The 72,089-nt window shown below is 30.1% G+C and overlaps 4 protein-coding genes and 1 pseudogene across 4 annotated transcripts; all 5 read left to right on the top strand.

The window, feature by feature from the left end:
- Positions 1–1,268: 1,268 nt before the first annotated feature.
- Positions 1,269–3,074, top strand: LOC112749368 (phenylcoumaran benzylic ether reductase Pyrc5). Its single transcript, XM_025797626.2, has 5 exons — positions 1,269–1,734; positions 1,854–1,988; positions 2,062–2,299; positions 2,394–2,597; positions 2,703–3,074. Exons 1-5 carry the CDS (start codon positions 1,552–1,554, stop codon positions 2,867–2,869), a joined length of 927 nt encoding a protein of 308 aa, XP_025653411.1. The 5' UTR covers positions 1,269–1,551; the 3' UTR covers positions 2,870–3,074.
- Positions 3,075–3,585: 511 nt separating this feature from the next.
- Positions 3,586–5,245, top strand: LOC112749370 (isoflavone reductase homolog A622-like). Its single transcript, XM_025797629.3, has 5 exons — positions 3,586–3,940; positions 4,023–4,157; positions 4,280–4,517; positions 4,598–4,801; positions 4,877–5,245. The coding sequence occupies exons 1-5, from the start codon at positions 3,758–3,760 to the stop codon at positions 5,041–5,043; spliced, it is 927 nt and encodes a 308-aa protein (XP_025653414.1). The 5' UTR covers positions 3,586–3,757; the 3' UTR covers positions 5,044–5,245.
- Positions 5,246–44,649: 39,404 nt separating this feature from the next.
- Positions 44,650–46,238, top strand: LOC112749381 (isoflavone reductase). The gene is made up of 5 exons (XM_025797638.2): positions 44,650–44,949; positions 45,026–45,160; positions 45,256–45,493; positions 45,580–45,783; positions 45,868–46,238. Exons 1-5 carry the CDS (start codon positions 44,734–44,736, stop codon positions 46,029–46,031), a joined length of 957 nt encoding a protein of 318 aa, XP_025653423.1. The 5' UTR covers positions 44,650–44,733; the 3' UTR covers positions 46,032–46,238.
- A 1,066-nt stretch (positions 46,239–47,304) lies between these two features.
- On the top strand, positions 47,305–51,738 carry LOC112749383 (phenylcoumaran benzylic ether reductase Pyrc5-like; annotated as a pseudogene).
- Positions 51,739–53,193: 1,455 nt separating this feature from the next.
- Positions 53,194–57,275, top strand: LOC112747893 (uncharacterized). Its single transcript, XM_029292892.2, has 12 exons — positions 53,194–53,860; positions 53,946–54,805; positions 54,893–55,003; positions 55,079–55,111; positions 55,242–55,419; positions 55,514–55,695; positions 55,991–56,127; positions 56,218–56,313; positions 56,422–56,491; positions 56,587–56,661; positions 56,763–56,808; positions 56,900–57,275. Exons 1-12 carry the CDS (start codon positions 53,491–53,493, stop codon positions 56,959–56,961), a joined length of 2,220 nt encoding a protein of 739 aa, XP_029148725.1. The 5' UTR covers positions 53,194–53,490; the 3' UTR covers positions 56,962–57,275.
- Positions 57,276–72,089: the final 14,814 nt, after the last annotated feature.

Consider the following 72,089-nt stretch of genomic DNA (forward strand, 5'->3'; position numbering starts at 1 on the left):
GTAAATAGAATCTGGCCCATTAACAAAATATTGATTCAGCCAAACAATTTAACCAAAGCTAAAAGTAAAATTTATATTTGGGCTTGCAACAATTTTTTTTTCTTTTTTAGCGCAATTAAAACCTGCACAGCAAAATTATTTAGTTAACATATATGATCAAAAATCAAATTAATAATTTTGCAATTATATTAATAATGTTTGATCATTACTAAATTAATTTGGAGTTTTCCAAACTCATCACCACTAAAATCAGTCACCAATATAAAATATATATTAAAATATAAATATATATTGAAAATAAATTAAATTATATATATATTTATGTACAAATATAATAGTGACTGATTTTAATGGCGAATTTTGGTGTACGAGTAACATTTTTGAATTAATTACGTTGGTTACTATCATGTAAACTAGTGCTAAAGTTTTCAGTCTCATCACAAGATAATTCTAGAGTATTCTTAAACCAACCTAATGCAAGGTTCAAGCACCTTGCGGTGGGTGACTATTTTCCAAATTTCCACACAATGCGTTTTTCTTATTCTAGAAACGCATACTTTTCTCCCACACAGAGATTGAAATTGGGAAATTCTCATTCAATGGCCGGCCCTTCTTTTCTTAATATATTGCATGCAAGATGCAAAGTGCTCTCTCTGGTCAATGGCAATGCTGATGCTTTAATTTGGGCCTTTGCATTTCGTTTGTGACGAGAACCTTGAAATTAGGATGGATGCTAGTGGCTATTATTTATAGTTTTAGTCAAATTTTATATCCGTGACCGTAACTCCAACCTGCCTGAAATTGTCAAACTATCAGAATATTTATTTAAATTAACTACGGTTTATTCTTTTTTCTTTTTTTTTGGTGACAAACTCCGGTTTATTCTGATTAGTAGAAAATATATCTGAACAGAAATATCCGCTATTTCATCACTTTTTCATCAATAAAATATAAAAATGACAAAATAAAATACACTACATCCGTATACTATAATACTATTTCATATAATATTAGAGAAATTAGAGGGTAACGACAGGAGCCATTTCAAATATAAATAGAAATTTTAAATTATTAAGTTACTCAGCTTCTCTAGTAATATAGTCCACTCTTATAGATCAGTTCCTACCTCGTCAAACATGCTTAATGGAAAACTTAGAGCAGATTAATTATTTTAATTTTAATATAATAAAAACTGGAAAACACTCCTATGTGATGTAATGTAATTATTTGATTTTTTTTATTAGTTGAAGAAAATACAAGACAAAAAATAATAAAGATCAACGGATCAATTAAATGTGATGGAATCACAATGAAACGGTTCGTAGATAAAAATAAGATTGTTGTTCGTATGTGATAATCAAAGCAAAGCGTAAGATTCGTTGACCATTGACTTTTGAGTTCTGTTTCATACATTCATACTTAGGCTTCTCTAGATGATAGTGCCGCACCAGTCACTACAAAAACCATATATTGCATCTCTTTGCTCTGCACAAAAGCATAATCAAACTAACTGAGCGCCTATTTTGGTTTGAGATTTGTAGTTTTTGTATCATGGCAACTAAGAGCAAAATCCTAGTGATTGGAGGCACAGGGTACATTGGAAAGCACATAGTTGTGGCAAGTGCAAAAGAAGGTCACCCCACTTTTGCTTTGGTGAGGGAGAGCAGTGTTTCTCACCCTGAAAAGTCAAAGCTCATTGAGAGCTTCAAGAGCCATGGAGTCACTCTTGTTTATGTTTGTATCATCCCTCAATCACCAGCCATCTCATTTTTTCTTTTATTTATTTGTGAAGCTACTACTACTTCAATTTCCAAACTCCAAACTAATTGGCACTTAATAATTGCATACTGTAGGGCGATTTAAGTGATCATGAAAGCCTTGTTAAGGCGATCAAGCAAGTTGATGTTGTGATCTCCACTGTAGGAGGACCACAAATAGCTGATCAATTCAACATCATCAAGGCGATAAAAGAAGCCGGGAACATCAAGGTATACAAACTATGTCAAAATATATTGATAAAAATAAAATCAAGAAACGATACTGATTTTTACATGTTACCAGAGGTTCCTGCCTTCAGAATTTGGGCTAGATGTGGATCGTCACCATGCCGTTGAGCCAGTGGTGAGCTTCTTTGGTGTAAAAGCGAAAATTCGGAGGGCGGTGGAAGCCGAAGGGATTCCTTACACTTATGTCAGTTCTAATGGTTTTGCTGGATACTTCTTGCCAACACTGTTCCAGCAAAATGTCACAGCTCCTCCCAGGGACAAAGTTGTCATTCTAGGAGATGGCAATGTCAAATGTATGATGTGTCACAATATCATTTCACATATTTTACAAACAATATTAATCGACATGCAACTGAAATAGTTTTGTTTTGGTTTGTTTTGTTTCAGCAATTACTGTGAAGGAGGAAGATGTTGCTACATACACAATCAAATCAGTGGATGATCCAAGAACTTTGAACAAAATTCTGTACCTGAGGCCCCCTGCCAATGCTTTAACTTTCAATGAACTCGTTTCCTTGTGGGAGAAGAAGATTAACAAGACCCTTGAGAGAATTTACCTTTCAGAGGATCAAATTCTAAAGAGCGTTCAGGGTGAGTACTGAGTAATAAAGCCTAACAATAATTTGTCACAGATATTTGATTTATTTCATAGTGTGAATATATATCCTTTAATATTATTATTGTTGTTGTGTGCAGAGACTCCTTTTCCCGGGAACTTGATGCTGTCATTAGGCCACTCAACTCTAGTAAAGGGAGATTCAGCAAACTTTGAGATTGAAGCTTCATTTGGGGTGGAGGCTTCTCAACTTTATCCAGAGGTGAAATACACCACGGTCGACGAATATCTGAATCAGTTTGTTTGAAATTTAAGTGTGTAAACTCTGGCCAGAGTCAATAAGTCAATAACACTTATCACACTCACACACCATAGTCTCTACTCTGTGTTATTGTATATTTGTATCTCCTAGTCTTTATTTCGTTGTGTTTCTGTTAATAACTTGTTTGCGTTGTTGTGTACTATTATTGTTCAGAAATCTTAATAATATAAACATCGTATTCATATCAAAACTATAGCGTGTATCACTTTGTTTCTATGGCTGTTCATATTATTTTTGTACATTTTCTATTCTTGACTGTTTTACCAATATGCCACTGCTACTAAAATTTGTTATTAAAATGTTATTCTCTTTTAAACTATCCAACAAGTGAAATGCTAATCAGAAAATGTATTTAATTTTGTAATGATCGATATTTCAGATCAGACAGTTATTTTTAAATACAAAGTAGATAATCTAAATAAATCAGGTTATGCAATTCAATTTAGTATTTTTATACTCTTACAGATCATCTCTTACTTCGTCAAACACCGCTTATTAAAAAGAGGGAAATTAAATATGCAATTCTTCAATTTATAACGAACTACAAGACAATGAATCAAATGTCATGAATGACAACAAAACGCTTCGTATGAACAATAATAATGTTTGTAGTTCGCATATCACAATCAAACCAACGTAAGATTCCAATTGCCAAACATGGGGTTTTCTAAATATTAGAGCAGCACAGAGTCACCACTGTTAATGTTGCAAGTGTGAGGAGTGTTGAAGTTAGTCTCACATTAAAGAAAGCAAAGAAGAGTGAGGAGTTTATAATAGGAGAGCTCTCCATGGTTCGCCCAACAACCACAACTAAGTGACTAACATGTATTAGCTCTCTTTCTTATTTACTTGTGCGTTGTAGTTTCTGTTACCATGGCAGGAAAGAGCAAAGTCCTAGTGATTGGAGGCACAGGGCACCTTGGAAAATACATAGTTGAGGCAAGTTCAAAAGCAGGACACCCCACGTTTGCTTTGGTTAGGGAGAGCACTGTTTCTCACCCTCAAAAGTCTAATCTCATTGAGAGCTTCAAGAGCTATGGAGTCACTCTTGTTTATGTTTGTATCCTCCAATCACATATCAGTACTCATTTGTATAACTACTTCAAATTACAGTCTGTTAATGTGATTTATTGTGTAGGGTGATCTAAGTGATCATGCAAGTCTTGTTAAGGCAATCAAGCAAGTTGATGTTGTCATCTGCACTGTAGGTCCATCACAAGTAGATGATCAACTGAACATCATAAAGGCAATAAAAGAAGCTGGCAACATTAAGGTGCATACACGCGATATGTCCAAATATATGTATTTTTGTTATGTAGCAAAAGGAAAATAGAAAGTGGTGTTATACTTTGAAACAGAGAAAACACAAACATAATGTGTTTTTTGTATTATCAGAAGTTTCTCCCATCAGAATTTGGGGTGGATGCGGACCGGAATGAAGCGGTTGAGCCGGCGGCGAGCTTCTTTGAGAAAAAAGTGAAAATTCGAAGGACGATCGAAGCCGAAGGAATTCCTTATACTTATGTAATTTCCAATGGCTTTGCTAGATACTACTTAGCAACAATGTCACAGGAAAATGCCACGGCTCCTCCAAAGGATAGTATAGTCATTCTAGGAGATGGAAATGTCAAAGGTAATGACTCTCATTGATTTATGTAAACTGTAGTTTTGTATGCTGAATTATATTAAGTAAAGTTGAAATTGTTGTTTCAGCAATTTATGTGGAGGAGAAGGACATTGCAGCATACGCAATCAAAACAATAGATGACCCAAGAACCTTGAACAAATCTCTCTACCTAAGGCCCCCTGCCAATGTTTTGACTTTCAACGAGCTTGTGTCCTTGTGGGAGAACAAGATTAACAAGACCCTTCACAAAATTTACGTTCCAGAAGATCAAATCCTTAAGAGCATCCAAGGTGGGTAATTAGCAGCAAACTAATTTGTTCACAAAATTAAATCAACTTATAATAAGAACTATTTATGGTGTGCAGAGAGTTCTTTCCCTAGGAACATGATGTTGGCGGTATGCCACTCACTAATAGTAAAAGGAGATTGTGTAAACTTTGACATAGAGCCTTCATTCGGGGTTGAGGCTTCTGAACTTTATCCAGAAGTGAAGTACACAACGGTCGACGAATATATGAATCAATTTCTCTGAAAATCTAAATCTCTAATTAATAACAATAACAATAAGCATATCAGATGGACTAGTTCCTGCTCCTGCATGCAATTATAAATCTTAAGACTGAGTTAATCAGATGCGCAGTTACTAGTTAACACTTTATTTTCTTGGATGATTGACTACCAATAATATAATGTATTTCATTTGAATTATGACATAAATTATTTTTTTTATGGAAGTTAAGGTGGTGTATTGGCCAAATATTGGGAATGTAGGTATATTGCTGAATGGTGGGATTCAGTTTCAACACAGTGGGGGCGTGTTGACAGGGGAATGGATGCTCTCAATTTTTTTTAACAATTGAGTGAGTAAAGTGTGATCTTCCACCATTAATTTTATAAGTGGGACTAAGAATAAATATGAGAGAGAAAACAATGAAGAATTAGAAATTACACTTTACACTTTCAATTTTTTTAACAATTAAGAAGATTCATTCCCTGTTGTTGATAGTGCTGAGAGGCATGTCAGGTAATGAAAACACTTATTATTTAAAATATTACTATATATTAGCTTTTTCCAATTGACCACATGGCACATTTACATATATAGAGTAGGATAGTAAGCAAACCAACTTTGACAAGAGAGCAGCGAAATGTTTTGTTTATTATTCTGCAGAAACTCGCACATATGCACCATGGGTTAGTCAATTTTGGTGCGAGCGGGGATCAATGCACGTATCAATTATTTGATGAGTAGATACGATGAGCTAGATAGATTAAGTTTGATGGAAGTAACGGGTGCATGATCTTAAATAAAATGTAATATTTTGAGATTAATTTTGAAGTAGTATCCACAAAAAAGGTTATGAATTATACTTACGTAGATACGTGTACACACCAAATTAATGACTATTTTAAACTATATATTTAAATATAAAATATATATTAAAAATAATTTAAACAACGCATATTTATACACAAATACATATTAATTAATGAAGTAATTAATTTTTTGTGTATACATAATATTTTTTGTTATATTTATTAGGTTTTTAAAAGTAACAAGCCATATTCAGCTAAATATTATATTTTTAATGTAAAATAATAATAATAATAATAATAATAATAATAATAATAATAATAATAATAATAATAATAATAATTAAAAAGAGATTGAAATCAATTTTTCTTACGTATTTTTTCCCTTTTCTTAATCTTTTTACGCATCTACTATTATATTAGTTGATTACTTGATTATTGGTTTAAAAAAAAGTTAATTTTCTAGAAAAACCAAATTAATTAAATGTGTACCAGCGAGTGAGAGAGTAAATGTTAAAAAAAAATGTACTTATTAGATGGCAAAGCAAAATAAACCATGCACAAATTTAAATAGACTATATTGTACTAATAATACTGACAAGAATTTTGTATTTCATACCAAAGATAGAATCTCTCTTGATATCAATTTCATATATAATGAGTTTAAGTTATATTATTTTTTTAAATATACATAAATAGATCAAATAATATAAAATTTAAATATTTATAACTAAAATTTTTTATAATTATTATGATATTTTTAATATAGATATTTATTATATTTAATTAATACTTAATGTTTCACCTAAATAATAATAGAGTGAAGTATATTTTTTCTCTCTAAAATTTGGCAAGAATTTTAAAAATATTTCTAAGTTTTATTTTATTTTAATTTTATCCCAAAAGTTTTCAATTTGCATTAAACATATTTTTGGCAGCTAATTTTTCAAAATATTTAAGACTAATTCAACAACAATTTCATAAAAATAACTCTCAACAAAAGCAAATTAAGCATAATTTTCATGCATTATTATTAGATTGGTCTTAGTTTTTTTGAAAATTTAGCTGTAAGAGGTATATTTGATGTAAATCGAAAAATTTTTAGACAAAATTAAAACAAAATAAAATTTAAGAATATTTTTAAAATTTTTAAAAAATTTTAAAAATAAAATATATTTTACCCATATAATGATAAATTATAAATTTAATTGATTAAAGAAATTAAAATTATAAATTTTATTTTACTTAAAGATGATTATCTTATCATTATTTATTATCATATTTTTAAAATTGCTGACATAATATTATTAAAAAGAAGAATAATGCTACAACTAAAATATTATAAATAATAAATAAAAATATATAATTAATAACATTTTTACTAATAATAGAGTGCAAATCAAGAGTTTTACTCTGTTTTGTTAGAATTTGTAGAGTAATCCTAATTTTGACCTAAGGTAGTCAACGCAATTGAGTGAGGACACTAGTTCCTAAGGGTATAGTGAACAGTGCTCTATCTGATCCTCGTAAAAACTTAACTAACTTATTCTACTTTCAATAATGCTTTACGTGTATATGTTTGGGCGCTATTATTTTAAAAAAAGATTTTTCTTTTATTTTTAATATGTTTAGTAAATTTTTAATAATAAAAATAAAAGTACTAGTAAAATAAAAAAAAAATTTTAAAAAATATTTTTTTTTTAAAAAAAATATTTTTTATGTAATAAATAAATAAAAAAATATTTTTATATTGTTATATCTAAACATAATTGATTGATAAAAAAAAAATTTTTACATGAGATATCTAAATATAAAATTACTTTTACTTCTCTATAAAATCTTTTAAAAAAAATAACTCAAAAAAAAATCTTTTTTTAAAAGCTCACCCAAACAAACCCTACGTCTATAATAAAAAATCTATCCAATTCATTGATCAAGTTTTTTTTTTGTTAACGGGTCTTCTCTTTTTTCGTAAATTACGTGAAATACACGTGTCTTTCTCTCCTATCAACACAACAAATTTACATAAATATTTTTTTAACGTAATTTTTTTTCTTTTTCTCTTTTTCAGCGTTAACAATTTGTATTATAATTTTTAGATGGGAAGTGTTAGGAGAAGAATGAAAATTTTGAACAACATAAATAATCACCAATCAAATAAAAATACACTACATCCTAATTTAATGTTACTAATTAAATTTATTCTTTTAGCCCTATTAATTCACATTGTTTACACATTGTTCAAAAATCTTATTTATTACCTATACTTTTCCTTTTTAGATTTACAATTTTTATTGTTCATTGTTCTTCTTTTTCTTTTCTTTTGTTCATTGTTCTTTTCTACTATTCGTCCTTCTTTTTCCTATTCTTGTTCGTTTTTTTCTTTGATTTTGTAGATTTATCTTTTTTGTTTTTGGATTTCAATATTCTATCAAAATAATGAATGATTTAACTTCAAATTAGTTGAATGAGAGCGTTTTAGATTATTCTTCTGAAATGAATCAAGTAGACGAGGTTTGATTTTTTTAATCCAATTGAATAAAATGTAATTGTTAAATTAAATTGAATTGAATAATGTATGTATGTGTTTTGAATTGAATTGAATTGAATTCATAATCTCTCAATTGTAAAAACAGGTGTTTTGAATTTATATAATGGATAATGTTCCGTTCATTTAGTACTATACAATTGTTTCACCTTAATAATGTGTTCGGTTCATTATGCAGAAAACTGTTTGAATTTGATTTTATATAATAGACAATGTTCCATCTACTTAATATACTAAAACTGGTTTTCCTCTAACTAATGAAAGTGAGGTGTCGATCCTTCGTGACTCTGTTTTCCTTCCAAAATGAATATACTTTTTTCTATTCTAAATTATTTTATACAAAATATCTTTATTATAATTATATTATAATTAATATTTAATGAACAATACATAATTATACTAATTAAGAACATATCTTTATTATAATTATATCAAATCAATATTTAATGTATTATTAAACTACTTATCAATTGTCAATTAAAAATATTTTTAATTATTTTAATAATAATAATAATAATAATAATAATAATAATAATAATAATAATAATATATGATAATGATATGATAATGGCACCGGTCGTGGTAATCATGATAAAAATATTTGATTCTAATCATAAAATGATCAAATCTTATGATATTAATAACGCACATTGATTTTAAATATTTTTGGTCATTTTAATTATATTACTTTTAAAAATATTGATATAATTCTAATTTTTATTCATTATTCAATAATAATAATAATAATAATAATAATAATAATAACTTGAAAAACCCATATATAATCTATTTCAATTACCCGTGTATTATTATTAAAATTCTATATGTTCCTAAATATAAGTCTTGAAAAATATGACATGGCACGGGCTATTAGTGTAGAGTTGTTTAGGTTTGTTTAGGAAGATATAATAGAATTTATATTTCTAAATCTACTTAATATACTAAAACTAAATTTTCTCTCGACTAATGGAAGTGAGGTGTCAATTTTTCATGAATCTATTTTCTCGCCAAAATGAATGCACTATTTTTGCTTCTAAATTTATTTTATAAAAATATCTTTATTATAATTATACTATAATTAGCATTTAAGTAATAGAACATATTATACTAATTTAAAAAAATATCTTTATTATATTTATATAAAAATATTTATTATAGTTATATAAAATCAATATTTAATGCATTATTAAACTGCTTATCAATTATCAATCGAAAATATTTTTAATCATTTTAATAATAATAATAATAATAATAATAATAATAATAATAATAATAATTATATGATAATGGCACCGGTTATTAATAACCAATTTATATTTCTCTAAATAAATTTATTTTAAAAAATATTTTTATTATAATTATATTATAATATTACAATTAATATTTAATGAATAATGCACAATTATACTAATTTAAGAAAATATATTTATTATCTATTTATTCTATTATATAAAAATAATATTTTTGCACTTAGTAACAGAACTGATGCGAGATGCTCTTAAGGTGTTTCTTGATTTATTTCATTGAATTCGTTAAAGCAAATCAATTATAATTAATTAATTATATCAATTAATTAATTTGATTAGACATTTAAATTTTACCATTTATTATAATTAATTATATTAATTAATTAATTTAGTTAATTATATTAATTATTTGATTTGATTGGAGTAAATATCGAATTATTTAATAAATAATAAATATGATAACGAAACATATGAATTAATTTAATTAGTTTATTTTTCTCAATACCCTCTATTTATACAAGATCAAATATTTTTTATGTATTCGCTTTCTTTTCCCTTTCTCTCCCTCCCCCCTCTCTCGTGTTTAGGTATAATTTTTGTAATTTATTGAATTTTTGTTTCTTTTATCTTTATTTATACATTTTATTTTTTTATATATTTTAAAGTTTTTGTTTATTTTAATTGCTTATTATTAGGCGCACACCTTTTTTTTATTTTAGCTTCTGATTAACAAAAAAATGTGTGATTTTTATGTTATTTTTAAATAATCTTACTATAATTTTGTTTTGTAATATTCTATTTTATCATGTGTACTTCAATTCATATATATATATTGTTCGTGTATGTGGTTTATATGTTAATATTTTTATTGATTCTCTTTATTTTATTTTATTTTTTGTGTGTCTCTTTGTTGCTCTTTATTTTAGTTATATATATTCATTGATTTTTCCGTATTGATGCTCTTTTATTTGAAATATCGTGACAATTTAAAGTGTATGTTGTGACCCATGTGATATTCGTTAAATTAGTGTATCTTTTTAGATGGTTTATGTTATAATGTGTTTAAGGAGTTGACTTAAAATTATAATATGATATATAAATTTATAATATGATTTATAGTATGCTAAAATATTAAGACATTATCATATAATTTTTTTTATTTGTCCGTTAGATTTAACTATATAGGATCTTGAAAATTATGCAATTATGTAATGAGTTATTTTTTTATATAATTATTGTATTGATCATTTATATTAGTGAGACTATTTTTAATATTAATATTTATAAATATGCTATTATTTGTATAATTGATTGAATCATCTTATTCGTTTAAATCTAATTCTATTGAATTAATTATTCAAGGTGCCATCGCTGTTTCTATTTTTAAAGATTTTTTTAATATTATTTAATATTATTTAATAATTTTAATAATAACAATTAAAAAAATAAGACGGTACAAAATTACAATGATGATAATATTGAAATACCCGTGATAAAATTATGTTGATAATATACACTTGGGTATTACTAACAACTATGTTAGTAATTACTTAAAATAAATAACAAAATAAATTATAGGATATTATTTTATTTAAATTATTAATAATTAAAAGAATAAAAAGTCAGTAATTATTTTTAAAATAGACATTAAATTTAATTTTATGGTACTAATTTATTTAAGTTGTTAATAAAATTTATATTTTTTTAGATTTATATCTACTCAATTTATATATTTTATTTTATTTTACTTTAACACAAAATTCAGAAGTGTATTTTTAATTATTTATTTAAAAAGTATAGCAAAATGAGTTATATCAATTATAATTAATTATCGATAATTGATATCAATAAATTGATTGTATTAATTTATAAGATGAATAACGTGTAATAAATATTGTGAAGTTAATTATAATAAATTAATAATTAATAATTAATAAATAAAAAACTAAAAAAAGACTTTTTTTATTGCTTTTTAATGGATATATATTTTTTTAATTTTACTTTCTCTTTATCTCTTCCTTTCATATTTATTTTTTTTAATCTATTGAACTAAATCAATTATATTAATTATTTGTATTAACTAATTAAGTACTTTTTAATGAGTTATTATAACTGTGCCTTTAAACCATAAGTTAAAAATATTATAAAAAATCTTTTATAAAAGTTGCAAAATAAATATTTTTAAAATGTGTCCTTAAGACGCAAATTAACTAAATTATTTTTTAATTTAATGTGTTTGATTCATTCAATTGTATTAATTATAACTAATCAATTATGTAATTTTATTTGATTAGGATAAATATTTCATCATTTAATATTTTATTTGATTCATTAAATTACATTAATCATAACTTCAAATATTTAATTTAATTAGAGTAAATATCAAATTATTCTAAATTTTGTTTGATTCATTAAACTAAATTAATTATAACTAATTTTTTATTTAATATGATCGAAATAAATATTAAATTATTTAATAAATAATATATAAAACAATGAAATAAATGAATTCAATTAATTCAAATTATTATCTTATTATTTTATATATCCCTTTTTTCCCTCTCTATTTTGTACTTCAGGTAAAATATTTGTAATTTTTTATTTTTGTTTTTTTTATCTTAATTTTACTAATATTTTTCTATGATTTTATTTTATATTAAATTTTTTTATTTATTTTGATTAATAATTCTTAAGGGCATTATTATTTTATTTAAAGATAATTTAAATTTTTTGTAATATTTTTATAAAAGTTGATTAATAGGTTTTTTTTTTAACTTTTTAATAAGATCGTATTTTAATTTTTCTCTTTCATCTTTTGTATTAATTAATTATATTAATCTTCTATTACAATATATTTTTTATCTACTCCACATATTATCTTTTTTATCTTCTTTAACTTTTTTTAATTGCTCTTTTTACTTTATTTTTAATTGTATATTTTACTTTTACTTCTCATATATAGATTTATTATAATTCATCACAGGTTCTTTTTGAATTTAAGTAATTTTTTAGGTTATATTTTACCATTGATGATTTTATTTTGTTTAGTGTATTTTTTTAGTCTATGTTTTATATAATAATCTGTAAATATCTATTCTATTATGTAAAAATTAAATTTCTGCACTTAATGATAAAATTGTCGTAACATGTTTCTGATGGTGTTTTTCGATTTATTTCTTTTAACTCATTAAATTCATTTTATTATAATAAATTAATTATATTAACTAATTAATTTGGTTAATTTTTTAAATATCATACAATTTATTATAATTTCTATCAATCAATTAATTGTAATTCAAATGGAATGATTATTTTGTTACGAAATTATTATTTTTTAATATATTTATGGGTAATACATATATTAATTATAATCGTAAATTAAGCTATTTTAAATTAAGATATTTTGTTGACTCAATTTATATATTACGACTATTTTTTTAATATATTATTTTTATATTTTTAATATAAAATTTCTTTTTTTTTCTGATTTTTAAGTTTATTTTCTTTCTCATTTTATATTTCAGATTAGTAATGTAATTATTAAGAAAAATGTATTTAAAAAAAAGAAAAAAATATTAAAATATCACTATTTAAAAAAAAGAAAAATACGTGAAAAAAAAAGAAAACAAAAAATTAAAACATCACTATTAGAAAAAAAATTGTTAATATGCGTATGAATAGAGTCAGAATTGAGGAATATATAAAGATATAAAAAATAAAAAATTATTGCACAATTGTAGAATAAAAAAAGTCATGTATATAAAACGAAATAATTATAACAAAAAAATAATTAATATATGTGATTTAGATGTTTTTAATAACCAGTAACATAGAGTTTAACAATTTATAATTCACATATATTTTTTATTTATGTATATGTATAGAATTATTTATATATAAGTATATATATTAATAAGAAAAACTACCGTTATATATATATATAACAAAATTAATGTATAAGGTTATGGAAAGTTCTATCCAAATTTGACGAGAACAAGATAACTTACATAGAAATGGTTCTCATGGATAGTAAGGTAAGTTGATTATTTTCCCTGATTCTTTCGAGTGATGTTAGGTCCATTTTATAAATATTTTTTATTCATATATTTTAATATTTTTAATAATAACCAGTAACATAGAGTTTAATAAAATATAATTCATATATTTTTTATTTATGTATATGTATAGAATTATTTATGTATATGTATATATATTAAGAAAAACTATCCTAATATATATATAAACAAGACAATTTACATAGAAATGGTTCTCATAGATGATAGGGTAAGTTGATTATTTTCCATTATTCTTTCAAGTAATGCTAGGTCCAATTTATAAATATTTTTGGTTCATATTTTAAGTTTATTTGATAAGTAAATCCTTGCACGCGAACAAAGACAGTGCGATTTTATAGATTTATAAGTGCTAATAGCCTTTATATTTAATTTGTTTTACAGTGTGATAATAACTAATATATTTATTGGTGGATTTAACTATTACTATATTATTTATGATCACATTATTCAGTATATATGTCTGATTTATTGAAAAAAGTAGATTATTAAAACCGATTAATAACTATTTTAGAGCTAATCCAATTAACACTAAATTTAAAAAAAAATACATAACATGTTACTTTTTTACCAATTAAATTATTATAATTCAAATTAATTTTAAAAAAAAATTAAAATTATAATTTCAACCTTATCACATGCATGACACGGGTAATTATACTTGTTCATTTAGTATTATACAATTGTTTTACCATAATGATGTGTTCGGTTCATTATGCAGAAAGCTATTTGAATTTGATTTTATTATGCAGAAAGCTATTTGAATTTGATTTTATATTATGGATAATGTTCCATTCATTTAGTATTATACAATTGTTTCACCATAATGACGTGTTCGGCTCATTATGCAGATAACTGTTTGAATTTAAATTTATATAATGGATAATTTTCCATTCATTTAGTACTATACAATTGTTTCACCATAATAACATGTTCGGTTCATTCTGCAGACCAAGTGTGTTGTGGATGAACAATTTATCCTAAAAATCGGGATGATTTTCAAGACACTAGAAGAAATCGGAAAGTTCTACAAAAATTATTCCAAACTTGCTGGTTTTTCTACCAAAATAAGGAACATGACTCCGAAGGGAGACGAGATTAAGAATCAACTAATCGAATGCAGCAAAGAGGGGAGGGGAAAATCCAAGATATCTCTAACTCTGAATAGTCATTTTTTTGTGTTAGTCTTTATTAAATAGTCAATTTTTTGTGTTTGATATTAGCTTTTTGAATTTCTTTATTGAATAGTCACTTTTTTGTTTATTGAATAGTCAATTTATTCTATTATGTCAAAGAGTTCAGGTGTTTCTGAAACTAAATACTGATAGAAACTTTTTTTTTAAATTTAGCTCTCTGCTATATTGATATATGAACTTTTTCGGTTTATTCAGTGTATTAATTTCGGTTTATTTATTTTTTTTGGGGCTCTTGATGTTTGATAAATACTCTAATTTCATTCACTGTGAACCTGGAACAAAATAGCAGCCAGACAGTTTCAACAGATATATATATTAACATCTCAAACTGACAAAACAAGGACTAATCCATGTTGAATCAGATATATACATTAACATTAGATTTCCAATAACATTTACGTTAATATTCTCATATATACATTGAAAGAAGCAGTGTTTGCTTTTTTAAACAAGTTAAACAAAATAGTCTTAATTATAACCAGTCAAACAAAGTATATCCTATTTACTATTTATATCCCCACATGTGAATTTACAATAAGGGATGAAGAGGACAGCAAATGGCTTTGGGAGTCTTATTGCTTCATATGCTCGAATCACGTAGTCTCTGATTTTGGTGATAAATATATTTAATGTGTACATATGCTTATGTTATAGCGCGGTTCTCCTTCTTTTGTCACCATTGTCTTCTTCATTTTTGCTATAAGGACGAAAAATTTGGTCAATACTTCACTTAATATACCAATAAGCACAAGCATGCATCTTTTAATCAAGTGAAACAAAATGGCCAACCCAACTGAACCGAACACCATTCATGTGCTGAATAAAACGTGATAAACATTCAATCATAGAGAAAAACTTTTCTGCATGCAAAAGAACTTAACTGAACACATAACAATCAGGTGAATCAAAATGACCAACACCACTGAACCAAATACCAATCATGCACTGAATAAAACGTGATAAACATTCAATCATCAAGTAAATCATTTCTGCATGCAAAAGGACTCAACTAAATACACTAACAATCAAATGAATGAAAATAATCAACTCCACTGAACTGAATTTCATTGATATTTTGAATAAAACTTGATAAACATTCAATCAACAAGAAAAATATTTCTGCATGCGAAAGAACTCAACTGAACACACTAACAATCAGGCGAATCAAATGACAAACACCAGTGAACCGAATACCAATCATGTGCTGAATAAAACGTGATAAACATTTAATAATCAAATAAATCATTTCTGCAAGCAAAAGGACTCAACTAAACACACTAACAATTAAATGAATGAAAATGAGCAACTCCACTAAACAGAAAGAAAGAACACATTTCTATTCCTATGCCCTAGTTACGCCAAAAAAATGGAACCAGATTAAGTCAATCTGCTAAACGAAGTAACTCAATTCGGTAAACCTAAAAGGCAACTAGGAGAAATGCGAGATTGTAAGATTTTAAATGAACAGTAGTTTTTATCATACCTTTCGCAGTCTCTGTTCTTATTTAATTTTCATTCGTTTTTTCTTCTTCCTTTCAAAATCTTCTCGCGATTCTTTTCCAGTAACAGTTTTTGCAGAAAACACGAATGAAGTTTGAGAGATTCAAAGTTCTCTAGTAGCAGTTTCAATGTTAAAAAAGGAACGTTGTTTCATATTCAAGGCGCGAGTGAATATGTTAACGTTTTCGGTGCTCTGGGCGCGTGTGATACATGCTCACTTAATGGTATTGAATTTTTTTAGTATTGGACCAACTTAAATGGATTTAGATAAAAAATTATATGGATGTGTAATACAACTATTCTGTTTTTCAGTAAGTAAATCTATATATTTTTTAGGCCAATTTTATGATACCTTCTGTTTGATGTCTAATTCATTTTGTATAATAACTTTAATATATTTAATTTTTTAATTTTTATATTTTTAAATTTAAAATTAATTATTTGACTTTTTTTAGTAATTAGACAATAATTTTTAAACATCATAACAAATATCTTTCTTTTAATACAACATAATAGATGTCACGAGACTTAAATACTACTATGACTTTTGGTGTCGTCTTTGGTGCCTAATATATTGCTGCCGAAAATGTAGCGACCCTCAGTTTTAAAAATATAAATATAAATAAGTTATAATTTATTTTATAAATTAGAGTTTTTTATACTTAGAAATTATTTTATTATCGAGTTCGATATCTGCCGATATAAGTAAATATTGGTACTTTTTACTGAGCTTAGCTTTGCTAATGTTTCACCAAATACTTTTCACCCTTAAGTTACTAATGTCATTTAGATTAGTAACTCATATATTATTAACTTTATATATAAATTATTATTATTATTATTATTATGCATGTGCTTTTATATATATATATATATATATATATATATATATATAAAAGGCGGCAGCCATTTACTTAAGGGAAAGTCATTGCATACGTATACATATATATAATATCTAGTTATGAGTTTCATTAGTCTTATTATGTCATTAGCTATATATATAATAGTATCAACCGAAGAAATTAAGTAACATCTATTTTATTATCATTATTATACTTGCGCCGCCATATATATATATATATATATATATACAGGAATGAAAGGTGAGAGAGAAGAGTAACCGAGAGAGAGGAGCGAGAGAACGTAAACTTCACTAAACTTCCGGCTTCGATTTCTTACAATATGTAACTCCAATCAAAAATCTAATCCGGTAAACTAAAAGTATTCGTATTCTCTTCCTCTACACGTTGGTACCACTTTTGATCGGTGGAAGTTGACGGTGACGTAACTCCTCTACTCTTTGAGTTTGGCCAACGGAAGTTTTAGGAGGCACAGACGATTCTGGACGTTTTCTTCTTCAATAGCTCGGTCAGAAAGTTTCTCCAGAGCTTTGAATATTTTGATTCCGTACGAAGGTATGGTTTTGGTTTCTCGTAGTTAATGTTTAATGTCACGTGAAAACTTAGGCTAGAAGACCTTAAGATAGGAATGAACTGAATGAATAATTGATGGATTGGGTATTCAGTATAAAATGTGTGGTTTAGTTGTTGTTAATAATTTGCTGTTGGAGTTGGTGGATTTTGGAAAAAGACTTAATATTGGTATTTGTTTGGTTTTGAAATAATTTGTTACTGGAAGTGATTTGAATGACTGAGAGGTGTTTGGTTTGAGATTGGGACCCTTGAAGGGTGGCAGAAATTCGAGTTTTAGAGGAGGTACTGCCAAAGTTTCTGTAAGAACTGAATGAAGTTTTGGATTTAAAGTGATATTTTAAAAGAAAGAGATTATCATGTAGCTTGTGTATTTGAGACTATTTGTTGACCCTCTGTCGCAAGATGTGACCGGACACTTTAACTCCCCGGATTCCCCCATGGGCATGCATATATATATGAACATTGAATATTATATTTGAGCTTGGAGTTTGATTCCATGAAATATTATTGAGCTTGGAGTGTGACTCCATGGAATATTATATTTGAGCTTGGAGACTGACTCCATGGAATATTATTGAGCTTGGGGATGCGCGCACAGAGGGACTGTCCAATGGTTAACTACCAGGACTTGTTGGGTTGGCTGTATAACCAACAGATGAGACTCATCAGCCATAGGACAAGCATGCATCATATGCATTTGTTTGCTTTGTTTGAGTGTGTGTCGTTTTAGTTTGCTTAACTGCTAAATTCTGCTTATCTGCTACTTGTTCTATTTGCTGTAAATGCTTCTCTATCTGTGTTTTCCTTGCTTGAATTATATGTGTATGTTTTTTGAGAAACCTCTCTTGGCGGAGCTGTGAAGAGGGTTATCCTATGGGAGATTCAGAGGATTAGAAGCGACAGAAAGTAGAATGTTAGGTTAATAAATTTAGATTCAGAACTTGAATACCTTAGATAACTTACCTAATTCTGGTTTAATTGAATCCTTAAGATGAAGTCTGAGTGTCGAAGTTCTAGGAATGCCTCTGGCTTTCCCGGGACCTTTTATATTAACTATGCAGGCACCTTTACCATACTGAGAACCTCCGGTTCTCATCCCATACTATGTTGTTGTTTTCAGATGCAAGTCAAGAGATACCTCGTTGAGCGTCTGGATATCCTCCTTTCAAGCGAAGAACTACATTTTTGACTGTCATATCTTGATTTTGGGCTATGTATACATGTTTATAGAATCTCCACATCTACATTTTGTGTTTTGTCCCTCCTAGAGGTCGACTTGGAGATACATGGGTTTATTTTGTGGTTTGAGTTTTATTTTGGGTTGTATATATATATATAATCATATACTCTGGCCGGCCTTAGTTTCGCAGGTCGAGTCTGGAGCTTGCTATCTAAGTTTTGGAACTCTGATATATATATATATATATATGTTTTCAGCTTTCTTTTGATTTTTTTTCTGTCTGTTTTACAAATATTCATGCGAGTGTAACACGATTTTCTATTTATCGTTCTTGTTTAACTAATTCTTCAAGGCTCTTGGATATAATTTCTTTCAACTATATTTATATGTCTTTTCTTTTAGAGGTCGTAATACCTTGCCACCTCTGCTTTACGACTTAAGCGTAAGGCTATGTGTGGTAGGGTGTTACAGAAAACTTGTAAAAAATATGTGATAAACTCTGATATTGATAAGTGGACAATGAAATTATGGTGCTTTTTATTTTTTGTGTTGCAATTCAGATGGTATTTTTTAATAATGTAAAAATTTTGTATATATATATATTTTGGACAAATCACTTATTTAATTTAAGGGGATCAAAAAATTACACGAATAAGTCAAATCAAAAATTTTTTCATGAATCAATCAGTTCACATTTTTATATAGTTCGAATCAGCTTAATTCGAACTTCATCTACATGTAATTCGAATCATACTCATTTGAATTACCTACACACGCACACACCCACTAATTCGAATCAGGATGATTCGAATTACACACAGACACGTGTACATAATAATTCGAATTGGGTAGATTCGAATTACTCAATTTAAAAAGTTTTTTTAAAAAAATTTAAAAATAACTTTAAAAAATTTATTAAAAAAATTAATAATTAAAAAATTAAAAAATGTATATTTTATTTCATACATTAAAAAAAAGCTAACAAAATATTTAATTACGAGACTTCTTTAAAATATTAATGGGCTATCAATTCGAATTTCATATAATATTCTGTTGTCCATTTTTAATAGCTCATGAATATTTTTTAATAAATTTATTTCAATTATATGGTGAGATATTACATGATTCAAATTACGCATGGGGAAGTTTGAATCACTCTGATTCAAATTATATGATGAGTAATTCAAATTCTATACAATACTCTTCTACTCATTCTTGATAGCTCATAAATATTTTTTAATAAATTTATTTAAATTTATTTAATATTTTTCTATACAATACATCTTTTAAGCCTTTTTTTTTTAATTATTTTGTATGGAATAACATATATTTTTTAATTATTTTGTATGGAATAAAATATATTTTTTAATTATTTTGTATGAAATAAAATATTTTTTTTAATTTCTAAATTATTATTGACTATGTGGAGTATTTTATTGAAAATTTGAGTACATGCATATATTTACCCAAGTCATTAGAACATTACAAATTTTTATAGTACTCCTAACATTTTTTAAGCCATTTTTTAAAAATTACTTTTCATAGAATAAAATATTTTTTGTAGTATAATTGAAATAAATTTATTAAAAAAATTTATTAAAAAATATTCATGAGCTATTAAAAATGGACAATAGAGTATTGTATTGTATGGAATTCGAATTGATAGCTCATTAATATTTTAAAGAAGTCTCGTAATTAAATATTTTGTTAGCTTTTTTTTTAATGCATGAAATGAAATATATATTTTTTAATTTTTAAATTATTAATTTTTTAATATAATTTTTTTAATTATTACTCAAGAAATATATATTTTTAAATTTAAAAAAAAAATTTTAATTGAGTAATTCGAATCTGCCCAATTCGAATTACTATGTGCATGTGTCTGTGTGTAATTCAAATCACCCTGATTCTAATTAGTGTGTGTAATTCGAATCAGGTTGATTCGAATTAGTGGGTGTATGCGTGTGTAGGTAATTCGAATAAGTATGATTCGAATTATATGTAGATGAAGTTCGAATTAGACTTATTCAAACTACATAGAAATGTGAACTGGTTAATTCATGAAAAAATTTTTAATTTGACTTATTCGTGTAATTTTTTTATCCCCTTGACTTATTTTAATGATTTACCATTTTTTTTATGGATACCATAAATCTGAAAATCATATTTGTAATTTTTTTAATTTATAAATCTGAGAATTAAATTTGTATTTTAGTGTTGAAAAATTTTTTAAACATGCAAATTAAAAGGTTTGATTTATTTTACATGAAAAAATTATTTTTACCCACAAATTTGAGGCTACTTTTTTTTTCTTATTACAAATCGAACCATCAATTTTGTATTCTAAACAAATATGAGTCATTGATTTGTGAATTTTAATTTAAAAAAAAAAAATTCATCTCTATATCTTTAAAAAAAAACCACATTTTTATAGTTAGGCATAATATATTCTAGATATTTGTAACTAAAAAAATTAGCCAAAATATGGTGCAACATTGAAAAATGAAAATAATAATTTTCGAAAGGTTAAAAGGAATAAACGGCGTTAACTCATGTCGTTTTTCTATGCCCTCTAAAAGAAATAATATTTGATTATTTTCACAGCTCTCTGTTTCTTTTCTACTAAGACCTCTTCCATTTAAAAATCAGTTAGCAGTGTTATGAATGTTTTTTCTGCAAAATTTATGAAAGGAAAATCTAAAGATTTTATTGCATTTTATTTTTGGATTATCTTATTTTTTATCGTTAATCATTTACCCTCTTTTAACTTCAATTGGTCACTCTTCTATATTCAAGTCAATTCTTTCTGAAATAAACTAAGAAAAAATTTAATGATATTTGTTACTGAATTTTTTCCTTATTTCATAACTTCATATTCAACATAAGGTTCTTATTTAATATAAGAATATGCTATCTGATCAAGCTTCATAAATATTATTGTATTCTTAGTTTTGGGTTAGATTCGAATAATATTTTGGATAGATTTGGTAGAATTTAAAATGGGTTAATAGTTAAATTAGTTCTTTAAAGATAAGATATTTTTTAAATTTATTTTTAAATTTTTTTTTCAATTAAATTGGTCATTCAAATATTACAAATTAAGCATATCTTTCAGTTACTCAATTTACAATTTTCGTCAACGATTGATGATATGAAATGTTAACTGATTGTATACATGACACATAATATGTTCAATTAGACGTTGACTAAATATGTTTACAAAAATCTATCAATTTAGTGATTAGATCATATTAGGAATAGGATTTTTGTGTTTGAAAAAAATGACTAAATTAATAAATTTTCATAAACATATTTAGTCAATATCCAATTAGACATATTAGGTATTATATATGTTATCAATTAACATTTTACAATATCAATCTTTGAAAAAAATTGTTAATGGAGTGATTAGAGGACAAATATGATTAATTTACAATTTTTGAATGACCAATTTGATTGAAAATATCTTTTAAGGATGAATTTGAAGAATGTCTTACCTTTCAGACTTTCAGAGACTAATTTAACTATTAATCCAACCTAAAATTATATTTTATAACTAAAAATATAAATGATGCTACATGTACAAATTTTTTTGACAATTAAATCCAACAAAGTTGGCTCAACTATAATAGAAAATACTTTTAAAATAAAACGCGTTACACGCACTCCAGTGCTACACTAGCGCACAATTCAAAGAGCTTGCACTATATGTACAAACCTTTCTATATTTTCTGCAGCACACAAATTTTTGTTACACAAATTTCGAAGCATAACACACAAATTTTTAAAGTATAATATACAAAAATTAAAATGTAACACAAATTTATTGATATAACACACAAATTTTTGCTCCACCAAAAATTTGTGTATATATTCTTTTATTAAATTCTGTCACACCATACCATATTACATCTATAAATAAAAAAAAGTTAAACAACACACACCTTCATTTTCGCAGCACACAAGTAATTGAAGCTAATAACTTAGTAGCTCACACTAATTTGGCAGATATCATTAAACAAATTCTAATTTATCATAGCACACAAATATTTAAGCGTAGCACACATTTTTGTTCAACATAGCACACAAATTCACATATATAGTACAAAAATCAGAATCATAGAATAACACTAATTTTTCAAACAACTCAATTAAAAAAACTACGATCATCATAAATAATCATAATCAAGAAAAAAAACCAAAAATATATACAATAGCACACAAATATTGAGTATAGAAAAACAACACAAGTAATCGAAACTAATAGTCTGTTAACTCACACTAATTTGTCAAAAATTATTAAACGAATTCTGATTTATTACAACACACAAATATTTAAGTATAGCACACATTTTTGTTCAATATAGTACACAAATTCACATATATAGTACACAAATATTGAGCATAGAAAAATAATATAAATATTTGTACCTTTTCAATTCACTCAATAAAAAAGATACATTCAATTCACAAAAAAGAAGAAATTAAACAACAACAACAACAATAAGACGTTGAAGAAGGAATGGTGGCAGCGACGATGATGATGTTGAAAGAGAAGGAGGAACAGGAGAAGCATGATTGAAGTTTAAATTTTAATAACTTAGTTAACTTGGTTAATAAAAATACTTGGACACCTAGCATTTTTGCTAAAATATATGCCTTAAGATGAAATCATTAATTAATGTTATATTTTTGAGTATTTACCCATTTTGTTCCTCAAAGAATTTTGGGTCAGACACTTTAGTCCCCAACTAAAATTAATTACTCGATTGGTCCCTAACAATTAATTCCATCAGTCACTTAGGTCCTTGACTCCGTCAACTTTAACGGAAGACAAAATGGTCCTTGACAATTCTAACAGGGGACAAAATGATTCCTGACAACTCTAGCAGAGGACAAAATGATCCCTGACCCCTTTGTTCAAAAACGACATTGTTCTTCTCCAATTTTCGTCATATCTCGCATTATTCTAACATTCATATTCTCCGTCTTCACCTTCACAGTCTTCTTTTCCGTCTTTTCCTTCATTCTCTTCAACTCCAAGATCAAGCCATGGTGTAACTGTCACGCATGTCGTACCTACCTCAACATGTCATAGACCACACACTTCCTAAATATTTGTGACTAGTATGTCAACCTCTTCCACACTTCACCCACCAGAAGCATCCACCTCTATGTCCTTGATAATAGCATCAACGTCCACCACATCCTCAAGACCAATTTTCACAACTACCCTAAGAGCACGCCTTTCTCTACTCTCCAGCAAGCAATATAGATTGTTGGACATTAGGTAAATTCTCATTTGGAGTGGACCTCGAGTGCTTCATTCCTTCTTTTCTAAAGTCCAAGTTGGCAGATAGTTTCGACCTCACATCCAAACTATCAGTACAATGAGCAATGTCGCCGTTGTCGCTCATATGAAAACTGAAGCGAATACTGAACATTGGTTCGAAGAAGAAGCTGAAGGAAGCGATCGGAGTGGTGGAAAATGTGGTCATAGAGATGATAGGGCAGAAGAGGAGGGAGATAACGACGACGACGACGGGTCTTAACAAATCAGACTTGTTGTCTAAATTCATGGGATCCATCGAAGACGACAAGTACTTGAGAGACACAGTCATTAGTTTTCTTAGTATGATTTGGTTGAGAACAAGTTGAAGATTTTTCTTCTTGTGAACATTGAATTTGCAGAGTGTGCATTGTGTAGCTTGAAGTTACAGTGTTAAACTGTTAGTGTTATGCGAGATATGATGGAAATTGGAGGAGAACAGTGTTGTTTTCGAACAGAGTAGGTCAGGGACCATTTTGTCCCCTGTTAAAGTTGTCAGGGACAATTTTGTCTTCTATTAGAGTTGATGGAGTAAAGGACCTAAGTGACTGACGGAGTTAATTGTTAGAGACTGATGAGCAGATATTTTATACACTTTTTGGCATCATTTTCATATAGTTTTTATTATGCTTTGTTTAAGTTTTATTATATTTTCATAAGATTTAGTGCAAAATTCATATTTTTGGATTCTACTTTGAGTTTGTATATTTTATGATAATTTCAGATATTTTCTGGCTAAAATTGAAGAGTTTTGGCAAAGTCTGATTCAAAGACAGAGAAAGGACAGCATATGCTGTCAGATTCTGACCTCCATGCACTCAAAGGAGCATTTTTGAAGCTATAGAAGTTTAAATGGTGCGCTCTCAACAGCTATGGAAAGCTAACATCCAGGGCTTTCCAGAAATATATAATAGTCTATACTTTGCTTTGGAAATGAAGGCCCAAAACTGGCATTCAACGCCAGCCACCAACCTCATTCCTGGCGTCCAACGCCCAAAAGGGAGCAGCTGGCGTCCAACGCCCATTCAAGAGTCTAAAGCTGGCGTCCAAAGCCCTAGAGGGAGTACCAACTCGTGCTTCACTCAAGCTCAGACCAAACACTCACCAAGTGGGCCTGAAAAGTAGATTTTCACACTACAAGACTAGTTTATCTTATTTCTGTAATTCTTAGTTATCAGATTAGTATATATAGAACAAGGATCACCCTTATTCAGAACTTTTACCTTATCTTCTTCCCCCACTTTACTTTCGAACATTACACTTTTGACGAGATAGTACTGAACCACAAGCTTGATTATTCATCTCTTAGACGGCTAATCCACGACTTCATTGGGTACTTGTGGTTTAGTCTAGAATCCAAGGACGCAGCATTCTCTGATCCGGAAGATCTGGCCTTGTCTGTGGCACTTTGAGTAGGATCACCAAGGGAATGGACTGCTAGAGCTTCACCCCCGTTCAGATTGGATGACCGCTGACTCGGTGTTTGATCTGAAGCAGAGGAGATTAATGACCGCTGACCCGGCATTAATCATTTACAGCTTGCTATGGAATGAATCATCAGAAGTTGGAGTAGAAGGTGAGAAAAGTTGATCCAGAAGGAAGAAGCATCTCCGAAGCCTCAACCGTTCTCTCATCACTGATTTCACGTCTATCTAGTAACGTTTTATTTATTTATCTGTTTTATGCATTTTCCACAACAACTATCATCTTTTCGAATCGCCTGACTAAGATATACAAGGTAGCCATTACTTGTTCAAACCAACAATCTTCGTGGGATCGACCCTCACTCACCTGAGGTATTACTTGGATGACCTGGTGCACTTGATGGTCTATCTGTGCGAATATTGCGGAGTCAATTTCGTGCACCAAGTTTTTGGCGCCGTTGTCGGGGATTGTTCGAGTTTGACAAACTACCAGATTATCTTTTTGCTTAGATTAGGTGCTTTTTACTATTTTGTTTTGTGTCTTTTGTTTTCTTTTCAAAAAATTTTCAAATCCTTTTCTTTTCTTTATTAATCTGTGTCTTTTATGTGAGTCTTTTGTTCTTGTTCTTGTTAAAAGTTCGAACTTTCTTGTTTTCTTTTTTCAAATTTTTTTTCGAAAATTGTGTCTTTTTGTTTGAGTCTAGTGTCAATTTTTAAGTTTGGTGTCCCTTGTGTGTTTATCTTTTCTTTAAATTTTCAATTTATTCTTGAGTGTTCTTCTTAGTATTCAAGTTGTTCTTGTTTTTCTTCTTTGTTTGATCTTAAAATTTTTAAGTTTGGTATCTTTTGGTGTTTTTCTTTTTAATTTTCGAAAATTAGTATCCTTTAATCTAAAAATTTTAAGTTTGGTGTCTTTTGGTTGTTTTTTCTCTTTCTTCATTTATTTGAAAAAATAAAAAAATATCTTTTTTATCTTTATTCAAAAATTTCAAAAATCTTGCTTTTTTTTAATCTTGATTTAAAAATTTTAAAGTTTGGTGTTTTCTTATTAGTAAAGTCAAATTTCAAATCTTATCTTTTTAAATCTTTTTCAAATCTTTTATTTTAATTTAATTTTTTCCTATCTTATCTTTCTTTTAAAATTTTAAAATTCAAAACTTTTTCAAATCTTTATCTTATCTTTGGTTTATCTTTCTTTAAATTTCAAATCATTATCGTATCTTATCTTAATTTTAAATTTTAATTCAAATCTTTTTCAAATTTTTACCATAACTTATCTTTCCAACTTATTTTCAAATCTTTATCTTATCTTGTTTCAATTTCAAAATTCAAAATCAAATCTTTTTCAAATCTCCTATCTTATCTTATTTTCAAATCTTTCTTAATTAATTATTTGTTTTATCTTACTTTAATTTTAAAAGTTTGATATCTCTTACTCTCTTTTCTCTTTCTATCTTTTTCAAAACTTTCTAACTAATTCCTTTCTCTTCTATTTTCGAAAACTTCTTACATCTCTCTCTTTCTTCTTTTTCGAAAACCACCTTTTAATTTTCAAATATTTTTATTTAATTAGCTTTTAATTTCCTTCTTGTTTTTCGAATTCAATAAATAAATAAAAAAACAAAAAAAAAACAAAAATATTTTACTTCTAATTCTCCTTTTTACTTCTTTTTCAAATTCTTCTACCCCTCTATTCGAATTCTTCTTCCCATTTTCCTATCTTCATTATTCTTTCTTCTTCACATCTCATAGAAAGTTCTCTATACTTTGACATAGAAACTCCCATTCCCTGTCTTTCTTGTTTTTCTTTTTCTTGTTTATGAGCAGGAACAGAGATAAAGAACCTCTCTTTGATCCTAATCCTGAACCTGAGAGGACACTAAGGAAGCATTTACAACAAGTTAAAGCACAACACTCCGGAGAAAACCTCACAAAAATTTTTGAACAAGAAACTAAAAATACAAACATGGCAGCCGATCAGAATAATGGAGGAGATGCAAGAAAGGTTCTTGGTGACTTCACTGCACCCACTTCTGACTTCTATGGAAGAAGTATCTCCATACCTGTCATTAGAGCAAACAACTTTGAGCTTAAGCCTCAATTAGTATCTCTAATACAACAGAATTTTAAATTCCATGGACTTTCACTAGAAGATCCACATCAATTCCTATCTGAATTCTTGAAAATCTGTGATACTGTTAAGACCAATGGAGTAGATCCTGAGGTCTACAGGCTTATACTTTTCCCCTTTGCTGTTAGAGACAGAGCTAGGATGTGGTTGGATTCTCAACCTAAGGATGGCCTAGACTCTTGGAAAAAGTTGGTCAATGCTTTCTTGGCCAAGTTCTTTCCACCTCAAAAGATGAGCACTGTTAGAGACAAAGCTAGGATGTGGTTAGATTCTCAACCTAAGGAAGGCCTAGACTCTTGGAAAAAGTTAGTCAATGCTTTCTTGGCCAAGTTCTTTCCACCTCAAAAGATGAGCAAGCTCAGGGTGGAAGTACAAACTTTCAGACAAAAAGAGGGTAAATCCCTCTATGAAGCTTGGAAAAGATACAAGCAACTGATCAGGAGATGTCCTCCTGACATGCTCTCATAATGGACTATCCTATGTATTTTCTATGATGGTCTATCTGAGATGTCCAAAACATCATTGGACCATTCTGCTGGTGGGTCACTCCACCTGAAGAAAACGCCTGAAGAGGCACAGGAACTCATTGAAATGGTTGCAAACAACCAATTCATGTACACTTCTGAGAGAAACCCTGTGAACAATGGGGTATTTCAGAAAAAAGGAGTTTTGGAGGTTGACACTCTGAATGTCATATTGGCTCAGAACAAGATCTTGACCCAACAGGTCAATATGATCTCTCAGTATTTGACTGGAATGCAAACTGTAGCTAGTAGCACTCAAGACACCTCCTATAATGGAGATGCCTATGATCCAGATCAACCCATGATAGAAGAGGTGAATTACATGGGAGAACCCTATAGAAACACCTATAACCCTTCATGGAGAAATCATCCTAACCTTTTATGTTGAGATCAACAGAAGCCTCAACAAGGCTTCAACAATAATCAAGGTGGAAGAAACCAGAAAAGGTTTAATAATAAACAATTTCCTTCTTCTCAGCAAAACATGGAGACTTCTGAGCAGAGCCTTTCTGACTTAGCAACCATAGTCTCTGAACTCTCTAAGACCACTCATAGTTTCATAACAGAAACTAGGTCCTCCATCAGAAATCTGGAGGTACAAGTTGGTCAACTGAGCAAGAGAATCCCTGAGACCCTCCTAACACTCTTTCTAGTAGCACTAAAGTGAACCCAAGAGAAGAATGCAAGACCATAACTGTAGAAGTGGAGGCCAAATCTGAAGGGGATAATCTAGCATTGAACGCCAGTAAAAAGTCCTTACTGGGCGTTCAACGCCCAAAGAGGAGCCAATCCTAGCATTGAACGCCAGTAAGGAAGTTGCCAGTAAGGAAGTCCTTACTGGGAGTTCAATGCCCAAAGAGGAATCATTCCTGGCGTTGAACGCCAGTAAGGGAGTCCTTACTGGGCATTCAATGCCCAAAGAGATACAACATCTGGCGTTGAACGCTAATCATGGGGCAGCTGGGTGTTCAACGCCCACTAAAAACTCCCCCATTGAAGAACTGAAGGCAACTAAGGCTCATGAGGAGACTATAGAAGTCCCATTGAATGCCTTGTTGCAAATCATGGATTATGAGCATAGTTATCAAAACTAGACCGGACCGGCCGGTTCGATCGAAAAATTGATAAATCGGACCCAATACCGGTCCGGTCCAACCTTCGGACCGCTTAAGACATTTAACCGGTCAAACCCGATATGAACCGGTAAAAACCGGTCAAATTTGGTGAAAATTAGACCGAACCGAACCGGTCGGGTCTGAAGGAGAGCCTATGACGCACTAGCGTTGTGGAAGAACACCATACTCCATATGCTCTCCAGTGCTGCCATGTGTCAAACCTTGTGAATTTTTGGAAAATTTTCCAAAATGGCTAAGCCAAGATTCGAGCTCCTCTACTCAAAGATGTAAGGAGGAAGGTTATACCACCAAGCTGAGACACTTATTAATATATACACATATTATAATACATATACCAAGTTTTTATTTTATTTATTTTAATTTTAAAGCCACTCATTTTTAAATCAATTATATTTTATTTAATTATAAATTTTATTAAATACATACAAATTAAAAAATAAACAAAAAAATTTATTAATCACAATTTATTTTTTCTTTTCATGATTATATGATATCTATTAATATTATTTTTTTAATAAATGCTTTTAGTATATAATAATAGGTAAAGACTCACATGCAGTTGTCTTCATATGAAGTTGATAGTTGAAAATTCTTAGAAGATATTTAGTTAAACTTGTCAAATTATCTAACGGTTCTTAAATATCAACTTCACATGAAAACAACTGTATGTGAGTTTTTGCCTATAATAATATAATAATATATATATATATATATATATATATATATATATATATATATATATATATATATATACCGGGTTAACTGGTTCGACCAGTGACCCACCGGTTGAACCAGTAACCCAGTGACCCAATAGCCTGACCGGTTCGATCACCGGTTCGGTTATGATAACTATGATTATGAGGATCACTCCTCCTCCGAGCAAGTTGCTCGGTACCTAGGAGTCCTCATGAAGCTAAATGCCAAGTTATTTGGAACAGAGACATTGGAGGAAGAACCCCAAGTGCTCACCAAGGAACTCAATGCATTGGTTCAATAGAAACTATCTCAGAAACTGTCGGATCCCGGACGCTTCCTAATTCCTTGCACCATAGGCAACATTACCTTTGAGAAGGCTCTGTGTGACCTAGGGTCAAGCATAAACCTCATGCCACTCTCTGTAATGGAGAGGTTGGAAATTTTTGAGGTACAAGTTGCAAGAATCTCACTAGAGATGGCAGAAAAGTCAATGCAAAAGGCATATGGTCTGGTAGAGGATGTCTTAGTCAAGGTTGAGGACCTTTACATCCCTGCAAATTTCATAATCTTAGATACTGGGGAGGACAAGGATGAATCCATCATCCTTGGAAGACCTTTCCTAGCCACTGCCAATGCCATCATTGATGTAGCAAAGGGAGAGCTGATTCTACAATTATGGGAGGACCACATCTTATTCAAGATGCCTAACCCCAACTCTCCCTCTGACAAAAGAGAGACAGTTGTGCAACACTTAGTGTTCCAACCTTCTCTCTCAGTGCAAAGCTATATAGAGCCCTCAGACACCAATTCTAAGTTTGGTGATGGGAAATCATCATCAAACACAACCAATTCATTGGACCATTCTGTTGGTGGGTCACTCCACCTGAAGAAAACGCCTGAAGAGGCACAGGAACTCATTGAAATGGTTGCAAACAACTAATTCATGTACACTTCTGAGAGAAACCCTGTGAACAATGGGGTATTTCAGAAAAAAAGAGTTTTGGAGGTTGACACTCTGAATGTCATATTGGCTCAGAACAAGATCTTGACCCAACAGGTCAATATGATCTCTCAGCATTTGACTGGAATGCAAACTGTAGCTAGTAGCACTCAAGACACCTCCTATGATGGAGATGCCTATGATCCAAATCAACCCATGATGGAAGAGGTGAATTACATGGGAGAACCCTATAGAAACACCTATAACCCTTCATGGAGAAATCATCCTAACCTTTTATGTTGAGATCAACAGAAGCCTCAACAAGGCTTCAACAATAATCAAGGTGGAAGAAACCAGAAAAGGTTTAATAATAAGCAATTCCCTTCTACTCAGCAAAACATGGAGACTTCTGAGCAGAGCCTTTCTGACTTAGCAACCATAGTCTCTGAACTCTCTAAGACGACTCATAGTTTCATAACAGAAACTAGGTCCTCCATCAGAAATCTGGAGGTACAAGTTGGTCAACTGAGCAAGAGAATCTCTGAGACCCTCCTAACACTCTTTCTAGTAGCACTAAAGTGAACCCAAGAGAAGAATGAAAGACCATAACTGTAGAAGTGGAGGCCGAATCTGAAGGGGATAATCTAGCATTGAACGCCAGTAAAAAGTCCTTACTGGGCGTTCAATGCCCAAAGAGGAGCCAATCCTGGCATTGAACGCCAGTAAGGAAGTTGCCAGTAAGGAAGTCCTTACTGGGAGTTCAATGCCCAAAGAGGAATCATTCCTGGCGTTGAACGCCAGTAAGGGAGTCCTTACTGGGCATTCAATGCCCAAAGAGATACAACATCTGGCGTTGAACGCTAATCATGGGGCAGCTGGGTGTTCAACGCCCACTAAAAACTCCCCCATTGAAGAACTGAAGGCAACTAAGGCTCATGAGGAGACTATAGAAGTCCCATTGAATGCCTTGTTGCAAATCATGGATTATGAGGATCACTCCTCCTCTGAGCAAGTTGTTCGGTACCTAGGAGTCCTTATGAAGCTAAATGCCAAGTTATTTGGAACAGAGACATTGGAGGAAGAACCCCAAGTGCTCACCAAGAAACTCAATGCATTGGTTCAATAGAAACTACCTCAGAAACTGTCGGATCCCGAACGCTTCCTAATTCCTTGCACCATAGGCAACATTACATTTGAGAAGGCTCTGTGTGACCTGGGGTCAAGCATAAACCTCATGCCACTCTCTGTAATGGAGAGGTTAGAAATCTTTGAGGTACAAGCTGCAAGAATCTCACTAGAGATGGCAGAAAAGTCAATGAAAAAGGCATATGGTCTGGTAGAGGATGTCTTAGTAAAGGTTGAGGACCTTTACATCCCTGCAGATTTCGTAATCTTAGATACTGGGGAGGACAAGGATGAATCCATCATCCTTAGAAGACCTTTCCTAGCCACTGCCAATGCCATCATTGATGTAGCAAAGGGAGAGCTGATTCTACAATTATGGGAGGACCACATCTTATCCAAGATGCCTAACCCCAACTCTCCCTCTGACAAAAGAGAGACAGTTGTGCAACACTTAGTGTTCCAACCTTCTCTCTCAGTCCAAAGCTATACAGAGCCCCCAGACACCAATTCTAAGTTTGGTGATGGAAAATCATCATCAAACACTAAGAATAAAGGTACTAAGAAGAAAGTACCTAAAGGATGGAGGGACAAAATGATCCCCACTGAAGGCTTCTCACGTGACATGAGAGTTGTCTTCACTGACAACCCAGTCATTCTACACACAGTGAATAAAATCTTGTCTCTAGAGCATATAGAGCTCATCCATGAGAGCACAGGCAAGAAGTTCATTGTAAGTCTTTGTAAGGAGCTATCTGTCAAGCTAGTGACGTTAAAGAAGAGCTTGTTGGGAGGCAACCCAACCATAGTTATTTCTGTTTTTCTTTAAGTTTATTTTACATAATTATTTCTTTAAGTTTATGATCATATGTAGTAGTTAGAATAGAAATAGAGACCGTCAGAACTGGAAACAGAACACCCTGGAGCAGGTACCTTGCTGGCGTTAAATGCAGACAAGGGGGCCAGAATGGGCGTTCAACACCCATGAAGAGCAACCAAATCTGGCGTTGAATGCTAGTAAGGAAGTCCTTACTGGGCGTTCAACGCCCAAGCAGAGCAGCATTGCTGGCGTTGAACACGAGCCAGGAAGCAGAGACCTGGCGTTGAACGCCAGGAATGAAATCCCCTATGGGCGTTCAACGCCTATGAGGAGCATAAAGCTGGCATTGAACGCTAGCCAAGAGTAGGAGTTGGGCGTTCAACGCCCACAAAGGGGCAGGAAATTTGAATTCCCTAGCCTTCCAAGACCAGTGGGTCCCACAAAATCTCTACCTACCCCTACCTTCTTCTTTCTCTCACTTTCACTCTTTCCCATATACTCTTTCCCATAAATCCTCAACCAATCACATCCATATCTCTTCCCAAAACCATCATAACTCCCACCAACCCCCACCCACTTCAAATTCAAAATTTTCCACCCAGTTCCCCCTCACATTCAAACCCTACCCCATCCGACCCTTATAAATACCCCTTCTTCCAACCCTTTCAACACACAATTCATATACATAAGCCCCCACTTGGCCGAACCCTCTCTCCCTCTTTCTCCACTCTATTCTCTTCTTCTTCTACTCTTTTCTTTCCTTTTGTTTATATTTTACTCTAGGACGAGTAAAGCTTTTAAGTTTGGTGTTGGAAAAGCCTTACTTTTTGCTTTTCATTCACACTTATGGCACCCAAAGTTGGAGAATCCTCTAGAAAGAGGAAAGGAAAAGCTATTGTGTAAGACCCAGAAATTTTAGAAAATCTTATTAAGAACTAATTTTGATTTATTTATTTATTAAGTATCTTAACCTCAGAAATTATTTTATTAAAGATAATTAAAGCAAATTTTGATTGATTAAGTTTAAAGTAATTTAAGGTTTTATCTGATTTTATAATTATCGAATTATTTTCTATATTTAAATAATAAAGTTTAGCAAATATAAAAATAATAAGAATTTTATATGGCTTGATTTAAGTAATTGAGATTTTGGAATTTAATACTAATATTTTTATAAATAAAGAAAATTAATTATATTATCTTATAATTTCAATTAGAGTATTTGATTTCAAATCAATTAGTATTTTGATACAATAAATAATATTTTAGAGTAATTTTAGAGATTTAATTAGATTTCAGATTAACCCAAAATCCCCAAATTTTATCACAAAATCCTAATTCCCAAATCAAAACCCTAAATCCCAAAAACACAACCCTAACCCTAATTTCTCTAACCCTAACCGCCTATCCCCTTTCTTCTTCCTCACAGCACACACCCACATTAACGTTTAACACACACACAGTTGGGGGTTGTGCCGCCGAAGCTCCATCACCATCCATGGAGCCGCAGGTGTGCATCGCCATCGAGAGGGAGAGCACCACGCTGAGGGAGAACCAGCTGGAGAGAGGGAGAGGCGTCGCGTCTACTGCGAGCCTGCCATCGTCACCCTCATCACGACTTGTCACTGCCGCTGTGAGCCTCTTCTCCTGCCGTTCAAGGAGCTGTACTCCGTCGCCGTTTTGCCACCGTTGGAGCCGCCATCTCTTTGGTAAGCTTTAGACCTGTTCTGGTTTTTCCTCATTGTCGGTCAAAATCCTAGTTACTATAAGAGTTGTTGTTGAGATTGTTTGTGCCAGGGATTGTTTATCGTAAGTTGCTCTGTCGTACGCCACCATCAGAGCCACCATCTCGCTGCTGCCCCCTTGCTCTGAGCCGTTCCGTTGTTGCAGCGAGTGTAGTCGTTGTGGCTGCTCGATTTAGTCGCACCTCTTTAGTACAGTAAGCTATTCCTTGATTCAGTTCAAACTTTGTCAGTCGCTGTTCTATTATATGTTGTTAAGATTCTTGCGACGTTAATGCAATAGAATCAAGATCCAGTTACCGCACGTTGGTGAATTTAAGTTACTGCTGTGGGTGCGGATACCGTGGAGCTGTGGTTGCGGCTATCACCGATGTTGGGCCGAGGGGAAAAGAGTTCAGTTAACATGTTTGGTTTATAGTTTTGACTAACTGAAGTAGGGGCGCTTTCCTTAACTCATTTGATTTCTGAGAATTGTTATAAATCGATATTAATGCAAAATGTATACTTTTGAGATTTCGTAAGTCCTATGAATTGGTTTGAGTTACTTTGGTCGATTGTAATTGTATGTACAGTTGAATTATTGATTGTTGAGAAGATTGAATAATTTGGGTTATTAATTGATTTCTGTTAAATTGGCGATTGCCGAATTGATTTTCTTGAGATTTGGAAATATTTTGATATTGGAAATGAGTTTGATTTATTGAAAAGGATTTGAGACATATTGGATTTAGATTGTTGATTTATCGAAAATATTTTTTGAGAATTGAAAATAATTTGAGATATTAAAATTGGTTGGGTTTTGGAAAGGATTTAAAGGAGTTTGAGGAATGTTTGGATGGGACCCAAAAAGGGTGGCAGAGTCTGAGTTTTAGAGGAGATGCTACCAAAATTTTATAAAAAATTGGAGTTTTTATTTGGATGGTTATTTAAAAAGATTTGGAATTAAGCGTTATAAGGCTTGGTTTTGAGTTATTTAGAAAATGATGACGTTTGAGTTTCAAATTATTGATGGATGCAATGGGAGAAACGATGATGATTGAATGTGAATGAAGGATGATGTGGATATTGATGAATTATGATTGAAATATTCATATGGATTATTTATTTGAATTATCTGATATACGAGTTTTCCTGGGTAAAGTACCGTGGCTTGCCACCACGTGTTCCAGGTTGAGACTCGATACTTTGTTGACTCTACGACGTAAGGGTGACCGGGCACTTATAAATTCCCAGGAATGGTACTCCCATTGAGCGATTTGATATATATATAAGAAAAAGCTATGCATAGACTCATGGGAATGCGCATCGGGGGACTGTCCAATGGTTAGTTACCAGGACGTGTCGGGTTGGCTGTATAACCGAAAGATGAGCTCATTAGCCATAGGACAGACATGCATCATGTGCATTTGTATGCTTTGTTTGGGTTTGAATTTGTTTTGGTTTGCCTAATTACTTAACTGTTATTATCTGCTATTTGAACTATCTGCTGTAACTGGTGCCTATATCTGTGCTTTCCTTGTCTGTTTTGCCTGTGTTTGCTCTGGTATGGTACTTTTGTTGTCTGAGTTTTGGTACTGAACTGTTGATAGTGTTGATTGATTTTGTGATTGGTCTCTGGTTGAAGTATTAGTAAAGTATGAAAAATCAAGCTGGTTCAGCATAGACTTAATGAACCTATGTTTGGACGGGTTGGTCATTCATACAATCTAGGAAACTGATTAAGATTTTCTTATAAGAAAAGAAAGGTTATGGTTTCTGGAAAATTAAATATTGTTCTTTTGAAAAGGTTTTTGGATGATTATCCATTGGTTTTTAAAAGGTTCACAGTACGAATGATAATCACTTCCATGAAACTAATTCTTCTCTTTATATATATATTCTTAAAACAATTCTTAAACCCTCTATTGAGAACCCTTTCGAGGACGATGTTCTCACTCATCTACAGGATTTTTTTTCAGTGACAGGTTCAGGAAGCTTAGCACGAAGCCGCGACCGAATTATGGGACCTTATGTATATCTATGTTTTCATTTTCTATATGTGATTTAGTCTTAGATTTTATTTTACCCCTCGTCACTTGTCATTTTGAGAATTTTAGAGGGGCAGGATTCGTATTTCAGAAGTTTTGATTAAGCTTATGTATTTATTATGTGAAAATAATTATGTGATTAAGTGAATTTTTAAGTAAAGATTTTTTTTCAACTTCGTAACTAAGAATTCGGTTTATATTCGCGATGACTCAATATTAAATAATTATAATATTAAATTAACAGATTAGAGGTAGGTAACACCTGAGGTTTTAGTACGATCATGAGGTGTTAAAAGTAAGGGTGTTACATGTTGCTTCCACTTCTGAACCTTGGGAGATGGAGAGATTCATCACCAAAGCTCATCAAGACCACTTCTATGAAGTAGTGGCAAAGAAGAGGGTGATTCCTGAAGTCCCCTTTAGGCTAAAAAAGAATGAGTACCCGGAGATCCGACGAGAAATCCGGAGAAGTTGGGAAGTCCTAACCAATCCTATCTCAGAAGTTGGAATCTTGATGGTGCAAGAGTTCTATGCTAATGCATGTGTCACTAAAAACCATGACACTAGTGTAAATCCACATCCCAAAAATTGGAGCACCATAGTCTGAGGGCGACCCTTGGATTTCGGCCCAGAAAGTGTAAAGTTGGCGCTCCATTTGCCAGTGATGCAAGGAGACCTACATCCTTACACTAGAAGAGTCAATTTTGATCAAAGGCTGGACCAAGTCCTTTCAGATATTTGTGTGGAAGGTGCTCAGTAGAAGAGGGATGCTCAAGGCAAACCTGTCCAACTAAGAAGGCTTGACCTCAAGCCCGTAGCTAGAGGATGGTTGAAATTCATCCAACGCTCCATTATCCCCTACTAGCAATCGGTCAAAAGTGACCATTGACAGAGCCATCATCATTCATTGCATCATGATTGGAAGTGAGGTGGAGGTACATGAGGTAATACCTCAAGAATTGTACAAGAAAGCTGAAAAGCCTTCCACCTTAGCAAGGTTGGCATTTTCCCACCTTATCTGTCACTTATGCAATTCAACTGGAATTTTTTTAGAAGGAGACATCCCATTGAGGAGGACAAGCCCATCACTAAAAGAAGGATGGAGTAAACTAGAGAGCCTACACATGCACATCAACAAGAGCATGTGCAGCTGCCTCAACAAGAAATCCCTGAGATGTCTCAAGGGATGCATTTTCCTCCCCAAGGCTATTGGAACCAATTGAATACTTCTCTAGGAGAATTAAGCTCCAACATGGATCAGCTGAGGATGGGACATCAAGAGTATTCCACCATCCTCTATGAAATAAGAGAAGATCAAAGAGCCACGAGGGAAGAACAACATAGACAAGGGCGTGACATAGAAGACATCAAGAGCTCAATTGGATTCTAAAGAGGGAGTAGTAGCCACCGTCACTAAGGTGGACCCATTCCCGTAATCCCTTGTTGCCTATGTTATTTTTCTATTTTTCTATGTATTTTATCTTATTGTCTGTTTCTAGTGCATGATCATCTTTATTTTATGCCTTAAAGCTATGAAATATTACATATATCTCTCACCTTGCTTGAAAGAAAATTTTAATTGAAAAAGAATAGGGAGATACTTGAATTTCAAGTTATATAATAAGAATAGTTCAATTATGTTGATGTGGTGGCATTGCTTTTACTTTCTGAATGCATGAATAAACAATGCATATTTGATATTGGAGTTAAGAATGTTGGCTCTTGAAAGAATGATAAAAAAAAGAGAAGTATTGTTGGTAATATGAAAAATTCAAAAATTGATCCTTGAAGCAAGAAAAAATAGCAATAAAAAAAAGAAAGAAAAAGAAAGTTATGCGAAAAAAAAAAAAGAGAGAGAAAGCAAGAAAAAGAAAAAGCCAATAGCTCTTTAAACCAAAAGGTAAGAGCAAAAAGGCAATAGCTCTTTAAACTAAAAGGCAAGAGCAAGAATCCAATGTTTTGAGCATCAATAGTTAAGAGGGCCTAAAAGAAACAAAATCTTAGCCTAAACAGTTCAAATGAGCTGCTTCCTTAACTATATACTTGTGGTGCGAAGGTGTCAAGTGAAAAGTTTGAGACTGAGCAGTTAAAGTCAAGATCCAAAGCAAAGAGTGTGCTTAAGAACTCTAAACACCACTGGCTGGGGATTCTAGCAAAGCTGAATTACAATCCGAAAGGGTTCACCCAGTTAAATGTCTGTGGCGTTTATGTATCCGGTGGTAATACTGGAAAACAAAGCGCTTAGGCTCACAGCCAAGACTCTAAAAAAGTTGTGTTCAAGAATAAAAAAGAACTTAACTAGGAGAATCAATAGTATTATCTGGATTCTAAGTTCCTAAAGATGCCAATTATTCTGAGCTTCAAAGGAAAGTGAGATGCCAAAACTATTCAGAAGTGAATAGCTACTAGTCCCGCTCATCTAATTGAAACTGAGCCTCATTGAAAACTCTGAAATTTATTGTATCCTTCTCTTCTTTTTAATCCTACTTTGTTTTTAGTTGCTTGGGGACAACCAACAGTTTAAGTTTGGTATTCTGATGAGCGGATATTTTATACGCTTTTTGGCATCATTTTCATATAGTTTTTATTATGTTTTGTTTAAGTTTTATTATATTTTCATAGGTTTTAGTGCAAAATTCATATTTTTGGATTCTACTTTGAATTTGTGTATTTTATGATAATTTCAGATATTTTTTTACTGAAATTGAGGAGTTTTGGCAAAGTCTGATTAAGAGACAGAGAAAGGACTACAGATGCTGTTAGATTCTGACCTCCATGCACTCGAAGGAGCAGTTTTGGAGCTACAGAGATCCAAATGAGGCACTCTTAATGGCTATGGAAAGCTAACATCCAGGACTTTTCAGAAATATATAATTATCTATACTTTGCTTTGGAAATGAAGGCCCAAAACTGGCATTCAACGCCAGCTACCAACCCCATTCCTGGCATCCAACGCCCAAAAGGGAGCAGCTGGCGTCCAACGCCCATTCAGGAGTCTAAAGCTGGCGTCCAATGCCCATTCAGGAGTCCAAAGCTGGCGTCCAATGGCCTAGAGGGAGTACCAACTCGTGGCTTCACTCAAGCTCAGCCCAAACACTCACCAAGTGGGCCCGAAAAGTGGATTTTCGCACTACAAGACTAATTTATCTTATTTCTGTAATTCTTAGTTATCAGATTACTATATATAGAGCAAGGATCATCCTTGTTCAGAATTTTACCTTATCTTCTTCCCCCACTTTACTTTCGAACATTACACTTTTGTAAGCTATGAGTCACTAACATCCTAGGTTAAGGTTAGGAGCTCTGCTGATTATTATGGATTAATAATATCACTATTCTATTTCAATCTATGCTTGATTCCATTCTAAGATGTATCTTCGTTCTTCATCCTAATGAATTGGGAGTGTAACTTGACCGTCATCCCTCTTGACCATCATCCTTATTTCACATGGGTTCTTGCGAGTCCTTGACGGGATAGTACTGAACCACAAGCTTGATTATACATATCTTAGACGGCTAATCCACGACTTTCTTGGGTACTTGGAGACATCAGTGCACCCGAGGTACGGGGCGATTAGGACCTTTGTGGTATAGGCTAAAATCCAAGGATGCAGCATTCTCTGATCTGGAAGATCCGACCTTGTCTGTGGCGCTTTGAGTAGGATCACCAAGGGAATAGACTACTAGAGCTTCACCCCGTTCAGATTGGATTACCGCTGACCCGGCGTTTGATCTGAAGCAGAGAAGATTAATGACCGCTGACCCGGCGTTAATCATTTACAGCCTGCCATGGAATGAATCATCAAAAGTTGGAGTAGAAGGTGAGAAAAGTTGATCCAGAAGGAAGAAGCATCTCCGAAGTCTCAACCGTTCTCTCATCACTGATTTCACATCTTTCTAGTAACGTTTTATTTATTTATCTGTTTTATGCGTTTTTCACAACAACTATCATTTTTCGAATCGCCTGACTAAGATCTACAAGGTAGCCATTGCTTGTTCAAACCAACAATTCTCGTGGGATCGACCCTCACTCACCTGAGGTATTACTTGGACGACCTGGTTTGCCGGTCTATCTGTGCTAATATTGCGGAGTCAATTTCATGCACCAGAGACCAATTGAGTAATTACTTTTAGTTAGAGATTAAAGTGTCTGGTTCGAAATTCTTTAAAGATCAAAATGGATAAATATTCTATATTTTTATATTTTAATTAATATTTTTATTATATAGTATTATTTATAGAATAATTATTTTAGTATAAATACTATACAATGTTTATTGAATTTAATCTTTAAAGATAATATTATAATCATTTATTTCATAAAATTTGTAAAATTATACACATTAATTATATATAAGAACATCCGGTTTTATTTTAGATTAATTTAGGATTGAATTAGATTTTAAAATAGACCTAATAAAATATCTGTTGACTATAAATCTATAACGTCAAGCCTATTTTATCTATGTTTCATCTATACCATGGTCCAATTTAATTCCATGTAATTTCTAATTTTACCAAAAAAAAAAAAACTTTTTGTCTTTAATATTTTTTAAACATTTTTAAAAGATCTTTAACATTTAATTTGTCTCTAACGTTTCAATTATATTCTTAAAGATTAACTCTATTAAAAATAAAATTAAAACATATTTAAAATGTTAAGAATAAAAATAAAATATATTTAAACATTATTTAAAAATAAAATTGGAATATATTTAAAATATTAAGAATAAATTGAAATAATTCAAACATCAATAATATTTTTAAAACTTTTGAAAAAATTTAGAAAAGAAATATGCTTTATAAAAAAAAGAAAGAAAACGATAAAAGAAGATCCACCTAAAAATAAAGTAAACTAAAAAGGGGTGAAACTTAACAATGTGAATTCTGAACTTCTTTTGAACAAAAAATTTTCATTCTCTTGGACTCACCTGCCAGTTTTCGGCAATTTCAGTAGCGTTTTAGAAGAAGATACACTAGAATTGTCAATCACTTTTTACTTAATGTATGTAACTTTTGACGTTTTGTAAAAAAAAAAATGTATGTAATCTTTTACATCATTTTTCTAATAATGATCAAAATTGAATTTATATAAAATAAGTTTTAGCTCAAACACGAGTTCTTCCAAACATAAATGAAATCTTTTAGAAATTTGAGACTCTAACTCTAAAGGAAACATTGAACATACTCAAAATTATGCATAAATCACTATAGATGAGATGTAACTTTTACTCTTCATTCTAGAAGAGTGCAGGTTAGTAGATGGAATGTATGATTAGTAGTCAGTAGTGTGCAAGAAACACAGTACTAATAAACCAATGAAATTACAAACACTGAGGCTCACCTAGTTCAAAATTGTGTGTTCCATCTACTCACAGTGTCACCTACTACCTAATGGTCTGAAAAACAAAAAAAAAAAAAAAGAAAAGAAAAAGAGAAGATTCGAAATATTTTGGAGAGGTAGCGAGCAAAATATGCGCACAACCAAACAAAATTCTTTCTTGACTTAGACTTCTTATTTGGTCCCCCAACCCCACCTCACCCCACACACAAAAAACTTCGTATGTGGCATTTGGTTAATTTGTGTTCAAATAGGGCTAGTAATATATACCTTACTCGCGAGTACCCAATTCGGATCAATCCGTTCGGATAGGGTTGTCTACCATATCCACTGCGAGTAGGATAAGGTAGGGTGTAAATTTGCCGGCGGATAAAGTATGGGTTTAGGATATACTCTACTTTATCCTACTCGTATCTTGAATATATTATATAATATATATGTAAAAGTTATGTATGTAATGAAGAAAGTGAGTCTTGTACTCACAATCTTCTTATAAAAAACTTGAAATAATCACTAAACTAGTTGATGATCATATTATTTGTAATTTTATTTTGGATTTCTTTAAGATTTTATTGTTTTTAATTTTAATTTGAACTTAGTTTTTTATTTTATATTTTATTAATATGTATGAAATTTGGAATGGTTGAATTTTATATTTATTTGAATTTTTTTTTTGTTTCTGCGGGTAGAATCAGGTAGGGTAGGATTTAGAACTTTAGGGTGCGAGTAGGGTTAGGGTTGAGAGATTCTCAACCCGCGGATAGGATAGGGTAAAATTTTAAAAAAAATTTTAACTCGTTAGGGTAGCGTCTAAACCCTACCCTACCCTTCCCATTGCCAACTCTAATCCAAATTATAATCAAAATAACATTATTTTATTAAAAAAATATTTCATACAAAAAAATTGTGCGAGACAAAGTTTTTGTCAACTAAAAAGTTGTGTTTGATAGATAAAAATTAATAAATTTTTAAGTTATCATCTTCATGTGAAAGAGTTTAATTTTTTATTAATAATTAATTTTAACATTCATGATCTAAAACTTGAAAAAATTTAATGCATATAGTTTTACATTTAATTAGGTGTTAAGTCTGTGGCATAAATAAAAATAATTAACTTTTATGTTTGTTATTTAAAAATAATATTTTTTCTCTATATATAAAAATATAATTAGATATTAGTATTAAAAAAATTATATTAATAACTATAAAATTAATTCAAAATCAAATTTTTTGAAACAATGAAATAATCTTGATTCTAATTATTAATCACAATATTAATATTATCTCTAAATTATATATAATAAATATTTGAAGGAAGAAAAGTGAAAATATAGATTAGAAAGATAAGTGATTAAAATTTAGAACTAAATAAAAAATAAAAAATATGCATATAATAATAATAATAATAACAATAATATTTTTTATGTGAATAATATTATGAGATTTTTTTTAATTATATTTAATTATAAATTTAATGTATTTTTTATAATTTTATGAATTTATTTGAATTATAAGAGTTTATTAATTTTGAAAGAAAATATTTTATCTCAATTTTAATGAGAGAGTGTCATATAACACATTTAGGTTGTTATATTAGTAATATAATATAATTATATTTTAATTTTAATTTTAATATTCCTAGTTTAATTTTAATTATAATTAGAGAATATTATGTTGTATATTTTGATTATCAAATTTTTAATTAGTTATTGATAATGATATATAAGAGAGATAAAATGGTGAATGAACGAAAAAAATAAAAAAAAATAGAAAGAGGATTAAAAATATTTTTAATTTTTTAAAAAAATTAATTTCAATTATAATAAAAAAGGCACATAATATATAATAAAATTACTAAGATAATTTTCCTAATCTCTTGAATCACGTACTTTTTATTTGATCGCGTTTTGTCTGTAAGAGAAAAATATTGATTTCAAGACATAAATTTTGAAGATATAAAACAAAACCAATGTAATTAAGATTTATGGTTCAATAACATGGATTACCATTTGCTAGATATATATTATAAGATATTTTGGAGACTAATTTGTTTTGAATAAAATGACAAATAAAATTTTAAAAATTTACACTTTAAAGAGAGAATATATTAATATCTGCTCTCTTAAAAAACTTTATTAATTTTTTTCTAAAGATTAATTTATCTAATTACTCAATTATTTTTGTTTGAATAGTAGAGAAGCCGCCTAGTCAGTCCTTGTTAGAGAAAAAGAAAATAGTACATTGTTTTCTTCATATGATGCATGAGATACTTCAGCAAAACAGTACTAAATCCAAATTTTCAATGGTTTTATTTTATTTTATTTGTAAATTTCATTTCTATATTTCCACACTAGTGACCAGTCAAGTTGGGAGTTGAAAGTAGCTATCAGTGAAGTCTATAAGTAATGAGCAGAGTCCATTCATTGCTTTGCACAAATAACTACTTTGAATTCATTTAGCAAATATATCTTACTATTTTATTTTATTTGAATTTTATCCATGGCGGAGGAAACCAAGATTTTGGTCCTTGGACCAACCGGAGCCATTGGAAGGCACATAGTTTGGGCTAGTGTTAAAGCAGGTCACCCCACTTTTGCTTTGGTCAGGAAGAACGCTGCCGCTATTCCTAAACCTACCCTCATCACCGCCGCTAACCCCGAAAGTAAGGAACAACTTCTTGAGAGCTACCAGAAATCCGGCGTTACCCTGCTCGAGGTATAGAGATCAACTTTATCCTTAAGAGACGTGAGACTTCTAATATTTTTGTAACGTGTTGTCATGCTTCTTGCAGGGTGACATAAATGATCATGCAAGTTTGGTTAAGGCCATCAAGCAAGTTGATGTTGTGATCTGCGCAGCTGGTAGATTACTTATTGAGGATCAGGTGAAGATTATTGCAGCAATCAAAGAAGCTGGAAATGTAAAGGTGCATATATAGTTTCTCTAATTTTGTTTCTTAATTTTTTCTGTCATGGTTTTTTCAGTTTACTTTTTTTCTGAATTTGTTGCTCTTGCTTTCAGAGGTTCTTCCCATCAGAATTTGGGCTTGATGTGGACCGCCACGACGCATTAGAACCCGTTAGGGAAGTTTTCGAGGAGAAGGCAAAAATCCGAAGATTAGTTGAGGAGGCAGGAATCCCCTACACTTACCTCTGCTGTCACGCCTTCACCGGTTACTTCTTGCGTAACTTGTCACAGCTTGATACCACAGTTCCTCCAAGGGATAAAGTATACATTCAAGGAGATGGAAATGTCAAAGGTAACAAACAATAACAAAGTAACATCCATTAACTAACCTAGTCTAAATAATGTAACTAATTATATGGTTAATTTGGGTTGTCTCAGGTGCTTATATTACTGAGGCAGATGTTGGTACCTATACAATTAAGGCAGCAGCAGACTCTAGAACTTTGAACAAAGCCTTTCACATAAGGCTCCCTAAAAATTATTTGACTTTCAACGAGGTGGTTTCATTGTGGGAGAAAAAGATTGGCAAGACCCTTGAGAGGATTTACGTTCCTGAGGAAAAAGTTATTGAACAAATCAAGGGTTAGTAATAACTAGCTAGCACTACTATTCAAACTTTGTATGGTACGATAATAAGATTAACCAATATTGAATATAATTGTGCAGTGTCATCTTTCCCAAATAACTACCTGTTGGCGTTGTACCATTCACAGCAGATAAGGGGTGATGCAGTGTATGAGATTGACCCTGCTAAAGATGTAGAAGCTTATGAACTTTACCCTGATGTGAAATACACCACTGTTGATGAATATTTGAATCAATTTGTCTAAAATATAAAGTCTGAGAATAATGTTTGTTACACTCGAGAGAACTCAGAGAAGGCTCAATAAGAGTGGAGGGACTTGGGTCTTTCTACTAGCATTGTTGTTCTGCTTTTTTTTTTTTTAGTTCTTATCTTGTTCTTCAACATTATGTAACCTTATATTATATCCAACAAATATTTTATAGATAAACAGCAACATGTGTGTTATTTTCAACTTACTCTCATTTATTTATCATTCTATTACGACTCATTGTTTTTTAATCTCATTAGCTGTTGCCGCTTGGTGAAGGAGGGGTCGTCATGCATTTCAGAAATTATTTTAAAATTGAACCTGGACTTCATTGTCACTTTATTATTGGTTGATTATGAGTGTATTTAGTTTAGCGTTAGGACTTAGGAGTTTTAAAAGCATTTTTAATTTCCTTGAAAACTTTATTTTCTTATTTGGCTATTTTTTTTCTCCTTTTAAAAGTAAACATAGTTCTGCAGTCTAACTTGCATTTATTAAAAGCTAAAATTTTATGTTAAACTATTAATTGAAGAAATTTATGTCTTATCACCAATTCCACCTTTTATTATTTTTTTATAATATTTTTATAATATTTTTTCATACATATTATTTTTTGCAAAGTTTTTATTATCTTTTGTTTATAAAATAATTATTTAAATTTATATCTTTTTAGTAATTTTTATTTAAAAATAATTTTAAGTAATATAACTCAAATAATATTTAGTTTATTATAATCTATTGTGATATAAAAGTTATTGTTTTTAACTTTATGTTTTCAAGGATCTAATGTTTACATAATAAAATATAAAAAATACATATGTAATTGCATGGACACTTTGTCAAGTTGTTGCATTTACGTATCACACATATTTTAAATATGGACACTCTTTGACACTCATCCGACAATTTAAAATAAATTTAAAAATAGTATATATTATTATTTATTAAAATAAAAAATATTTTAAATATTTTATATAATTAAAATAAAATTTTTAAAAAAAATTATATTTTAATATTAATAAAATATTAAAATATTATTAAAATTTATCTAAAAATTATTTTATATTTTATATATATAAATGTCTCGTGTTTTATTAGATTTTAAAATTGGTATATTAACATATCGTATTTCGTGTCTGTACTAGATTTATGAATAACCCGATCGGTATTTTAAGATACTACAGTATTCAATTCAAATATGAGAACAACTAAAGAATCAAAAGCATATCAGTCAAAAATCAGCTAAAATGTGTTTGGATTCCATGAAAAATTGGGTTTTGATTTGTGCTCCATGATCTTAAGAGCGGTTTTCAAACATATTATTGAAAAAGTGATTTTAATTAAACGGTTTTGTTTACTTTTTGGCGGGTCACATTTTGGTTCCATATATTTTTCCTTCGAATATTACATAATAAACGTTGTACTTGTTAGAAAAGTCGACTGGTATGGTTTGGACTCTGGACTTTTCCAATGTAAGGTTCCAGATATCGGTGACAAAAATAAACAAAAGATCTTACATACCAATCAGCATTTCCCACAAGTCCCAAGAATTTCTTATGCCAATGTTTGAAACAGAAAACCATCAACCATTATGAGGTGATCGAATATAATTGGCAATGGCGTCACGTCACTTAATTGGTAATACAAATCAACAAATTCATTATGCTGTAAGAACTTTATTAGCCTTTAATTTGTTGTCCCGTGTGGGGATTGGGAACTGGGAAAGCACAGCCATATAAATGGACATCATCACAATCAAATTTCTATCATTTTGGCTGCATTCACCATGGCACAGAAAAGCAAAGTTTTAGTTGTGGGAGGCACTGGATACATCGGAAAATTCATAGTTAATGCAAGCGCAAAAGCCGGACACCCCACGTTTGTTCTTGTCAAAGAGAGCAGCCTCTCTCATCCTCACAAATCCAACCTTATTCAAAGCTTCAAGAGTTCCGAGTCACCTTTCTATATGTTAGTACTATTATCATTTTCAAGCAAGTAAAGTAACTTCAAGTTTAATGGTTCTGATTTGTTTTGTTTCTGATTTTGTAGGGTGATATAAGTGATCATTCAAGTCTTGTTAAAGCATTGAAGCAAGTTGATGTTGTCATCTCTGCTGTAAGTGGAGCACAAACGGAAGACCAACTCAACATTATATCAGCAATAAAAGAAGCTGGAAACATCAAGGTTAGGTGCATTATATATGCATTGTAGTGGTGCCCCGTTACAATTTAAATTTTTTTTTTAATAGTACATCATAATAATATTTATTTATTCTCGTTAAATTATAAAATTTGACTCCACATTTATTTTTTATTTAACTTTTGATACTTAATAGTCAATTTAAGAGTTATATTAGATATTTATTAAAAGGATCAATTCTCAATTATATTTAAATAAGATTAATATTCTTTCTTAAAAATGAATTCAAAAGATATTATTTATCTTTTTTTTTTAAATTAGTTTTAGTGTTTTCTGTAACAACTATATTAATTGAAAGAATTTTTTTTTAACTATGAATATTACTGAGAGTTAGCTTTTGATTGTATGAGAAGTAATTTTTAAATAATTGTTTAATAATATATATATAAAAAGAGAGACATTTTGATTGTATTGTTAAAAAAATTACTCAATTTTTTTAAAAATATAAAATCTAAAAAATAGAATTTTAAATTATATATTATTATTTAAATTACTATTTTAGTGTTTTAATTTATTATATATATTGAAGACTAATCATATTTTATAATAACAAAATATAATTATAACAATAATTATGTTATATGTACATAAAAAGTAACTATTCGTATAGAATATATATTAAAATACAAAATACACATTGAAAATAAATTAAATAATAAATATATTTATACACAAATATATAATGATTAATGAATAATTTGATAGCTGACTTTTATATACATATAATATTTTTATTATAAAAATTATTAAAATTTATTTATCTTATGTCTTAAAGATACATATTAAAATTATAAATTGAAAATATTTTTATTAAAAATTCAAAAAATTTAAGTTTTTAATGTATTTACTTTGTAGTTATTAAATAAAAAAATTTAGAACATTCCACTAATAATAAGCTTGTGATGTATCTTTAAAACTTATATTAGCTAAACCTAAATTATTATTATGTTATATATATTTTACTCCAGGATCAAAATTTTTTAGATCCATCAACCATGGACAACATTAATATAATGGAGATAGTAAGGGTCCATTCGATTTGCGTTTTTATTTTCCTTTTTTATTTTCAGAGGTTTTTGCCATCGGAATTTGGGCTGGATGTAGACCGTCATAACGCGGTTGAGCCAGCAGCTAGTGCTCTTGCGGGGAAAGCGAAAATCAGAAGGGCGATTGAAGCTGAAGGAATTCCCCATACTTGTGTTGTTTCCAATGCCTTTGCTGGATACTTCTTAAGTACTCTTGGACAGCAAGGTGTCACATCTCCTCCCAGAGATAAGGTAGCCATTTTGGGAGATGGAAATGTCAAAGGTAACACTAATGTTACTCATCACATTTATTTGTTGTCAAGAAATTATTTATCCAAAAAGTTTAAATTGGTAGAAGAAAGTACATGAATGATTATATATGTAATATTTAATTTTTTGTTAATTCAGGAGTTTATGTTGCGGAGGAGGATGTAGGGACTTATACCGTCAAAGGCCCCCTGCTAATGTTTTGACATTCAAGAGATTGTTTCGCTGTGGGAGAACAAGATTGGCAAGAACCTTGAAAAAATATATTATCCCTGAGGATCAAATTATTAAGAACATCCAAGGTTAGTAAGAACCAACATCAAATCTCCTTGGTTATTGTTAGAATATAATTAGGATCAATTAGAATCAATTAGAATTATTTAGTATATCTGAATATTTATTATAGAATATTAGGTCTTTATTATTACGATTCTCTTAGCCCCTATAAATACCCTTCTATATTGTATCATTCAGACAACTTGAATATACACAAATCCTTCCTCCAGTTTTGTCTCTTCTTTCTAACATGGTATCAGAGCCATGGTATCCTCCTTGAAGAGGATATGTTGTTTTCCTTGCGGTGAAATCACCGTAGTTTTTGCATTTTTTTTCTATGTCATTCATCTTTCTATTTTGTCACTCCTTTGATACTTTTTCACCTCACCGACTAGCCTATTTTCTCTGTCTTCTGTTTTTTTTTCGAGTTGAATGATCAAACACCATTGTCATCTGCTGCTTACCTATTCTCATGAAGAAATCATATAGTTTTCGCTCTCTTTTGGCAGTTCCGTTTGTATTCTCTCGTGGCAGTTCCGTCTGCGTTCTCCTTCCGTCTGCATTCTCCCGTGGCAGTTCCGTCTGCGTTCTCCCGTGGCAGTTCCGTCTGCATTCTCCCGTGGCAGTTCCGTCTGCATTCTCCCGTGGCAGTTCCGTCTGCGTTCTCCCGTGGCAGTTCCGTCTGCGTTCTCCCGTGACAGTTCCGTATGCGTGTTTCCTTGTGGCAGTTCCGTATGCGTTTCTTTCTGGCAGTTCCATCTGCACTTCCTTCAGACAAGCGGCAGTTCCGTCTGCGCTTCCTTCAGACAAGCGGCAGTTCCGTCTGCGCTTCCTTCAGACTAGCGGCAGTTCCATCTGCGCTTCCTTCCGGCAGTTCTGTCTGCACCCGTTTTATCAATTTATGCAGTTCTTTTTCTATTTATTTCATTGTTTTAAATATGTTTCAAACTCACTTGAGTTTGAGGGGGATGTTAGAATATAATTAGGATCAATTAGAATCAATTAGAATTATTTAGTATATCTGAATATTTATTATAGAATATTAGGTCTTTATTATTACGATTCTCTTAGCCCCTATAAATACCCTTCTATATTGTATCATTCAGACAACTTGAATATACACAAATCCTTCCTCCAGTTTTGTCTCTTGTTTCTAACATTTATGATATTGAAGTACATGCTTGTTCTTTTAACTTTGTACATTTGTACAGAGTCACCTTTTCCTGTGAGCCTTCTCTTGTCATTATCCCACTCTGCGCTGGTTAAGGGAGATTGCACAAACTTTGAGATTGAACCTTCTTTTGGCGTGGAAGCTTCTCAACTATACCCCGAAGTGAAATACACCACTGTCGACACCTACTTGAATCAGTTTGTTTGAAATCCATGGAGTGCATCATATCTATAAATTTAAATTACTCTACTCAGCGCAATAAAACTACTGTAGCGGCCTATCATGTGTAACTAGTTGAGACTTTGGACTCCAAGTTGGTCGCTGTTTTTCTTGTATGTTGTAATTATTTATAACAAAATCATATCATAAATTGATTGTTGTTCTTGTCTCAGGATTCATTGTGCATTTAAATTTGTTAATTAGTGGCATTAAACCAAGACAAAAAGGAAGAGCAATGTTATCGATCCAGACACCTTGAGCAAGAAAAGTAACATAATTGTATAAAAGCATAACTATTAACTAATCTAAGAAATAATGCTAGTCAAGTGAAATTCACTAGGCTAGTTTCTCGAAAGCGTGAGTATTGTTGGACGTTGATAACCATGTTAGGAATTTTTTATTTTCGTCACCGAAGCTGGCAGCTCCTAAACAACAACATCCGAAATTTCTCTACCCCGAAGCCAGAACCGAAAAAGGACAAAATAGCAACCCATGCATAAAGGATTAGAAGGAAGTAAAAAGGACAAAGTGACATAATTTAATGCGTTAAATGTGTATCATAAACAACGACATTTATTAGGTGCTTCGGAAAAACAAACCAAGAGTTTTTGTTCTATGTTGTTTCGCGTTGTGACTTGTGACACAAATAATTTTGCAATTATGGATACGTCAAAATTATTATTAATATAGAATATATATTAAAATATAAAATATACATTAAAAATAAATTAAATTATATATGTATTTATATAGAAATACATAAAAATACATAATAAATAATTTAATAGCTAATTTTAATATATAAATAGTATTTTTATTAATTTTAAAAGAAAATAAATAATAAATAAGAGAATGAATAATAAATAGGAACAAACACCTAAATTATCCTCAATCAATTCTAGATCGAACATTTTACTTGGACAGATTTTTATTCCAAAAAATTAATATGTTTGATAAGAGTAATTATGGTTTCAGATGTTTTGCTTTTGATATAAGTAATTTTTTAAAATTTTTAGATAATATTAGGGGTGTGCATGGTCCGGCCCGACCCGAAGATCCAGCCCGGTTCCGAACACTTTAGGGGTTAATTTAGTGTGATTTCATCGGGTCTAGGGTCGGGTAAGGGTCTCAAAAATAGACCCGGTCATTATTTCAGGTTGGGTCCGGGTCATAGCTCGGGTTACCCAAACTCGGTTTGGTGGCCCGATCATCATACACAATTAATATTTTGTGTTATTAGTGATGGATGATGGCTATTCTTATGTGGAATTTAAGTATTGTAAACCTTAATATTTTGTGTTATTAGTTATTATAAGACTATAAGTTAATGTTTTATGTTTAAAATGCACAAGATTTTAGACTAATGCATAATATTGTGTTATTTGTATTGATTTAAATATTTGGTGTTATTAGACAATATTAGTATTGATTATGGTTATGCTTTAATTTAGAGAAGAGTTGGTTCTTGTTATGTTTTTCTAAGTGAATTTTACCATGTCAAATAATGGTTGGAGTCTTGAAAATTTGGATATTTTCACATGCTAGCTTATAAGAAGGTATCAAGGTAATGTAATGGTAACGACCTGGTTTTCATCCGGTTTTTTTTCGGTATAATCGTGACCCAAAAGTGTATACGTTTCATCAGGTTTAGAGCTGGATTCGGGTCTAATAAATAGGCCCGATATATATTTCGGGTCGAGTCTAAGTCACATCAAATCCGGTGTCACCCAGGCTATGCATATCCCTAGATAATACAAATTTGTATGATATGAAAACTATCTTGAATGTTTTGCTGTAAATAAAATACAGTAGTGCTTGGAAATTAGCACATTTAAAAAATATCTTTAAAAAAAGACGTTTTAAACATTTTTATCTAAGTGATTTTTTTGTAATTTATAGTTATCAGCTAACTATTATTAATATTTTAATAGTATAAGATTATAACTACATATTTTTTTAATAGTTAAATCTTGATTAAATTTTAATGAAAATGTGACCTAACACTTTCTCAATAAAATAAAACTAAAACTATGCTGGATCCAAAAACATTTCTTACTATACAATACAAAAAGTTTTCATATCCCGACACACTTGTTATTACCGTCACCAATAAGGTCACATTTCGAAACCATCGCGCTTCTATTCCCGATTCCCTTCTTCTTTATTGATACCCTTCTCTGTCATTGCCACTAACTTGTCTTCTTAGTTTCTTTCTCACTTTCTAACTATAAACACCATTCATTGTAGTGGTGACAGAGTTGTATTGAGAGGTTGACTTTTTTTCTTTATTTTTTCAACCATGGATAATAACCGGTTTTCATCGCAGAAACACTCAACCAAGAGTGGTTATGAGCCGTCAGACACAGAGACAGAGTGGCAAGAGGTTCCGAGACATGAACGAGAAAGAAAGAACATTGCTTTGGATCCTGAAGATGCAAAAGCTTTCACTCTAATTGCCAAGAGTCCATTGGCACTACACAGGAGGCACCAATACAACCATTCCAAGTTCGAAACTGAAACCTCATCAGCCACCACAACAATAGCTTCTGTTCCAAGCCAACCTCGGAGAAGGCAACACCATAGCAAGTCACCCTTTAAGCTTCGAGTAGCTGGCGATGATGATGGCGATGATACTGATGATCACGGTCCCCCACCATCACCCATAAGAGGTGTATGCTTATCACAAGCTTCTTAAATTTGTTTTGCTATCATAATATATTGTATTTATAACTGTTTCGTATTTGTGCAACATAGGTTTGAACACAAGGAGAAATATAAGCCCTTTGCCAAAACCAGATGTTGGGAGAACCGTGTCTCCTTACAGCAGAAAGCATCACGGTTCTTCAGGTCATGTTGAAGTGGAAAGAGTGGTTGATAAGTCAAACTATAAAAGATCAGTGACAGCACCAAGGTTGAGGGAACAGCAGAGAAGAACTACGTCTCCAATGGCCAGAGGCATGGTTCTCAATGCACCTTCAGTGGCAGAGATCAATGAAATCATAGCAGAGGTGAAACTATCCAATGACCCTAGCACTTTGGATGAGTCAATGACTTCCACCACTGAGTCTATTCAACCGGGTGATCTTTTCTTCTCTCGAGAAAGCAGTGCCTTGCAGGGCAAGAAATCTTCGCTGTTGCCCCAAAAACTTCAACAATATGGATATTATAGCCCAAGTCCTGCAGGAACCGCCATGAGTCCCCACATTAGAGGTCTCCCTGCTTCTTCCGTTGAGGATGAAAGCAACGGAAATGGCATGAACATCCGAGGAATCGCCTCATCTGGTGTGTCTAGATCAAGTTCAGCTGTTACAAGCAGAAAGGGCGGTAGCAGTATGACGAGCGATGGTAGTGTGAAGACAACTGATAGCATGAGGAAATTCACAGCCAACAGGAAGAAGAGCCAGAAGGATGCATCATGGTTTGCTTGCATGAGGACAGGAAACTGCAGGACATCGATGAAATCGCCGGAGCGTAAAAGGCCAATTGAGGCTTCTTTCATTGGCAGGGCTATTGTGGTGGAAACCCTCCCACAATTCTGGGCTGATAAGCACCAACCTGCTTCACTTAATGGCTTCATTTGCAACAAACAAGAAGCTCAACTTCTCAAGGAATTAGTAAGTTTCCAGACACTCATAAATAGTTACTTTTCAGTTGCCCTTTTTTTGTATAGTTTCTGACTTTGACACTACTTTGGATTTAAGGTGTCTCAGGGCTCTTGCCCTCATATTCTGCTCAAAGGACCCTCCGGTTCTGGGAAAAGAGAACTAGCAATGGCTCTTCTACGCGAAATATATGGTGATGCATGCTGCAATGTGAGTTTCTTCCCATAGTTTTCCTTATACATATATTTGCATTCTTAAGCTGACCTTATCAGGCCCTTTTTGCAGATGTCCCATGAGTTAAGGAGCTTCCCTATTCAGGTAAAGATTTCTAAATACTTTAGCTATATAATCTGATGACTGATAAGTATAAACAGTCTTGGTCCTTGTTCCAAAATGATGGAGTTTCAGTCCATTGCTATGTTCTGATGGCAATAAACTGCTTTAACAGGACAAGAGGCCTATCAAAGTATGTGTTTCAATAGCATCTAGTGCGCATCACATGGAGCTCAATGTAAGCATGGAACCAAATGCTAAATATGCTTTGCTGGGATTAATCAAAGAAATTAGCAATATATATGCAATGACACCCGAAGTCAGCAATGTTAATTTCAAGCCTGATTATAAAGGTTTGTTGTCTGAATGCATGTATGTATGAAATCTTAAAAGGATTCATCCTTTAATGTGAGTGTAGCTAAAAAGGTTTGATTCTCTTGATTTCAGTAATACTTCTTTATGGCGTTGATAAAGCAGTGGAGAACATCCAGCACATGATTAAATGGATTATAGACCGGTATTCGGATATATGTAAACTAGTTCTCTGCTGTGAAGATGATGCAGCCATTGTTGAGCCTGTTAAAAACCGTTTTAAAATTATCAAAGTTGATGCACCTCAAACTCACCAAGTAAGCATTAAACAATGAAAAGATAGAAAAGTTAATTTTGGATTTGATTACTTATATGCATAGATACTGTAGCAAGGTAGTGTGACAAGATGCATGATACACTCTGCTATATTTGCTGCAAAAGAACTAAACTTGAATCGAATTCAAACTATTATCTATCTACTTTTATGTTCTTTTAGTTTCTACAAGAATTTTTTGTTACTATTCCTTTCATGGAAATGGTTAAAATCTCCTTCCATTTATTTGTATTGAACAATCAAATTTAAAGAACTAACTAACACAAACACAATGCCAGATTGCTGAAGTTCTTATTCATATAGCAAAGAAAGAGGAAATTGATGTATCCCTTAATTTTGCCGCAAAGATTGCCATAAAATCAAAGCAAAACCTGAGGAAAGCTATCATGGCACTCGAAGCTTGCAAGGCGCACAAGTAAGAACACCTAAAAGGAAAAGTATTTTTATCATCAGAATTTCTAATACATTTGTCTACAGAGACTAATTGGTGCACTCTGCTGTGTAGCTATCCATTTTCAGAAGAACAACCTATTCCAATTGGATGGGAGGACATGGTAATAGAAGTAGCTGCAGAGATTCTAGCTGATCCATCATTTTCACGGCAAGAAATTCTCTGCCTAACTTGCTTCCTGCTATATATGTATATATCGTTGATTTCGAAGTTAACATTAATTTAATCTCAAATTTTGTTATGATTCACTTTTATCAGCTTACTCTCAATAAGAGGAAAATTTCAAATGCTTCTCTTGGATTTTGTCCACCCCAAACTGATCCTGCAGGTAATTGAATCAGTGCATGTGTGATAAGAATCCATTCAATATATCAAAAATAGTATTTTCTTTTCTTAAATGGAAAATTTCGTTGGAATATGCAGAAATTGGTGGAAGAGCTCCTGAAAAGAATTGAGGTCAGCTTAAAAAGAGAAGTCTACTATTGGCATGCGTATTATGTGAGTTTCTCCTTCCAGCATGACCATGCCATTTTCCTTTCTTTCTTTTAAATTAGTAACCAAATTAAAGACTATACATATGTATTGTATATGATTAACAGGAAAGAAGACTGCCACCCGGAACAACAGCTTTACTAAAGTTAGAAGGTAAAAGGATCAGATAACAACATTTCTAATCATTCTCTAACATTGATTTACCTGATAACAAATATTTTAGTAACATGGTGTTTGTGTGCAGAATTTGTGGCCAAGTTCATGAGCATATACAGAAAAAGCTGCGGTACTCAACAATATGTGTAGGTTAACATGGATGTCGTTCAGCTAAGAGTGCTCAAAATCATATGATCAGCACTAACTAATGCTTGCTTGTTTCTGCTGGAATCACTCAGCATACAAGAACGGAAAGTGTTGTTGCTGAGATAACACAGACAGAGACATAGAGACACAGAGACACGAATATCAATTGAAATCAGTTTCTGCATCTTATGTTATGTAACACATACAATAATTCAACACTTATCATCGAATATCGCGTTGTGCTATTAGCCTATTATGCAGGCGCAATATGTTCCAGTATATTGTTGATTACATATAATTAATTGAGTTAGCCGCCATGTAAAGCATCTGGTATATTATTAATTAATTAATTGATTAATGCAGCAAGTTCCCGATCGATATGCTCCATATATGAAATCCAAAAGGAATTGCATCGAGTCGTCCAGAATGTTTTAATGTTTTAAGGGAATGTCTTTGGTGGAAAAAGAATAATTAAGAGCTTAAAAGACCATGTAAAAAGATTCTATATCAAGGGTTGGGATGATTGCTGTACAATAATTATTGGTAATGTTAGTTTTGATTCAAAGTTAAATGTATTTGTAGATTGGTATAATATAGTTTGATTAGACCAATCATTTAATAATCGATTTTTTTAGATGAATTGGTTTACAATTTTTTTTTTGTTGGACTTTACCACATGGCCATACCTATAACCCACACAAACATAGCTCATAGAAACACAACTCATTTTTTCTTTCTTAATTTTTGGTCAACATCATGAACAATTTCATATCATTCCCTGTGTTATTTTTTGCTTCAGTTATTTTTTCTCTTATAAGATTTTTATTTTTTTTATGGTAAAATGAAATCAAAACTTATACATATTTTTGTTTTCTATTATTATTATTATTATTATTATTATTATTATTATTATTATTATTATTATTATTAAAACAAAGCACATCTTTTTTCTATAGTTGCATATCTTTTTTTTACTAGTAAAAATTAATTTTTTATTTTTTACACTATTATTTGACTAAAATGAAATAAAATAACAGATTAAAATACACACAGATGCTCTATGCACGAGAAGTAAATGACTTTATTCTTCAATAAAATAAAAATATTAATATTATAATTAATAATTAAATTAATTATTTATTATTTTACATATATAATACATTTAAAATAATAAGATAACATATAAAATATTTTTGGTACACACTAATATTATTAGGTCTACAACCTAATATTATTAGAGTGATTCTTATTAGGTCTACAACCTATTATTATTAATATTATTATTAGAGTAATTACCTAAATCAGTCTCCGAAAATTTTAAAAGCGGACATTTTAGTCCAAAAAAAAATTAATATACAGATCAATTCCTAAGATTTTACTCCAATAGACAAATCAGTCCTCAATTCATTTTTCGGCAGAGTAATTACCCAGATCAGTCCCCAAAAATTTAAAAAACGGACATTTTAGTCTCCAAAAAAAATTAATATACGAATCAATCCCTAACGTTTTTTTCTGTCAAACATAATAGTCCCTTGTCTATTTTACTTTTACTATCTGTCGACCTTTATTATTATTAACTTAGCTTTTTGCATGTAGACAATGACATTATCATATTAATACACTCTCTTCATTAGAAACAAGTAAGGTGAATAATGATAAATTTGGATCCTCTAAATTTTGAATTTTCACTTTAGAGAATAAAGTGTGATCTCTCACCATTTATTTCATAGGTGGGACTAAGAAAAAATATGAGAGAAAAATTATTTAAGGATGAGAGATCACACTTTACCCTCTAAAGTTAAAATTCAAAATTTAGAGAATTCAAATACAATAATGATGCTCTGAAATCCAAATTAAAATATTTTTTTTAATACAAACATGTTTTTTAAAATAGGACATCTTTTGATTATATTAAATACAAAAATATCAAATGATTTTAACTTTGACTTTTTTGTAGAATAATTTTTAATAATTTTAGTAAATATTATTATTATTATTATTATTATTATTATTATTATTGAGTGACTATATATATACTCATGATTAAGTTTACCATTATTTTTGTTCAAAAAATATAAAAAATTATGATATAGTATTATTGAATTTGGAAAATTTTAAATTATTATGATGATCAAACATTGTTAAAAATATTATTTACAAAATTGTTAATTTAATTTTTGGTTATTATTAACTAAATTATCAATTGGTTGTTTAACAATTTTATTTTATTTTATTTTTTTTTTGTCACATGGATTAGACAGCCCCTAATCTTAGGCATTACTCATGTATTACACACCCACACAACACACTCACACACACTACATGAGTTCTTTTTAAGGGTTCATATTTCCTCTCCTAGGATTTGAACCCGAGTGCAGCTACTTGCGAGGCAGCAGATCTTACCACTAGCCCAAGCCTCGGCTGCGTTTAACAATTTTGTTGAAATATGCAGATTTTGTTATTGGACCAAAAGAAAATTTAAGCCCAATATAATGATGAGGTTCAGCCTTAGCAAAAATAAATTCAGCCAAAAGAAAATTTGCTTATGCATCAAATTGCAACTAATGGGAAGCCCAAAACAAATTTCTTTTGATCCAACAAAGAGTTGGTCCAAAATTAAAGAAGAAAGAAAAGAATTGGAAGCATGCTTTTCACGGTTACCTTTCTCCATGGGTGATGGAATTCAAAGTTTAATTAACTTGGTTTAATTGCATGTATTGGTAACTGTAAAAGAAAATTAAATAGAGTTAATTGCATTGATGATTCCACACGTTACTCCACTCCTTGAGTAATGTGAGTGGGATTTCAAATAATTTAATTGTACTTTGAAAAGTTTTGTATCTTTTCTCTCTTCTCTCTCCTCTCTTTCTTTTGTTTTGGTCACTTCACTGACAGTAAAGAAGAAAATGCAAGCTATCAGAAGAAGAAGCACAGAAGCTATGAACAAGCAAGAGGTTAAGATGATGATGACCTTAGCGAAAAGAAGATCCAAAGCATGGTGTGGTTGAGATTTTTGCCACTAAAGGCAAGATATGGTGTAGAAGCTTCAAGATCTCCATGCCTAAAGTAGAAGAAATCTGTTTCGGTCAGAGAAAAAGATCTCTGAGGTGAAGCTCGTTTCCACTTTTGTTCATCCATCACAGAAGGTAGCTACTGTAGCTATGTGGAGGAAGAAACAAAAATGGAACAGATGGAGCTGTCAAGGATCAAGAGTTCATCAAGGGTCAGAAATCTTTCTTGGGGACCAAGTCAAGATGGAAGGCTCAGATTGATGAAGTTTGATGAGAAGGGATAAGAGAGAGGTAATTGCATATTGTTTTTGCTTTCGGTTCCTTCTCTCTTCTTTCTGTCCGAACTGGTTTTGATGATTGAAGAAGAAGAAAGTGGCTTGGTTCAACCGGTTTCAACTTTGGAAGCTTTCCCTTCTATAATAAGGGTGAACGACCAAGGGTTGAAGCAAGGAGAGAAAGCACAGAGTTCTCATAGCTACCCAAGCTAACAGAAGTTCTTCTCCTTCAATGAGATTCATTTTATATTTTCTTTACTTTTGTCTGTCTGAGTCTCATGGTGAAAAAGGCAAACAGAGTGAGGTTTGTAAGAAAAAACCAGTGAGAGAAAAAAGGCAGAGAGTGCAAAATTAAAGAAAAAGCCAATAGATGTCTAAGAGTTCCTTTGTACATCTGTGGTGTGTTTCATGATCGTGTAGGGATTCCCTTACAAGTTGGGTTAGCAATTTGCAGTTGAAAGCTTGGTAGGTGACCAAGTCAAGTTCAGTTTTGGGGATAGATTCTGAACTTGTCCCGGATAAGAATGGGTAGTTCCTAAGGAAGAATTGGTGTATGTAATCAGTTGATTACAATGAAATTTCATCATTGTTGTGATGAAAACTGGATGTAGACTGCATTGCACTTAGCAGCTGAACCAGGATACTTCTTGGTGTGATTTTCTCTTTCTCTTCTACTCCATTTCTGTTTCTGTTGCGAAGGAGACAAAATTGAAAAATATCTCCTGACTGGTTACGAGACAAAAAAAAAGTCTCGTGTCTGGTTATGAGACAAAAGGCAGAAAAATCTCCTGAAGCTATTTTAAAAGACAGAAAGTGACACTCAGCGAATATAAAGGATAATTATATAAATAACCTAACGTTAAACGAAATAATTTACATCACATTCCATGATAATTATATATTGCATCGATGTCATAAAATAAAAACAAAATCACAAAAAACATCTCAAAATATTCTTCAAAATCACTGAATATAACATTTATAATATTGATTTTGTATGTGCAAAAAAAATTAGTTTTACTTAGTTGGACTGATAGATAATTGTTTTGGATAATTCAAATTCCTAAATCTTTAGCCAGCCATAAATATAATTGATTCAACTGTTTATGTTCAAATATAAACCCTTCAAGCATAATTTAGATTTTAACTAATACAGATCAAGTATTCAATTTTCTCCTTTTATGACCACCTTCTATATAAACCTAATTAAAAATAAAAAATTACAAAATATCGAATCAATCAGCAATACAATCTCCAATCAAGTTATTATAGTAGACCTACTTTTATATTGATGGTCTTCTTTCATTCTAAATGCATTAGTTTGCTTCTCAATCAAATTTCTTTTTACATGGCTGTGTGACTAGTATATTTATAAAATAAACGTTACATTTTATATAATTATTCAATGGCTAATTTATTATTCTGTTCTGTGTAGAAATAATTGATACAAAAATACCATCATAATAATAATAATTTATAGTTGCACCAATATCACTAAAATGTCTAAATAGTTAAATATAAAGAGAACCACCAACCAATACTTAAGAATTGAGTATTTTCATCAAAGCATATAATCCCTTCAGAACATATAATCCCATCATAATAAATGAATTATTATGGAGAAGGATCGAAGGAGGTGATGAAATTGTGGGTGAGAAAGAAATTTGTGTGAGAGCAAGAGAGAAAAGTGACTGAGTTTGGATTAGATTTTAACCTAATATAAATGAGGTTATTTTTGTAACTTTATATTTATGAATATTAAACGGATACCCATAGGATAGGAATTTTTATTCCGTCCCTGTCCCGTTGATTACACTGGGCATCAGTACCCCTCTCCGCCACCCACGGGCCGCGGAAAAAAATGCTCTCGAAATCTGCTCCACGGCGGATAAATCTCTGTGGATATTCACCTCGGCGGAATGAGGCAAGGGATAATAAATCTCCGAGGGATAAATCTCGGAGGCAAGGGAGTTGAAAGAGGCGTCGGAATGGGAGAGGCTCTGCAGAGTGGACAAGTAGGGTGAAGCCTCAGCCATGGATCTATGCACTTGATATGGAATTGGTGGCCACAATCAGGTAACACCCTAAGCATATCACTGCCCTTGTAATCTGCAAGGCATATAGAACAGCATGCACAAGTTGAATCATTCTTCTTCAGTTTTTTTGCTTCAGAGTACAACAACTTTGGATAACTCACAAGTGATTCTTCATCTATTCCAACTTCAAGCGCATTCTGTCTCCTATTAGGAGCTGCACGAGGGAGTTGTTGCTGATGGTGTCTGGTGCAGAAGTAATAGGTTAGGGTGATGGTGGTGATAAAAAAGAGGATCCCAAGGTAGATTCCTATGCCATAGAGATAGCCGGTGATGTTGCTGGACCCAACGTACCCCCCACTTGTTGTGTTGCTCATTTCTTGGAATTGAATCAGCAGTGATGATTGGTGTCATGGTGGAAGAAAGCCATGAAATTGATGAAGCAATTGCTGTATGTTTTATATATTTGCCACTTGTATGTTGTAGCATTAGCATATTATATACATTAACAAGAAGAAAACCAAACAAAAAATTATTACAAAAATGTTACGCAAATATTTTATGTTTGAGATGTTATGTTGAATATTATATCATTTATTGTTAAATAATATAACGTGAGTCAACACAATAATGTTAAACATTTAGGGGATATGTTACGGTTACACCAAAATCAGTCACCAAAGTCGGCCATCAGTATAAAATACATGTTAAAATATAAATACACATTATAAATAAATTAAACCACACATGTATTTATACACAAATACATTGATAGCTGATTTTAGTGGTTGATTTTGGTGTACAAATAGCATTTCTCAACATTTATAGGGATAAATACATGTGTATTTTACTGTAAATACTTATATGAGGAGTGCTAGGGGCCAGTAACTTTTGTGTTTTGTAGCTATTAAGTAGCCATCAATAATATTTTTAATGATATGAAATTTTATCCAGTAAAATTACTCACTTTTTTATGGTTACATATTGACCAGAATTTATTAAAGTTATTAGCTCCTAAATTTTTTCATTTTATATTTCACGTGAATATATTGATAATCGAACATTTTATATTATAACTTAATTATATATTAAAATATTTAATAGTTTTTTATTATTAATTTTATGTGAATATGTAGTCATTTTATTTTATATTTTTTTATGTTAGTTATTATAATTTAATAGTGCTAAAAGTAAACACATTTTATAATTTTGTGATTTGTAGCTATTAATTAATTATTATTAATATTTTTAATGATATAAAATTATATTTAATGATATAGAATTATATATTTTTTTATGATTAAATGTTCACTAAATTTTAATGAAGATGCTGATTTCTGGAACTTTTTCATTATGATTACCTCTTTCCACTAAATTTGTGCAGATCAACTAATTTTTGAACCATAATCTTGTATCTTACTATGTTTTTATAGAGATATTAATTAAAGCCAGACTTTTTTTTAATTAAAAAAATTAAAATAAAAATTTATATATTTATTTTTATACGAAATTGATATGACTAAATAATTATTAAAAAATTAATATATCTTTATAATTATTTTATTAAAAAACTAAATAACTCTTTTTTATTGACATGACTAAAATATTTTTTACAATAAAAAATTAAGATTAAATAATATTAATCTAATAACTTTAAAAATGAACAAAATTTAAAACCAAAAAACAAAACAAATTAAATTTCTAATTATTCATATCACTTCTTAAGTGAATATAGAGAGATTATGTCATTTGAACTGTAATTCATTGGCAAATAAGTTTATGTTCGTTAAAAATAAATCCATATTCTTGTATAATTAGTTCTTTATTTTAAATTTAAAACCCTAATCATAAACTATTAATCTTACCTATTAAATTATAAATTATAAATTTTAAAAATAAAATTAAATAAATTAACTAATTAAGTAAAATTTTTTTTTTTAATATTTTCTCATACCTTTCGTTATTGTTGCCAATGGTGGCGAGTATACCTAAGCTGCTTCCGTATGTTATAAAATAAAAAATATTATTAAACGTTCTTCAATAAGAAAAGATTTTGCTGCACGCCATTATAAAATGCATGTGTGTGACATAATCTTTGTATGTTGTTATATTATATATGTTCACTATGTACTTAACTGGTACTTATCATTTCCATATTATAATTCATATATACCCAAGAACTTGGCAATTGCCCTATATTTATAATATTAGTCTCCCTGTCCCACTCTAATAAGCACATATACTCTTTCATGATTAGATGGGCTAATAAGATGTTTATTTATAAAAGAGTTATGTTATGTATATACTAAAATTAGCCATTAAAATCAGCTTATATATAAAATATATGTTAAAATATAAATACACATTGAAAATAAATTAAATTATACATGTATTTATATATAAATACATTAATGAGAGTGATTAATTTTAATGTATAAATAATATTTTTATTTATAAAATCACTACTTTTTATATTTTTTGTTAACGCTCTTATCCCCAGTAGAAAAAAAAAAGGTCATCACTGAAAACTGAAAATAAGGAGAAGGGATGGGATGCATGTGTGAAGGGTCACGCCAGAAGCATGGAGAGAAGATATATTAATACAGAGAGCAACACACAACATGTGACTATGAATAAGTAACTGCTCAATCCGCATCATTAGCCCACTTAATTCTTATCTTATCCTTTCTTTTTATCCGCCTAATTACGTGAATAATACTCACATAAAATTGATTAAAGTATTTTTTATGTAAAAATAATATTTAAAATGTTAATAATGATATGTTAAACAATCTAACTAAACATGTCAAATTCTTTATTTTCAACTATAAATAATATTTAAAATATTAATATTAATACGTTAAGAAATTTATCTAAACATGTTAACAATTATAAACTTTGCATGACTTTAACCATTTTTCTCTAAATAATTACTTTAAATTCATTTTATTCCATCAATATATTCATTCCTTCTGCCCCTTGCCTTGGTTATTATTCACTACTAGTATAAAACCTGACCTACGTCCTGTAAAATATTGATCCATTTTAAATATTTCTTGATATTTATTCATTAATATTAATATTTATTATTTTTAATTTAAAAAAATTGTAATAAAAATTTATTGTATATTGTATAAAATTATTTTATTTTTTGTTTATAAAGACTAAAATAATTTTATTATTTTTCTACTTCATATTAATAGATTTTACTTAAATATAAAAGCTATTATATATATATATATATATTAAATGAATATTATTACACTACTATTATTGTTATACAATTCAAAAAATTAAAATTTTAATAAAAATAGTTTATATTCAAATCACACAAACAACAAATACTAAGTGACACTTATTTATATTATTAGACCCTAGCGTATAGTCTGTGAATAATGTGTTCAATTTATTTTATTATATTTATGTATAGTTTGATTATAAGAAGATTAATATATATTTATTAAAAAATTAATTTATTTAATATACAAAAAAATTAAGTGATTAATCTTTTTTTTATATTGATGTTTAATTCGATTAATAATTTTTTTCAAGTGGTAACCTTTAAAACACATTTTTAACTAAATTAAAAAAATAGATAAATGAACTATTATAAAAAAAAGTAAAATTAACTATTCAAAATTTTTTTTCTAGTATGTTTCTTGCCACTAGTATATATTGTTTCATAAATCTATTTTATTTTTTATTTTTTATTTTTTTAGTCTATGTGCAAAAAAACTTATACATGAATAACAAATTTTTTTGCACATTATACAAATTGAGTGGTTAATATTCTTTTATTATATTAATGTTATTAATGTTTAATTAATTACAAAAAATAAGTATATAAAATTTAGAGTGGTTACTATTAATTTGTATGTTTAATGTTTTTTTTTTCAAATGGTAATTTTTAGAACACATTTTAACTAATTAAAAAAATAAGTAAGTAAATATATTTGTTGTTATATAAAGATAAAATTAACTATTGAGATTGTTTCTCTTTATACATTATTAGACTATACTTATTATTTCAATTTGTATAATTATCCCAAGTTAATCTTTAATATATATAAAATATACATCTAACCAATATGTATATGCAGTGGCGGAATTTGAAACAAAATTTTGGGGAGCCAGATAGAAAATAATTGTCAAAATATTTTTGATATGGACCCCATTTAAGATAAGCTTATCTAATCTCATCTCTCTGGTTTGGGTGATATATTGCCAAATTTAAAGCCGTTTTTCAAGATCTCGTTCCAAAAAGTTATGGTTAAAGTCAGATGTAACTTTTTGAACTTTTGAAGGTTATATCTCACTTTCTTCGTGATTCATTAAAGTAGAAGAACTATCTACAGGTGTTAATATTGTAAAAATTATATGTTCTCTTTCTTAAATATTAGCCTTCCTCTTAAAAAATGTATCAATTCTTTAATTTTTCATTATTATTTTATATAAAAATTTAAATATATATCTTGTAAGATATGTAAAGAAGAAGTTAGAAGGACAAATATTAAAATTTATAATATTATTGAATTTTTTTTTATCAATTTATACAAAATACAATAATATTAATACTTATTGAATATTCTATTATTTTTTATTATATAAAAAATTAAATTAAATAAATAGTAGAATATAAAATAATATTAAATTAATTAAATAAAAATATCTAATTTTTTATATTTGAACTTAAAGATAGAGAGAGTGTTATTTATTGAAGTTATTAGATACTTTAAATCATAATAAAGTATTTAAATTAATTGAACTATTTTTTATCTTTTAAAAAAGTACTACTAAATTTTTTATAAAAAGTTTGGGGGCCATGGCCCCCTTGTCTAAACTAAGCTCCGCCACTGTGTATATGAATATTATATTATAATTTATAAGTATAATTTGAATAACTAAGATTAGCATTTAGGGCTCTAAATATATATTTATAGAAAATAAATACTATTATGTATTCTAATATATTATGTATCATTTTAAAAGAGGTTCATATTTTAATTAAAAAATAATAATTATATTAATTAAAACACAAAACACGTGAAAAAAAATATTCGTACACTAAATACTTTTGATACATGATAAAAATATAGTTATTATTAATTAATAATATTTAAAGTATTTTTAATTAACCAAACAAAAAAATTTTGTATAATTATTCTTAAAAAAATATTAATGTCAAAATAATATTTATTATAAAAGATATATACATAGTTAGAATAACAAAATTAACCACTTAATATATTTCTTTTAGATATCTATTACTAATAAATTCATAAATATATCTTACTTTTTATTATAATATGTCATTCACCACCAAATAAATTTAGACTGAGATATAATTGATGTAAAGACTAAACTTCCCAGTTTGCCGTTTTATAAATTTATTGTTCACTCCATCATATAGTCTTTTTCATTTGTTTGACTGATGCTAGGATTTAGTCAAGAGCGATAGATGAATAATGATTTTTTCTATCTTCTTATATATGGAATTGAATGAATTTGTTTGATCTAAAATTTTTTAAATTTTTGAGATATATTATTTTCAGTAAAACCTATAAATATTAAGATACTAAAAAGTTGGTTTCTAATTCAGTTGACATTAGTATAAATGAATTAGATCTAAGACTTACATGAATTAGTTTTTTGCCAACGTGCTTCTCTCCTTGATTACTTGTCACTGATTCATATCTAGTGATTACTTAAACTACTATTTATTTTTAATTTTCTGGAATAAAAAATTGTGTTGCTTTTTTTTCCTTCTAGATTTTTATACCACTGATACCACCTTTCTTCAAAAAGAATTTGTTCATGTTTTGCTAGTCCATCAAATTATTTTTGATAGGAATCATTTAAGGACATTATCTGATAGGCAATACAAACCAAATAAAAATTTATCACTCGTCTACATGACAAAACCTAAAATTTCAGCAACTTTTAATTTTAACTAATAATAAAAATTTAAGCTAAAGATAAAATCCTTAACAGAAGACAAATACACATACTTATATCTAAGGATACATTTCCCCACATATCTTAATACAAATATATGTTATCAAATTATTTTCATATTTTTTTTTATAAGTTCAACTTACCAACGACAAAAGAGACAGTAAATGTGTAAATTTCACAAAGTACATCTAATGGCAAATTGATATAGAAAGATAACATAAACTAAAAAAATAAATAAATAAAAGACGATTACATTAATTTTTATAAACAAACTATATACAATAACCATTATATTAAGACCCCTGCACAGCCTCAAAACAATTCAAAAATAAAAATTAAAAGCATAAATATAATACGTAAATTCTAAAATTCATTGGTGTGAAAATGAAATACTTAACTCTTTAGGATTTTCTATCCGACGGTGATCACGGCGAACAGCAGGCGGTTGTGGCAGCAGAGGAGCTCCCTCCTCCCCCACGTTCTCTGTTTTGCGTCTCCTTCTCTACTTTTCTTCTTTCAGTTTTTTCCTCTCCCTCTTTCCAATGAATTTCTTCTTCGGCGGTGTATCCAGTAGCTGCAATATTCTCTGCGATGGCTTCTATTTTTTCCTCCGTTGGAGAGTATTGAAGATGGAGATCTTATCAAAAAATTCAAGAGCTTTTGCTTTTGATTCAAGATCTTATCAATGAAATTGATGGTGCTGCCCTACTGAATTAGAGAGAGTATGAGTGAATGGTTTGAATTCAAAAAATTAAATTTAAAATTTTTCTTTTATTTATAAATTCCTGGCAACTCCAAAATTTGAAAATATTTTAAGAATGGGTGCCTTTTTTCCAAAATTGGTACGACGAAGTGTTGAAAAGAAAATCGAAATGATGCTGCATTTGTAAGATGTTTGCATATTCGGTTATTAATTATTATACATAGGTTATTTTTTACAATTTTTATTGTCTTTTCTTGGAGCCACTTGTCAATTGTTGGAGCTTAACACTTGTCATAAATTTAGCTGCTCCACTTGTCAAGAATCTAATTATCTACTACTCTCCTATTATATATACTAGTGTAAAGCCCGGGTTACGTCCGGGTCATGTACATAATCTATTTTATTGTATTTATGTATAATTTATTTATAAAAATTTAATTATTCTGTTAAACTCTATAATTTTTTAAAATTTTTAATTAGGTCTTTATATTTTTTTTCTTTTTAATTAAGTTCCTGCACCAAATTTGTTTTTAATTAGATCTCTATACTTTTTTCTTTTTATTTAGATTGCTACGCCAATTTTTTTAGTTGGGTCATATACAATTAAACTAATTATTGTCAAGAGGGACCTAATTAAAAAAAAAATTGGTGCAGAGACCAAATTAAAGAAAAAAAAATATAAGGACCTAATTAAAAATTTTATAAAATTATAAGGACCAACAGAATAATTAAACCTATATATTTATGATCTAATGTATATATATCAACTATGTTATCTTGTTTATATGTGCTGGATCATTTTTTCCATATCAAAAACATAAATAAATTTTTATATACATATTCAATATCAGTTTGTAAGTTAAGCAATATACTATTGCATTGTGCATTTAATTTTTAACAAAAAATCAAAAGATTTTTACTTCTTCAACCATCTTCATTTCCAAACCATACCCTCTTAAATAGATGCAAAAAAGGTTCTTTCTTTTCAAAAAAATAACTAACCTCATGACAAATTTAAATACATAATGCATGGATATGAAAGTTTATGCATGTATTAATCTTTTTTTTATTTTATAATTACTGTATTGATGTAATAGTCATTGTCTTTTAATCCTAACTACACTTTGAATCAGATAAAACGCAAAAAAAATTATGTTTATCAATTTATGTTTTAATCCAAACATTTTTTTTACTATTGTAAAAATTGTTTCTTCATCCCATATAGACCTACAAATTTGTAATTTTTTTATATATGCTAATAAAGTTGTTATTATGTTCCCACATGCATACAGCTTTTGTGACAATTTCTCTATAACAATTTTTTACTATGGCATAACTACAGAAAATAATAAATACACATGCTTTAAAAATATTGAATTATGTTTAAGTTATATAAACTAATCATACTAAAATATTTTATTTAGTTGCTTCAACTCGATTTCTAAATTAAATTGAGTATACGATAAACTTAGAAGTTATTGCAACTCCTTTCACAGCATTTTACAATGCTAATTATAAACTAATAAGATTTTTTTTGAAATTTTTATCAACTAAAATACTGAATTTATGCTAAAAATGGTGATATTATATTTATCACAAACTCAAGCAAGTACTATAAGAAAAAGAAACGTATAGTAAAAGCAAAATATTTTTAAATGTTAAAATATTTTGTATAACACTAACTTGACCACGTTTAGATTTTTGTATAGTCCATAATTTATCACTTAAGTTCTCTTGTTTCCAACAATAACACTCAAGTTTGCATAATCCATCTCCTAGAACAAATAATTTGCTCGAAAAACATCGTTTTCTACTATTTTATACTGCGCTTTACTTTCAACTTCAAATCTTCTTGTTTGATTTTTAGATTGGCTATCTTGTTCGTGAATTCCTGTAGTGCCTCCTCAGCAAGAGAGGGATTTACTTCTGACATTTACATTGTAAATCCTGTATCTTGAAAGTGAACATAAATGCATAATAACTTGAGTTAAAAACTATCCAATATCACTTTTTGAAATTCAAATAAATATGTCCTAAATCTTGTCCCTAAATAAAATGAGTCGTGAATCAAGCAGCCATATTATCATATTCCAAGATCACTGTCACATTATTTTCACTTACCTTTAGAGCATTGGTTGATAATCTCATAAAAACACAGTAAGATTTGAAAGAAAACTTTTCAAACTACTAAAACAAAGATAGAACAAAAAGATATATGGTATAGTTAAAGGACAGTGTTAAACTTAACTATAACATTTGATGGACTTCAAGTATTATTTCTAAGTCAACAGGGTCAAGCAAAAGCAATTAGAACCTAAAGGCATCATATATAAGCCTCTAAACATGGCACTTCATATCTAAAAAATCAAAATTTAATAGTCATACTAAAATTAAAGTTTGACAACCATTTCTTTAATTTCTTTCATCACTATTTTTGGCGGATCCCAATATAAATATTCAAGGAAAGATAATTACATCACATCACAAAAAAAAAGGTAAATAGCTAGATCATGGATTAATTCAAATTATTATAAACCATATATAATAAGGAATGTTAAGTTTTTTTTTTTAAAGCTCAAATGACATAGTCTCCCCATACTCAATTAAGAGGTTGCGGATTCGAGTCTCCTATCTTTGGTAAAAAAAAAAAGAATGTTAAGTTGGCATGAGGATATTTAAATAGTAAAATTCGAAATGAAGCACCTTTCAATAAAATATCTTTCATTTTTCTTGATCTTTAACGATAGTAATTGATAATAAAAAGAAAAAAAGATACATATAGATAGATGATCATACTTTATCTTTGGTCATCACGTGTAAATTAATAATACTCATTTCTCTCATGCTTTTGGTTCCCTCATATTGTAATTTCTTGAAATATTTTAATTTCAAATTTAATTCAGAGATTAAAAAATACTAAAAATTAGAATCTATGAAAAAAATTGGTGAAACTATAGTTATTGGTGATAGATAATTTATATTGGACTAAAAATACAGCCAATCATTTCAATTAAAAACAAAAAAAAATTCCTTTATTTGCAACATGAGTAATTAAACAAAAAGCATGAATATATGACACAATAGTAACGATTCAAAACCTTCATAGTGCAGCAAAGACAGAAGTGCTATTGGCTCTCCAAGCAATAACGTTTAT

The sequence above is a fragment of the Arachis hypogaea genome, chromosome 15, assembly GCF_003086295.3.
Source record: "Arachis hypogaea cultivar Tifrunner chromosome 15, arahy.Tifrunner.gnm2.J5K5, whole genome shotgun sequence".
In the NCBI taxonomy this organism is placed as follows: Eukaryota; Viridiplantae; Streptophyta; class Magnoliopsida; order Fabales; family Fabaceae; genus Arachis; species Arachis hypogaea.

Bases quoted from the DNA above. Each gene is read 5' to 3' on its own strand.
- LOC112749368 (XM_025797626.2), top strand. From the start codon at position 1,552: ATGGCAACTAAGAGCAAAATCCTAGTGATTGGAGGCACAGGGTACATT. The intron at 1,735-1,853 runs GTTTGTATCATC...TGCATACTGTAG, and splicing joins ATGGAGTCACTCTTGTTTAT to GGCGATTTAAGTGATCATGA. The intron at 2,300-2,393 runs GTATGATGTGTC...GTTTTGTTTCAG, and splicing joins AGGAGATGGCAATGTCAAAT to CAATTACTGTGAAGGAGGAA.
- LOC112749370 (XM_025797629.3), top strand. From the start codon at position 3,758: ATGGCAGGAAAGAGCAAAGTCCTAGTGATTGGAGGCACAGGGCACCTT. The intron at 3,941-4,022 runs GTTTGTATCCTC...TTTATTGTGTAG, and splicing joins ATGGAGTCACTCTTGTTTAT to GGTGATCTAAGTGATCATGC. The intron at 4,158-4,279 runs GTGCATACACGC...TTGTATTATCAG, and splicing joins AAGAAGCTGGCAACATTAAG to AAGTTTCTCCCATCAGAATT.
- LOC112749381 (XM_025797638.2), top strand. From the start codon at position 44,734: ATGGCGGAGGAAACCAAGATTTTGGTCCTTGGACCAACCGGAGCCATT. The intron at 45,494-45,579 runs GTAACAAACAAT...GGGTTGTCTCAG, and splicing joins AGGAGATGGAAATGTCAAAG to GTGCTTATATTACTGAGGCA. The intron at 45,784-45,867 runs GTTAGTAATAAC...ATAATTGTGCAG, and splicing joins AGTTATTGAACAAATCAAGG to TGTCATCTTTCCCAAATAAC.
- LOC112747893 (XM_029292892.2), top strand. From the start codon at position 53,491: ATGGATAATAACCGGTTTTCATCGCAGAAACACTCAACCAAGAGTGGT. The intron at 55,420-55,513 runs GTTTGTTGTCTG...TCTTGATTTCAG, and splicing joins TTTCAAGCCTGATTATAAAG to TAATACTTCTTTATGGCGTT. The intron at 56,662-56,762 runs GTGAGTTTCTCC...TATGATTAACAG, and splicing joins ACTATTGGCATGCGTATTAT to GAAAGAAGACTGCCACCCGG.